Source organism: Triticum aestivum, chromosome 4D, assembly GCF_018294505.1.
Source record: "Triticum aestivum cultivar Chinese Spring chromosome 4D, IWGSC CS RefSeq v2.1, whole genome shotgun sequence".
Lineage (NCBI taxonomy): Eukaryota > Viridiplantae > Streptophyta > Magnoliopsida > Poales > Poaceae > Triticum > Triticum aestivum.
In genome coordinates, this window is record NC_057805.1 from 61599440 (window position 1) to 61670663 (window position 71224).

At 44.3% G+C, this 71224-nt stretch overlaps 3 protein-coding genes across 12 annotated transcripts; 2 read left to right on the top strand and 1 right to left on the bottom strand.

The window, feature by feature from the left end:
• Window positions 1-14160: 14160 nt before the first annotated feature.
• On the bottom strand, window positions 14161-36587 carry LOC123096206 (ABC transporter C family member 10). Of its 6 annotated transcripts, none has more exons than XM_044517853.1 (13): window positions 36101-36583; window positions 34518-35929; window positions 32603-32920; window positions 32436-32522; window positions 30989-31579; window positions 30724-30888; window positions 30340-30634; window positions 29257-29471; window positions 28850-29155; window positions 28273-28333; window positions 27953-28192; window positions 15165-15311; window positions 14161-15023 (listed from the first exon to the last, which is right to left on the bottom strand). In XM_044517853.1, the coding sequence occupies exons 1-8, from the start codon at window positions 36360-36362 to the stop codon at window positions 29308-29310; spliced, it is 3294 nt and encodes a 1097-aa protein (XP_044373788.1). In that variant the 5' UTR covers window positions 36363-36583; the 3' UTR covers window positions 14161-15023; window positions 15165-15311; window positions 27953-28192; window positions 28273-28333; window positions 28850-29155; window positions 29257-29307. The 6 variants fall into 6 exon arrangements, with proteins under 6 accessions (XP_044373788.1, XP_044373786.1, XP_044373789.1 ...); XM_044517851.1 differs by having other exon boundaries at window positions 14161-15062; XM_044517854.1 differs by adding an exon at window positions 28592-28641 and having other exon boundaries at window positions 14161-15311.
• Window positions 17765-27877, top strand: LOC123096208 (uncharacterized). Of its 5 annotated transcripts, none has more exons than XR_006446501.1 (7): window positions 17765-18617; window positions 18713-18805; window positions 19330-19393; window positions 19520-19906; window positions 25888-26031; window positions 26063-26160; window positions 27744-27864. XR_006446501.1 is itself a non-coding variant. In XM_044517860.1 (7 exons), exons 1-5 carry the CDS (start codon window positions 17999-18001, stop codon window positions 25907-25909), a joined length of 867 nt encoding a protein of 288 aa, XP_044373795.1. In that variant the 5' UTR covers window positions 17765-17998; the 3' UTR covers window positions 25910-26031; window positions 26063-26106; window positions 27744-27877. The 5 variants fall into 5 exon arrangements, 3 of the variants coding, with proteins under 3 accessions (XP_044373795.1, XP_044373793.1, XP_044373794.1); XM_044517860.1 differs by having other exon boundaries at window positions 18716-18805; window positions 19520-19591; window positions 26063-26106; window positions 27744-27877; XR_006446500.1 differs by having other exon boundaries at window positions 17766-18617; window positions 26063-26106; window positions 27744-27877.
• An 89-nt stretch (window positions 36588-36676) lies between the features above and the next one.
• On the top strand, window positions 36677-51528 carry LOC123096207 (DNA-(apurinic or apyrimidinic site) endonuclease). Its single transcript, XM_044517857.1, has 9 exons — window positions 36677-37019; window positions 38248-38340; window positions 38788-38932; window positions 47518-47716; window positions 48204-48282; window positions 49186-49247; window positions 49972-50058; window positions 50447-50550; window positions 51169-51528. The coding sequence occupies exons 1-9, from the start codon at window positions 36765-36767 to the stop codon at window positions 51252-51254; spliced, it is 1110 nt and encodes a 369-aa protein (XP_044373792.1). The 5' UTR covers window positions 36677-36764; the 3' UTR covers window positions 51255-51528.
• The last annotated feature ends 19696 nt before the right edge of the window (window positions 51529-71224 follow it).

A 71224-nucleotide genomic window follows, 5' to 3' on the forward strand; every position in this document is an offset into this window, starting at 1 on the left:
TTGCTCACCTTTTGCTATAAAATATTTCTGGCAGATTCTTAACATGATATTCATTTTTGCCAAGCTTGTTGTAGTTGATTCATACATGCTATGCTTTTGTTCTTGCCATGGATAGCTTAATAAACGTGCCATCTTGCTGTAGGTATGCTATTTTTGTCATGCATTGCTTTGTGGTGAGTGCATCAACCTCACCAACATGCCTTCATATTATTGATTCTGCAATGCTCTGTTTTCTGCCAAGTCTGAAACCTGATAACGAAACTTTCTATGTTTACATGGTTGCCATCATATCGTCTGGTCCTTTTTGGCTCATGTTCAGTAAGGGACTTTTGCCATATGCATTTAGTAGAATACTTCCATGCCTTGTTTTGCTATGTTAAGTTCCTGTAGCATGTTGATTTCGTGCTATAACATTGCAACCTGATGTTATTTCTGTCATGTACAGTAATTCTGCTAAGTCTGTGAACCTGTTATAATTTGTGATCTTGCCATCTCCTTTTGAGCATGTTCTAGTGATTTCTGGAGATAGATCATTGATCATGTTTTGTTGTGCTTTACCTGTACATCATGTCCATGGCTTTTTTTTTCATGTTGAGTTGCTGTAGCATTTTGTTTTGATGCTTGCTAGTTGCCTAGTTGCTGTTATGGTCAGATTGTTGCTATGTCTTGTTTGGAGTGTATGTGTTGCACCGTTGCTCCGTTTCGAGCATGCTCTATATGAAACTTGCTTAGTTTTACATGTAGTCTCATACTATCATGTTGCATCCTTGTTTTGAGGTGTTTGCTTGATGGTTGTATGCATTTTGCATCGATGCCATGTTTAACTTGTTTTGCTCATATCTTCTAGGCCGTAGCTCCGAATCTAATGAACTTTATATGTAACTTGGCTAGAATTTCATGTAGATCATCATGGTGCTCTTTAACTTGCTGTTTATCAACTTCAACTTAATGTTATTCAGTTCTGGACCAATTTCGAAATTTGCATATGAGGACTTACCGGAATTGTTATATGTTGTTTCCGGCCTCATTTAAACTTGTTGTGATGTGTTGATCTTGTATGCATCATCTCTTGTCATGAGTAGCTTCATGTAGCCTTGTCATGCATCATACTTGGTTGAGCATCATGCCTTGTTCATTGTGTGGTGTGTTTACCTTGTTGTGTGCTTCTTCTCGATAGTTCCCGTGTCGTTGCGATCGTGAGGATTCGTTCGTCTTCGTGGCTTCATCTTCTTCATGGATTCGTTCTTCTTCCTAGCGGGATTTCAGGCAAGATGACCGTCACCTTGGATCTCATTACTATCATTGCTATGCTAGTTGCTTCGTTCTATCGCTATGCTGCGCTACCTATTCACTTGCTCCTCAAGCCTCCCAAATTGCCATGAACCTCTAACCTTTGTCACCCTTCCTAGCAAACCGTTGTTTGGCTATGTTACCGCTTTGCTCAGCCCCTCTTATAGCGTTGTTAGTTGCAGGTGAAGATGAAGATTGCTCCATGTTGGATTATGTTTATGCTGGGATATCACAATATCTCTTATATTATTAATGCATCTATATACTTGGTAAAGGGTGGAAGGCTCGGCCTTTTGCCTGGTGTTTTGTTCCACTCTTGCCGCCCTAGTTTCCGTCATACCGGTGTTATGTTCCCTGGATTTTGCGTTCCTTACACGGTTGGGTGATTTATGGGACCCCCTTGACAGTTCGCTTTGAATAAAACTCTTCCAGCAAGGCCCAACCTTGGTTTTACCATTTGCCTAGCCTATTTCTTTTCCCTGGGGAGTCGCTCTCTCGAGGGTCATCTTTATTTAACCCCCCGGGGCCAGTGCTTCTCTAAGTGTTGGTCCGAACTGAGTAGACTGCGGGCCCCCTCGTGGAAACTCGAGGTCTGGTTTTACTCGTAGGATGTCTCATCCGGTGTTGCCCTGAGAACGAGATATGTGCAGCTCCTATCGGGATTGTCGGCACATCGGGCGGCTTTGCTGGTCTTGTTTTACCATTGTCGAAATGTCTTGTAACCGGGATTCCGAGACTGATCGGGTCTTCCCGGGAGAAGGAATATCCTTCGTTGACCGTGAGAGCTTATAATGGGCTAAGTTGGGACACCCCTGCAGGGTATTATCTTTCGAAAGCCGTGCCCGCGGTTATGTGGCAGATGGGAATTTGTTAATATCCGGTTGTAGAGAACTTGACACTTGACCTTAATTAAAACGCATCAACCGCGTGTGTAGCCGTGATGGTCTCTTCTCGGCGGAGTCCGGGAAGTGAACACGGTTTCTGGGTTATGTTTGACGTAAGTAGGAGTTCAGGATCACTTCTTGATCATTGCTAGTTTCACGACCGTTCCTTTGCTTCTCTTCTCGCTCTTATTTGCGTAAGTTAGCCACCATACATGCTTAGTCGCTGCTGCAACCTCACCACTTATCCTTTCCTTACCCATTAAGCTTTGCTAGTCTTGATACCCATGGTAATGGGATTGCTGAGTCCTCGTGGCTCACAGATTACTACAACACCAGTTGCAGGTACAGGTTTGCGATGATCATGACGCGAGAGCGATGTTTACTTGTTTTGGAGTTCTTCTTCTGCTTCTTCTTCGATCAGGGGATAGGTTCCAGGTCGGCAGCCTGGGCTAGCAGGGTGGATGTCGTTGAGTTTCTGTTTATGTTTCATCCGTAGTCGGATGTTGAGCTTATGTATGATGTATTGATGTATTCTTGCGGCATTTGTATGCCTTGTATGTATCCCCAAATATTATGTATTGTTGATGTAATGATATCCACCTTGCAAAAGCGTCTTCAAGATGCGCTTCTATCCTTGGTGGGACCGTCGAGTTCCTTTACGATAGGGTCGCATCTTGGGCGTGATACCTTTCCTCTTGCGGAGTGCTTCAAGATTCAGGCAAAGCTGGCAGAGCTTCGGGGCATGATCCTCAGTAGCTGGGGCACTCAGCGGGGCTTCTTGGGCAACAGCCTTAGGAGCACTAGGTGGCACCTGCCCACCAGCCACCACCTCAAGGCCACTCGCCCGAGCTTTGAAGGTTTTTTGCGTACAGGACAAGGTAAAGGGAAATGCAGGCCTACTCAGGGGAAACGTCCTCTGGAAGTCCTTGGCCCGCTCCTGATTCCGAGCCCCCCGCACCCGGCTCCCGCGCGAGGCACTGGGCCGGGCCGAGCGGCGGACGCGCTGCTGGTGGGCCGCGACCCTGAGCTTCCGGCATCCTTCCTTCGCGGTCTGGCCTGGGGCGCAGGAGGCATGCCGAGGGCTCCACCGTTGGTCATCACTGGCGGCTGGGCACCCCCAGCGCCAGCTTCATCTTCAAGTAGCGAGACCGTGTCGCCTAGCCCCCCGCCGGAGGCAGGCGAGCCACTCTGCGCCTCTCCGGCAGCCCCCGACGTGGAGGGTGGGCTTGGCCAGGCTAGAGTTCGCGCGCGGGCACAGCTCCGTCCGCCATGAGCTTTTCTGGGAGGCGATGTGCGCGCTGACCCGACTTGGAGGAGAGCTTGCTGATGTCGACGCCTGCCTCGAGACAAAGGACCTCCGCTTGGCGTGCGAGTGGCACCAGCTGAAGGTCGCCATCAACCTCGGGCATCTTCAGCATGAGCGTGCCAACACAAGTGCCGCGGTATCCCTTGTAGCTTCCCGCGATGCTTGCGCCCGTGCCCTGGAGGAGGCCAGGGCCGCTGACCGCCGTCGTGAGGTAGCCGAGGAGCGAGAGCGGGAACTCCAAGCTTCAACGCTGCCCTTGAGCAGCGGATGGAAGCGCGTAGGGCTGCCTTGGCTGCATCGCTAAGCAAGGCACCTTCTGATGAGGAAGAGATCCAGAAACGCGAGGAGGTGCTGGCGCTGGAGGCCTTGGAGCGCAGCCTGGAGCTTGAGCGGCTGGAGGTGAGGGAGCGCCAGGTAGCCACGGCTGAGGACGCCGTCGCCTCCCGGGAGGCCAGGGTCTAGCAGGAGGTCGACCAGAGGGTGGCGAAGGCTCGCACGGCTCTTGTTGATGAGTACCACCTGAAGTCGGAGTTCCTGGAGGCCGGGCTTAAGGGCGGGACCACCGCCCTTAAGACGAAGCTGGACGCTGCGGAGCAGTGCGAGAGGGCCGCCAAGGGAGCCCAGGCCTCCTCCAAGGTCAACTTTGCCTCTGCTCGCGCCGACCTGTCTTCTCTTCAGCAGCAAATTGAGGACGTCATGTCCCTTGCGGAGAAGACCGCGGATGAAGCGAACCGCCGCCGGACGATGCAGTGCGAGCATGCCTCGATGCTCCAGGCCCTCAGAGTCAGGGCCAACTGAGCCTTGGGTGCCATTTGCGAGGAGATCGCCCCTCACCCGCATGACGATGACTACGCCAGCCACCTCCACTTCTTCACCGAAATCGTGATCCGCCTGGAGGATCGGGCCGCGAGGGCTCGTGAGCTCGTTGAAGAGAGAAGCCGGGATCTTCTCAGGCGCGTGTTCTCACGTGTCTTCAGCCATCTCCTCAACCTTGATCCTCATTTTGACTTTGATGCCGCGATAGCCCCGTGCCAGAGGTCATCCAGGACAACCTGGCGGGCTGGGTGGACGACCACGTGGACGTCCTGGTCGCAGAGTTCGCTCCCGAGGATGACGCGGTCGTGATCGTGGCTGAAGAGGACGGTGCGGATGGCGACGACGAGGACGGTGCCCATGACAGTGTGGGCGGGGCGGATGGAGACGAAGAAGACTGCGCCTGAGGCAGCACATCTAGCTAGGCATGCATTTCCCTTTGCCTTGTCCTGTACGCAAAAAACCTTCGAACATGGCCTTGTAGGGCGTGAAAGCATTTTTTGAAGGGGGGGCCCTTATAATGTATGAAATGATGATATGCCTTTCAGGTAGGATTTGGAACGTGCCGTCGTGAGCCTGTGGGCTCCCGAGCGGGGTAGTTGTTGCGACTTATCTTTGGGTCTCTAGGTCTTGAGCAGGCCCTGACGTTGCAGTAGTGCTCTCCTCCTGAGACGAGCCCTCCGGGGGCTTTCGAGGTTCTAAGCCTCCCAAGGAGCCAACTGACCCACCCTACAGAGCCCCGCGAGGAGCCGATTGCCGGATTACGGCAAGGTATGCGCGTGGTGACCATACTCCTGACCCCCGGGGGGGCTTGGCGTCTTCGGGGCTGGACCGAACGTGCTCAGCGCGCGCATACCACACCCAGCCCCCTCTCGCGGGGCGCTTGCAGGGGGGCAGCAGGCGTGAGCCTCACTTTTAAACACGAAGCCAGAAAGAAAGAAATCGCCGCGAGTCAAGAGAAATTCCTCCCGTTTTTCTTTTGATAAGCACACAAAAATCCAAATTCATTCCAAGAAGACGACAAAATGGGTTACAAAAAGAGGGCAAAAGCAAACAGCCGCGTTCGGCACCTAGCTAGTCTTCTGGTCTTCTCACCAGCGCGGAGCTAAGTGCTTCCACTTGGACATGGGTGGGAGCCTCCATGAGGCCCGAAGGCGGCTCTTAGGAGACTCCGGGGCATGTACAACCCCACTCATTATTACGTGAGAGTGTCACGAGCAAAGACCTTCACAGGCACGGGGCGTTGCTTCATGGCGCCTGACGAGGGCCCCGCCCTGCGCCTCCCCCGACCACCGTTGGGGCATCCGGAAACCAGGACAAGACCAAGGGGCAAGGGGGACGCTGGCGGTGCCCTCGGCGACCACAGACCCTCCGCCGGGGGAAAGGGCTCGCCGCCGCCTTCCCCGGCAGATGACCTACCTCCGCGCAGCGCCTTGATCCATGTAGCGCATGGGAGGCCCTGGCTCCGGGCTCCCCCCGCGCAGCCCCCAGTGCGCTCCGCCCGCCTGCGGCGGGGCCATCGCCCTGGGATCCCCGGCGGCCGTTGTGGCTTGGTTTACCTGCGGTCCATGGTTAGCGTAATCGTGCTCCCGAGACATCGGCTGTACCCAGTGGTTGTTGTCGTTGAAGGTGTCGGTGAAGCTTCGGGGTGGCTCGCGGAGAGCCTCGCCTTCATGTGCCCCCAACACCAAGCCTGGTAAGGGGAACCGGCCGGGGCCTTCTCTTGACGCGTACTGCGAGTCCATCATGGGCGGTAGGCCTCTGGATTTGCCGCGCCAGAGTCATCGCCTGGGTGCCCCGTGTTGCTGGCCTCCAGGATCGGCGCCAGGTCCTGATGGCCATGGGTTGGCGCCCCAGCACGACCCCAGGAGAGACCGCTCGGGCCTGCCTCACTCGGAGGTAGCGTGGTCTGAGTAGGACGGGCGGCGCCCCGTGCCGGGCTGGCACCGAGGGGTCCCCCAGATGCCCCGGCGGGGCACGCGGGCGTGGCGGGGGCCAGCACGCACCCCCGCCACAGCTTGTGACATAGGCAGGGCGCAGAATGGTGTCGCACCCCTGCATGTGGCGTCCAGCAGCTCGGCGACCCGCTCCAGCAAGGCGTCGCGGCCACCTTCCGCGAACCTGCATCGCAGCAGCTCCCGTGCCACAATGAGAACGGCTCGCATGTTTGCCTACTGTCGCGGCATAGCTCGAAGATCGCGCATCAGCACGGTTGTGGCGTGGCGTGAGGGCGGGCGCCGGCGGCCCGCGCCGCCCATGACCAATGGCACTAGGCGGCGCGCGGGCCACGAGCAGCGCGGAGTGGAGATCCTCTTGGGTGGTCGGCACTGCTTGGGCGGGCCGAACAACCCAGTGCTCAATGTGAGCCCTCGAAGCATCGGCCATGGGACTGCAGGGTGGTGGCGGATTGACTGGCGGAAGAGAGGCTCCGACGCACCCCTAACTGACGCGCCAAATGTCGGATTTTGGGTTCCGCAGACCCTTGAGAGGTTCGAACACTAGGGTGCGTGAGAAGAACTCAACCTCCCTAGTCTGCCTACTCGCCAATCTCACAGCCTAGCTCGTCGAACTCAAGGGAAAGGGGACACAGCAGTTTACCCAGGTTCGGACCACCTTGGGGTGTAAAACCCTACTCCTGCTTTGTGAAGGCAAGGCGATTTTTGGGTTAAGTGTGCTGGAATAGTCAAAACAATTTAAGTCGGCTAGGTGTTTGCGGGTTACAGATTTATGGTTGAGCAAACAAGGTGTCAGCAGCTTATGAGGTTTCTTATTAAACTACCCGATCACCAAAAGGCGGGTCAATCAGTATCATAACTATGCTGAGTACTGCAGAGATTTTTCTAAGTGTGGTACAAACAGATTTTGCAGCCTGTAGCTATATTTATGGATCTACAGCAATTTAGAAAAGCGAGATAAAAGCTAACCCTAAAAAGCAGTCGCGAAGAAACTGAGAAGCTATGTGTTGATTCTGATGAATATGGGATCTGTACCAGATGTGAAATAAGGGCTAAAGCTATCACTGTGCTACTCCGGTTTCATTTTCAGATTGAGCATGGTGTCAAAGGCGGGAAGTGGATGAACGCATATGAACTAGGATGAACTCTGATGAACGGAAGAGCTAGCACGCCCTAATGCGGATCTGGAGAAAGGAGAAAAGAATACCTGAAGATTCTGAGAAGTGGCGGGGATGCACCGAGGTTGTCTGGTCCAATCAGGTCGATGCAGCGGCCTCGGTTGGAGTAGCTGATGAAGGTCGACCGAAGCGGCGGAGCTTTCGGGCGGCAGAGGTCGCGAGAAAGAAGAAGAGCACGCGGCGGGGGTAAAAGTGAAAGAGAGCCCCCTGTCTTTATTTATAATGGGAAAGTGGAACAGTGAAAATGGCAGGCGCAAAAATCGAGGGGGCAATATAATTATCTCAACAGTGGAGGCGCCTCGATTCTAGGGTCGTTGATTAATGAGAAAAAGATTCGTTATGATGTCATCAGATTTTTCTGAAGTTATCTTTCATGATGTCATGGCAGGTTACAATGATTTGTTTGAGATTAAAGATTGGGAAGAATCAAGGAAGACTCGCCAACATGACGCAGTGAAGATTGACATGAAAAGGTTCAAATCAATCTGGGGCCTAATGTTGGGGATGTAACCCCGCGGTGTGACCCGCCCAGGAGGGGCCGGGTTACACGGTTGGCGACTCAACTTGCAATATCTAAAGAAGGCCCAAGAGGCCAGATGAAGACTTAGGTGGTGAGTCACCGAAGGACCACATCATCTCTTTTCTCATTTAATTATGTGCCACATCATCCAAAAAGTCTAGTTGGCATTAGGGCCGCAAGAAAAGCTCGAGGCTCGTGAGCCGCTTAAGATCGACTCGTTTTTTGGCTCGACTCGAGATCGACTCAAAAAGAAACAAGCTGAGTTTGAACATTTTATGTAGCTCGATCGAGAAACAAGCCGATCATGAGCCAATATTGGCTCGCTCGATTTGAGCTCGACAACTCGACATAATACCATTGTGTTAAATGATCATGCCATATATTGAAGGAAAATAAGACAATTTGTTACCATATATGATTTCCCTGATTTTTCTTCATTTTATCTACCAGCAAACATGGAAGCTTAATTAAGTGCAGAGAAGATTTAGACCTAATTATGATACGTGGTCGGCTATATGCTAAATATCATGTTGCTTTTGGCAAAATTTCCCAGCATATGCACCGTCTTTTTCTTGTTTTCATCCACGAAGACCACCGTCTATTGCTAGTTCACCCAAGAGACAAAGATGAGCTTTGCCGAGCACGACGAGATTGTCGTACAAAGTTGTGTCATGTTGTGTCCTTATCTCGTTGGAACAATCCCCATAGATTTATAAGTTTTACCGTTTCATTTAGCTCGAAACTAGCTCGAGATCGACTCGAGATCGTTACAAGCTGAGCACGAGTTATGTTCTACAGCTCGATCTTGAGCTTCGCTCAGTTTGAGCTCGCTCGAATTTTAATATGAGTTCAGCCGAGCCAACTCCAACTCGCTCAAACTCGACTCGTTTGCAGCCCTAGTTGGCATGCATGATACCGCTTATGATACTCCCATTACGACCAGCCTTAGTCACCAAAACCGAAAAGGGGTATCTCATAAATACACTTTTAAATGTACATATAGTGTCATGTACTCTTCCAAATGTTCCTAGCTCCACCACTGCCAATAATGGGTTTCCATGTTGACTGAGATGGTCTATTCTATAGTACTGCATGTGATCTTTGGCGTGGACATTCAGAGTCTCGTCTTACCGAAAAAGGGTTTCCCCCCGCTTTGTATTTTAAAGCAACCAACACCGATACAGGATCGCTGGGGCGAACAGCACAACAAGCCCAAAAGAAAAAGAAGAAGAAGCAAATGCCAACAATGGCAGCTCGACAGAGCGCGGATGACCCGCCACCGCTACGCCCACCGGACACAAACCACTACAACCCGAGGCTCCGGACCACCGCGTACAAAACAGCACCTCCAAGAAGGAAAGCGACGCCGACGACGCTGCTGCCCGGACATGTCCTAGGGTTTCCCCGGCACGCGGAGGGAGGTGGGGGATGGATATCACCGACACCCTCCAGGAAGGAATGCTGGCACCCGCAAGTGTCACCGCATCGGGGCCGAAGACCGGCAAGGATTTCTCCCGTACTCCAATCCCCACCGCCCCACGGACCGGAGCCGACCAGCCAGACCGCCGCCCACCACCATGCGTCATCGCGGTTGCGCCGTCACCCATGCCGCCTCACTGCGAACACCAACACGAGGCCAAGAGGACCTGGGAGAAGCACCACGCGGAGGGAGAAGCAGCACCGAAGCCGAACGGGAGGGAACCACCTCCACCGCCGTCGTGCGGGAGGCCAGAACCTCCGGCACCGTCGTGGTAGCCGTCCGGACGCGGCAACAGGGCATGCCAGGCCACCCCTGGCCCGGCCAGGCCCGAAACGGGCCCGCTAAGCCCCGCCGCCACACTGCAGCAAGCCGGCGATGGCGCCGCTAGAACCCTGCCGCTCATCGTCTCTCCCCTGCCTCCCGGAAGCCACGAAGCAGACCCGCCCCGCCGCCGGCCCGCCCAGGCCCAGATGGGGCCCGAATAGCCAACTTAGCCACCTTTAGTTGTTGTCTTTTGTAGATAAACAACGTTATTTGAACCTTTGTTATTTCTGCCATATCAGAAAAATAATAAACTTTGGCTTGGTAACTTTGGCATGACCAGCGTGATAACTATGGTATGAGCAACATGATAACTATATCATGATGGCGCTGGTAACTACAGTACGAGAAGGTTACAACATGATAACTTTAGCATGGGGAAGTATGATAATTTAACACAGAAATTACCAGTGAATGTTTCAAAAACTTTTTCCCCTTGGATGAAAGATACCATGATGTTTAAACGTAAGATAGCAAGTCTGTCATGCATAAAATTTTCATAAACATACATGGAAGTTATCAGAGGAGTTATGTTTCAACGTTTTTTCTCGAAGTCAAAAGTTAACATGGTGGTTGAACGTAAGTTATGAGGTCCGCGGTGCATAAATATCATGTCAAAGTACCATGGTCCTAGAAAGTTACCATGGGGTGTACATAAGTTATCATGTCTTCGATATGTAAAATATCATGTCATTTGCACAGAAGTTACCGTGATATGTTTCAACAACTCCCCACCCCCACCTCGGTCGCCAAAGTTTCTTGGACCGGGGGACATACGTTATCAAGTCTGCGGTGTGCGAGTTACCATGCTATTCACACTACTGGAATCAGCTTCTTTGTCGTCCGCCATGGTGGATGGCAAAGGCATGGTTCACGGACGGCAAACCTCTTTGCCGTCCGCCAGCAGACGGCAAAATGTCCGAACGAAAGGGTGCCAGCAAAGGCCTTCTTTGCCGTCCGCTTTTCAGAAACGGACGGCAAAGGATTGTGCCGTCTGCCATCCGATGCCAGCAGATGGCAAAGAGAACGGACGGCAGTGCGGTGGCGTGAGAGCCGTTAGGGGGTTAACGGCGCTCTTTGCCGTCCGCCGGCGGACGGCAAATATTGAAATCACTTTGCTGTCCGCTGGCGGACAGCAAGAAAAACAGAAAAAAAAACAGGGGTAGGGCTCACTGTGGGGGCGGCAACGGGTCGTGGAGGGGGCCACGACGGGGCGGCGGCGAGGCAGGGTGGCGATGGGGCGGGGAGGGCCGGCGACGGGCGGCGCTCCTCGGGGGGCGGCGGCGGTCCGGTGGAGGGAGGCCGCGGCGGGTGTGGGCGGCGGCGACCCGGTGGAGGGGGAGGCCGCGGCGGGACGGGGCGGGGACGGCCACATAAGGGAGAGGCCGGGGTGGCAGGACGGCTGCGGCGCGGCTGGCCGGCGTGGAAGGGGCGGCGGGGGCGCGGTGGACGTCGGGGCGCCGCAGGGGAGGGGTGTGGGGCGACGGGGCGAGGGGCGAGGGGGCGGCGGCGGGTGGTGGAGCGACGAGGCAAGGGGGCGGCGGGTGGTCGGGGCGGCGGCGGGTGGCTGGTGGCGGGGGCGGCGGCGGTTGGTGGTGGTCTCATCGGGGAGAGAGGACAGAAAGAGAGAGAGAAGGAGGGGGCGGGGTGGGGAGCCGTTAGTTAGGTTATCTCTTTGCCGTCCGCCCCCCTTCGCTGTCCGCTTTCTCGCTCTTTGCCGTCCGCTGGCGGACAGCAAAGAGGAAGCCGTTAGGTTTTTTTCTGAACAGCTCGTTAGTGGGGCCCACCTCCCTCTTTGCCGTCCGCCCGCTGACGGCAAACATTCTTTGTCGTCCGCCAGCAGACGGCAAAGAACTGGCTGATGGCGAAGACATTCTTTGCCATCAGCCAGCTCTTTGCCGTCCGTTTTTTGCAAGCTGACGGCAAAGACCTTCTTTGCCGTCCGCCAGCAGACGGCAAAGAATAGGCAGACGGCAAATAAGCAAATTCCAGTAGTGTCACACAAAAGTTACCGAGAGGATATTTCATCAACTCACCCCCCACCCACCCATGTCGCCAAAGTTATCAAGACCGGGGTACATAAGTTATCAGTTCTACGATGTGTGAGTTACCATGCTATTGACACAAAACCTACGAAAGGGATATTTCATCAACTCTCACCCCCACCCCCAGTTATTAGGTCTATGATGTGTGAGTTACCATGCTATTGACACAAAGCTATGGAGGGGATATTTCATCAACTCCCCCCACCCCGCACCCTCGTTGCCAAAGTTACCAGGACGGGGTGCATAAGTTAAGGCGATATGTGAGATACCATGCTATTCGCATCAACTCCCCCCCCCCACCCCCTTTTGTCGCGAAGGTTACCGGGACTGAGGTACATAAGTTATCAAGTCTGCAATGTGTGAGTTATCATGCTATTCACACGAAAAATTTACTGGGGTATATTTCATCAAACCCCCCCCCCCCCCCCTGTCGCTAAAGTTACCAGGACCTGGGTGCATGCATACGTTATCAGGTATGCGATGTGTGAGTTACCATGTTATTCATACAAAAAGACATCAAGGGTACGTTTACACTAGTTCTGTTTATGGTCAAAAACGCTACCACGATATTTGTACATAAGCTATCAGATTTGTTTATAATATCGGGCTCATTAGAGAGAATTTGCCGAGGGATGACACACGAGAAAAAGACTGATGTCGGAATTCTACAGGAGCAAAATATTTATTTCTCTAGAAAAATATTCATCGCTACAAAAAAGAGACATGCGGAGTACAAAACACGTTGCATCAGTCCTTTAAAACACGTTTCATCGTGTTTTAACAAGTTTTTTAGGGTCAAAGTTACCACATATGAGGACTTAGGTTTGATTCTCACTCACCGCAGCAATTTCTGTTCATTTAAAAATGTGTGAAAAATATAGAATGTATGAGATGCAGGCCTTAATTTTTCTCAGAAAAATCATTCGAGGGCAACAACTTGATCCATATTGAATGGGAGCAGAATCTGCTTTTAGAAATGTACAAAATTGACTTAACTACTAATCAACCACAAGAACTACTCAGAGCAGATGGTTACTACTACATTTCCACTCGTGAGGTTGAGGGATCGAATCATAGTTCCTTCATTTTTTGGCTTAGCGAGCGCCCAGAATAAAAATGACAGGAGCGGTAGTGGGCCGTGAATCTCGCCAAGTGAACTGGGTTGGGCCGTGGAATGAAACGTGGGCGTGCGGAAAGGGAAAGGAGCGAGCGATCCCAGTCGAGGCGTGCAGGAAGGGAAAGGAGCGAGCGATCCCAATCAAACGGTAGACCAGTCGTGCTCCCAGTCGAGGCGTGCGGGAAGGGAAAGGAGCGAGCGATCCCAATCGAACGGTAGACCAGTCGTGCGGATCTATCGCAAACAGACAGTCGGCAAGAGAATAGCTTTCTCGTATAGTTTTTGAGGCCGAATAACATGGGTTTTAAACGATTTAAAGTTGATGGACCAAAAGTTAACAATTGATTTTTTTTTTTTTGGTTTTAGATGATTTAGAGAATAGAGTTGATGGACCAAAACTGCAGGACCAAGATAAGGTCTTTGGGGGTTATTTCTTTCATGCCTTTGTAGAAATTGATGCTGGTGGTAGCATAGAAAAGAGAGGATTTTTGCGCATGTGTGTGCACATGGTGTTTGGTTGGAAACCTTGATAAGGCACACACATAAATATTTAAAAATATATGGATAAGATGATTTGACAGGAAGTACAGAAGAGGTGTGCCAAAGATCACGTTTGCCTGAAACCCGGCGTCCCATTCCATCACCCTGAGCCAAGCTGGGTTGCCTGTGAGCTATATGCTAATCAAGTTGCATGTGAGCTCTAGGCAATGGAGGTGTCACCCTGTGTTGTTTGTGATGCCTGAGCGCAACTTGAAAAGTAGAAGTTGTGTGCGTGTCAGGCATGGCTCTTGTTTTTTGAGCCGAGGCATGGGTTGTTTGGTTGCATACCTGACTTGAAGAAAGCTTACCGTATAAAGAATTCGTTTGAGAGCTGGCCCAAGGGGAAAGTTATTAGCAAATTAAAGACTCTATACCTCCGTCCGGCTTACTAGTCGCCCTCATAATTTGAATTATATTTTGACCATAGTTTTAACTAATAAATATAAATTATACTTCCTCCGTTCCTAAATATAAGTTTTTGTAGAGATTACAATATGAAGACATAGTTTAAAGTATAGATTCACTCATTCTACTCATATTGGTATTCTACAAAGATTTATATTTAGAAACGGAGGGAGTACGTAGCAAGAATAATATCATTGAAAACTACACCCTCTGTCCCATAATATAAGAGCGTTTTACACTAGTGTAGTGTCAAAAGCACTATTATATTATGAGACAGGAGTACATCCAAATATGAATCCAATAATATAATTTTAATTACATGCATTAACATTTTACTAGTCAAATATATGATCAAACTTTGATCCAAAATACGACGGGAACTAATAAATCCGGATAAGGTACTATCAGTATTTATCGCCAGGCTACTCCAGGCGAGCCTGTTTGACCGATTCCTAGCGCCTGGGCCAGGCTAATCGGGGTGCCTGGGTCATGTGCAGGCTAATCAAGATGTTGATAGGCTAGCTTCTATTCCTCTAGACTCAAAAAAGTATCAGGTGATACCATTCCTTAAATGATATCATGATACCAACTTGCAAAACTCAAATTAAACATCCCAAAAAATTCTGAAAAAAAATCATGGATGTTCACAATACATATGTCGACAACCCCTAAAAAATTCAGATCAAAATTCAAAATACACAAAGAGAAACAAAAAGACAAATTCAGATGTGAATAGTGTCATTCTTGCTTTTGTCTTGTTTTGACACTAATCATGATGGTTTTTCATTTTTGTTTCTCCTTCTCTATTTCAAATTTTGATCTGAATTTTTTAGCGATTGTCCATAACTTTTTTTAGTGAACATCCATGATATTTTTTGTGAATATCCATGATTTTTTTAAGAATTTTTTGACATGTTTAAATTCAAATTTTGCAGGTTGGCATCATGGTATCATGTAAGGACCGGTATCACCTGATATTTTCCCGAGAGTCAAACCGAACAACCTCCAGGCAGTATACCAGCAGGCTTCAGGTCAGGCGTGAAGGCAACAGGACGCGAACCAAACAGCCAAGCCTCCAACCAAATAGCGTCCTGGCACATTCCAGGCAGGTCTAACGCAAGGCGACTCTGCTCCAGGGTTGCAGCCAAACATGCTCTATATCCTTGATGCTTCAAAAGGAAAATCCACCCGATTATGTCGTATCTCGTCTATGATAATAAAGGAAGAAAACTGTTTATTAAAGCACATAATATTTTTCACAGGATAACAAATATCTATTCAGGGCAATCATAATAATTAGAATTTTTAACCTTAGATCATGTGTTTCAGGATAGTCATAACATTTTTCTACAAGCCTCCTTTCGATGCTTGCAGCCGGTACTCGTTCAGAAGCTCCTTAAAAAAAGATCATTCCATCTCCATCAGTGTGTTAGGTCGATTGTATTCTACCATTTTGCCTGCAAAAAACATAACTGTTAGCCTACAACAAAATACTCAATGACCCCTGAGAAATGATACTAGAAAATAGTAAAAGAAGTGCAAGGACCAGTTATGCAAAGTCGTAAACATCTAGGGAAACAACATTTCAGCATGTTATACTCTCTGCCATAGGAGTTTTGTTTTGTGTTACGGTTACAGGAGGGTGGGAGGTTGACATGACATTAAGAAGTTTGCATAGGCAGGGCCATGATTATCCCTTCCCAGCTAACGGAATCTTAGTACAGATTTTTTTTTTATAAATGGGAATCTTAGTACAGATACCTGGCAAAAGTACTTCAGTGCCTATTTGGCAAATTTGGGGTGTTAATAGACTTTGAGGAAAGAGAACTAGAATTCTAAAATACAATAATTTTGCTAAGGTAGAGTTTATATAACAGCAGATGTGATAAAATAGAACAGGATTAATTTCTGAAGTTCTCGGAAACCATTCATGCGGGCCACATTCATTTGACTGTTTGTGTGTACTTCTGGTCTGCTACTCCTAATGGCCATAATGGCACTTTCACATTAACTTTTATTGAATTGCTTACACCAGCAGTTTTACCCAAAGCTTAAGGTGATTGAGAAAGGTGGGGAATATATATTTCAAAATTTCCTATCACATCTTAGCCCCCAACATATCTTAGACGTCAGATCAAAGCATGATTTTCACAAAAACAAAACAAAAAGGATTAAAGCACGCCACAAATAATTTTATGAATATCAATACCATGTGAAAGGGGCTAAAAGCCCGCTAGATAATTTGGTCAAGCTATCATTGCTTTATATAGTAAAGGGCAGTAACTGAATAGCTACAAGTCCCTTACATGGTGCACGTTTTCAACCAGTGCAATCTCTAACTAAGAGATATCAGCCGGCTCTCCTTCCATACTAAATTCTATGAACCAACTGGTTCATCCACGAAGTCAAGCTGGCAAGGCAATTTTTGATTGATCAAAGCAGATAAGAGTCTTAATTATTAATATTTGTTATTACTACTTCTCAAATTCTTGTAATAAGTTGTTAGGTTTTAGCATAAACAGGTAATTGCTCCAAATGTATATGCGTTGCATTATCCCACAAGGCCACACCAGATTATGGTAACGTTGCACACTTGAAAATATTTAAATAAGATGGAGATTTCTGAAAATAATGAAGGTTCTGACAAAAATAGGGAATAAAACCCCTAATTTATTAACTGATCCCAAAATTCGTAGTGTAATTTACGAAAATTAATATACACATCAGTTTGCTGATAAATTTCTAGAAATTCTGCAGCTTTTGGGAACAATGGTATCCAATGCCATCTTGACACTACGGTGTTTTCCAGAAAGAATATGCAATACTTCAAAGATATTGGAGTGAACTCTGAACTATCAGAACCGGCTAGGATTCAACACTTCTCTTCCCTGAATCTCGTTTTCCCTGAGGAGGCCTGGTTTTGACCCATTGACCGTCCAGTCAGCAGCCCAATAGGCAGCCACGTCAGTTTTTTTTGCCAAACAGATTTAAAAATAATCTAAAATAACATTTTCAGCCCCTATTTTGGTCAAATTTTAGCCAAAAATAAAAGTATCCAGAAAATTTGAAATAATTTGTAAAATCAACAATGGTATACTATCATTCTGGGAAAGTTTCATAGTTTTTTTGCCAAATTTATTTAAAATTAACCTGAAATTACATTTTGAGCCCCTTTTTGGGTCAAATTTTGGCCAAAAAATAAAAGTATCCAGAAATTTTTGAAATAATTCTGTAAAATCAATAATAGCATGTCGATCATTCTGAGAAATTTTCAGTTTTTTTGCCAAATATTTATAAATACCCTGAAATTACATTTTCAGCCCCAATTTTGGTCAAATTTCATCCAAACAAATGAAAGTATCCAGAAAAATTAAAAAACTTCTGTAAAATATAGAATAACAGACTGATCATTCTCGGAAATGATCAGACATTTTGGCTCAAAGGAACTATAAATAGCATCAAATTTCATTTTTTGCCTGGACAGTCAAAACGCTGATGTGGCTGCTGACTGGATGGTCAACGGGTCAAAACCAGATTCAAGGGAGAGAATGGTTAAATACTAGCCGGTTTTGATAGTTCAGGGTTGAATCTTAACCAGTTTTAGAGTTCGGCGTTGAATCTTAGACAAATCGAAAAGTTCAGGGTTATAATATGGACTTCTCTCAAAAGTTATTGCTGCAATGTGTTGTTTATACACTATATGTGCAACTTACAAATCGGACCATATAAACGCTCCTAGCCTACCCGCTAACCTGGGGCATTTGCCTCGCGAAATCAACCTCGTTCACTCGATCTGCTTCGCTGGAGATTTTTTACCGTGCTGGTAGAGATCCCACCGTTTGTTTTTTTCATGCAGTCATTTCTTACTCATGTGAATGATGGGTGGGCCACCATCTCATGGGTCCGGCTTGGCAGTGTAAGTAGCGTGTTTGCGTCGCCTGTGCCTTGGGTGAAAGAAACAATATATGGCCGATCGTCGGTGTGGTGGGGCTGCCAGGCGAGTGGGCGGATTGACGCTGGTCTACCCTCACCCTCCTTCTATGCACCCAGCTGGGTCTCTTCCTCTTCAGAAGCGTTGGGCCCACTTGTTAGCCTCTTTGGGTGGGTGTGGCACGAGGTGAGAGCTTGCGAGGTGGCCTGGTCCATGATTGGTGGTGTGGACGCCGGGTGGGATACTGGGATGCGAGCAGTAAAACCTAGCTACCAATCCGCTCACGTCCTCGAGCCCCACGCAACTCCACTTTCTCTTCGTTTCTCTCCTCCTCGATCTCCAGCGCATGGCCGCCGCCGCTCATCCTTCTCCTCTTCTCTCCCGTGCCACCAGGTTACTGGCCCCTCCACCTCGCCTTCCTTCTCTTCGTTGTCCGGTGGCCGTCGGCGGCGCCTGGATCTGGATCGGGTGCAGGTTAGTGAGGCCGGTGGTTGGGTGAATCCGGGCGCGGATCCGGTCGCTAGGCAGCATGGGGCTGCGGATCCGACGAGGTCACGGCGGCGGCCGCGGGTTCTCGTGGTGCTCTGCGAGAGAGAGAGAAGTGAGAGAGAGCCATGGGAGGAGACGGAACAGAGAGGAGGGAGGGATGCGGCAGGGCGGCGGTTGCTCCGGCCATTATTGTTGGCCGTGGGGAGGCGTGCTGAACCTGCTCGACCCAGTAGCGGCAGGTGCAGAGGCGCGTGCGAGGAGCGCAGTCGGTCGCCCGTCGTTCTTTCTTCGTCAAGAAGGGTGCAGCCTGCTACTCAACCCCTCTCCTTCGCTCCTTGCAGAGGTACGTCGACCTTCTTCTTCCCCGTTTACGTTGCCCCGTTGTGCTCTTGCCATAGCTGCTCCTAACCCAGGCTTTCGCCGCTCCTCAACTCTCAGCAGGAGAGGCACGGGCGCCACCACACTGGAGAGATGGACGAGGACATGTTACAAATTTGAAGGCAAATAGAACAGCTACTCCACTGGCTAAATGTACGCCTATAGCCCATTTTTAATTTCTGCCCAGTTTGTTTTATATGCATGTATATGGAGAAACTAATGGGTATAACAGTGATTGTTCTTTCTGTGTATGTTTTCTTTTGGACCGGTTCATTTTTTGCTATTTCTCCCTCACTGCAGGATGTTTGTTGTTCATTCCTTTTACCTGCATTTATATCTGCCTATAGCCTATTTTTTATTTCTGCCCAGTTTGTTTTATATGCATGTATATGGACAAATTAATAGGGTATAACAGTGATTATTCTTTTTGTGTATGTTTTCTTTTGGATTGGTTCATTTTTGGCTATTTCTCCCTCACTGCAGGATATTTGTTGTTCATTCCTTTTACCTGCATTTATATCCGGCCAATGTGTAAATTAGCCAATCGTTTTTTGGCATATACACTACATGATCTACCTATGTTTCTTTCAACTTGTGCCTGGCCATGCTGCTATACAAATACTCAATTGTTGTTTTCTCCCATGTCTAACCGCACACATCTACTATTTTTGTTATAGATTTTGCCTGCTTGGCAAAGTGTAAAAAGACAATAGCTGCTCGGCAAAGTATAAAAAGGCAAAGGTATTATTTACAAAATTATTTGGAATGTATGTTAGGAATTATGTGCTCCTCCCTTTGCCTCGCATTTCCTCTGCCACACTTGTTTAAATTGCTAATATATTGACTTTCTAAAATGGATGTGTGCAGAGCTGAGAAAGAAGAGAAGAAGAGGAATCTAGCAGAGGAATGTGAATATTCTCTCTTGTGGAACACAATAAGGTTTGTTCCTGCCAGCAAGCAATACTGACCTCATGCTTCTACTTACTGTTGCCTTGGTTATATTCATCTATACAGGGAATTTCAACATTTCATGTACGTAAGCATTTCTTTTGTTACAAATTGTATGCGCTCGACAAGGTGCAAAAATGCAAAAAAGGTCATTTATATAGCTATTTTGAATGTAAGGGCTGGATCATCTCTTGCAATAATTGTGAAAAATTTGAGCGATCCTTGGTCATGTATATGAATCTTGGCGGATAAAAGTAGATACAGCTGATGTACACATGACTTCGTGAGCGTCTGTCGAGGTTCTTAGTGAGTGCTTCCTCAAAGATGCTGAAGGAACAGCTTCAACGTGCCGCGCTAGATATCGCTCTAGAGGCGAATGTAGGTTGATAGGGCAGCAAGAGTTCAATCCAGAACTCCTAGGGCACAAGATCTACTCCAAGATCTTAGATAAGAACAACAAGTTCTATTATAGGTAGGGGTACATAGTCTGCCTCCAAAGTAGAGGCGAGGACCTCTATTTATAGGGCTTTGGGAAGCCTTCACATACTTCTACTTATAGCTGGAATACTCTAGAAAACATTATTTAAGTTTCACCATTCTACTCATAGCTACTCACAACAAGAAGACTCTAGAAAACAGTAGATAGGATAGAAAAGAAAAGGAAAGAAATACTACACTAGAGTGGAAGCATCTAGAAGTAGCCAAACAGATCTGGCATGTGTTTTCTTTCTTCTCATCTAGTGTTCCTCATCATTCTCCCCTGGTTGTTTGGAACTCGCCCTCGAGTTATCTTCATAGAGCGCTTCTTCTGGATGGTAGAGAGTCAAGTCCGCAACATTGGAAGTGTTGGAGATACCCATGTCACTTGGAAGATCTATCACATAAGCATTATCATTTATCTTCCTCATGATAGAGAAGGGCCCATACCTTCGCTACCTAAGTTTCCCTTTAACACGTAAAGGCAGCCTCTCTTTTCGGAGGTAGACCATCACCTTATCACCGACTTGGAATGATTTTGGCCTCTTTTTGCAATCAGCAAGTTGTTTATATTTCTGATTTTGTGCTTCCAAAGCGCCGCGAATCTCTTCAAATAACTCGGTGTAATTATCAGCAAAGGACAATGCTGATTTTGAGTTTCCCCTTGATAGCAGCTTCACCAGGTCCACCACATGTGTTGGAACTTTAGTGTAGACAATGGAAAAAGGGCTCCTTCCCGTGGATCTATGCTTGGAGTTATTGTAGGAGAACTCTGCAAGAGATAAAGCCAAATCCCATTGCCCCTTTCTTTCTCCACAAATGCAACGGATCAGATTACCCAAATACTTGTTCACCACTTCCGTTTGTCCATCTGTTTGTGGATGAGCAGTGCTAGAAAATTTCAATTCAGTGTTGAATTGCTTCCACAAAGTGAGCCAAAATGCAGCAAGAAACTTGCTATCACGGTCTGAGACAATGGACCTTGGAACTCCATGAAGTCTGACCACTTCTCGAAAGAATAGGTTTGCCACATGATGAACATCCGTTGTCTTGCGGCATGGGATGAAATGAGTCATCTTAGAGAATCTATCCACGACCACAAATACAACATCACTTCCTCGTCTTGTTCTTGGCAAGCCCAAGACGAAGTCCATAGAAATGTCCTCCCATGGAGCAACAGGAACAGGCAAAGGCATGTATAACCCTGTGTTCTAGACTTGGCCTTTGCAGGTCTGACATACGGGGCACCGTTGAACGAACTTTCCAGCATCTCTCTTTAGTTGTGGCCAAAAGTAGCGAGCTTCCAGGTTAGCGATAGTCTTGTCCCGTCCAACATGGCCACTAAGATCACTTGAATGGAGCTCTCTAACCAGCTTGTCACGTAGAGAACTTCTTGGAATGCACAAACGATCATTTTTGAAGAGATATCCATCTTGCATCAAATAGTCATCACCTAATGGTTGGCCCCTTGCGTGCTTTACCCAAACATGGCCAAAGTCTTCGTCACCCTCATACAACTCCTTTATTTGACCCATGCCCGGAAGTTCAGCTTCAAAAGAAGTCAAGAGGCATGCACGACGACTCAAAGCATCGGCCACTCTGTTAGTTATTCCAGATTTATGCACGATGAGATAGTTAAACCTCTCAAGATATGCTGCCCATCTTGCTAGCATGCGGTCAACATGCTTTTGATTTCTAAAATGCTTCAAGGATTGATGGTCGCTATAAACAATGAACTCTTTAGGCAGCAAATAGACTTCCCAAGTTTTCAACGCTCTGAAAACGGCGTATAATTCTTGCTGATAGGTACTCCATTTCTGTCTAGCTTCACTTAACTTCTCACTAAAGAAAGCAATGGGCTTCCTTTCTTGAGATAGGACAGCTCCAATGCCTACTCCACTTGCATCACACTCCAACTCAAAAGTCTTGTTGAAATCAGGTAGTGACAGGAGCTTGTGATAGCTTTTGTTTAATCTCATTGAAGCTAGCTTCAGCTGCTTCTGCCCATTGGAACTTTCCTTTCTTCAAACACTCGGTAATTGGTGCCATGATAGTGCTGAAATTCTTAACAAATCGCCTATAGAAAGTTGCAAGGTCATTAAAGCTTCTTACCTCAGAAATGGTCTTAGGAGTTGGCCATTCTCGGATTGCTTCAACCTTTAGAATCATCAACACGAATGCCGTCACATGTTATGTTATGACGAATCCTAGGAAAAGAAGTTGTGTTTGCAGGAAAACACATTTCTTCAAGTTGACGTAGAGCTCATTTTCCCTTGGTACTTCTAGCACCTTCTGAATGTGATCAAAGTGTTCATCCTCATCCTTGCTATAGATCAAGATGTCATCGAAATAGACCACAACAAAGTGGGATAAGAAGGGTCTAAGGACTTGATTCATTAAGTGCATAAAGGTACTTGGTGCATTTGAGAGTCCAAATGGCATGACTAGCCATTCAAACAACCCTTCCTTTGTCTTGAAGGCGGTCTTCCATTCATCCCCGGGTCTTATATGGATTTGATGATATCCACTTCTTAAATCTAGCTTTGTGAACACTCTTGCTCCACTAAGCTGATCCAACATATCATCCAGACGGGGAATAGGGAATCTATACCTTACGGTGATCTTGTTAACGGCTCTACTGTCCGTACACATGCGCCAAGATCCATCTTTCTTTGGCGCGAGCAGGGCTGGTACAGCACATGGGCTAATACTTTCTCGAATGTGCCCCTTTTGCAACAATTCCTCCACTTTCTCCTTCAATATACCATGCTCCTTTGGGCTCATTCGATAGTGTGGAAGATTAGGAAGACTTGCTCCCGGAATTAAGTCAATTCTATGTTGAATTCCTCTCATCGGTGGCAAGCCATGTGGCTCCCCAAGTATGTTCTGAAATTCTGCCAATAAACCACGTACCTTTGCTGGAATTTCAACAGTCAGGTGCTCTTCTCCCTTTACAACAAGTACAGCACACAAATCTGCCTCCTTCAAGTCTTCCATAAACTCATGAGAGGTATGGGAGATAGTTAACATAGTTTTCCCCTCCTCCTTAGAGGTATTACCTTCGGGTTTGTTTGGTAAGATAATGATCCTTCTCTTGTTCCAAATGAAAGAGTAAGAATTTTCCTTGCCCTTGTGTGTAGTATCCACATCAAATTGCCAAGGCCTCCCAAGAAGAACATGGCTGGCATCCATGTCAACCACATCACACAACACATTTGAGCGATAATGCTTACCCAAAGAAAGTGGCAGGTTGCATTGTTTGGTGATCCTCATATTCACTCCTTTCTTGATCCATCCAATAGTGTAGGGATTTGGATGATCATGGGTTTCAAGCTTTAAATGGTCCATCAACTTCTGGGAGATAAGATTCTCGCAACTGCAACTATCAATCACTAGTTTGCATACCTTGCCATTCACCGTGCATTTGCTCTCAAATATTTTCTTCCGTTGTGTGTCATCGAGTTGTGGTGTGGAACATAGGACACGCTGGATCACACATACCACCTCTTCACCTTCTTCTTGACAAACCTCTTGTCCTTCTACATCTTCAGATTCGTATTCTTCCTCATCGCTTTCACCATCATGGATAGTCATGTTAACAAATTTCCTTAGTGGGCAGCTGCTGGATATGTGTCCCTCTTTACCACATTTATAGCACTTTGGACCTTCATTTGCCTTACCCTTGCCTCTAGTTTGCTTCGGGATGGGCTGTTTTGTCTTTGGTGGAGTGGTCTTTTCTTCCACTCTATTAGGTTGGCTCCTAGATGAGCCTTCGGTATGAGGATATGGAGGATATGGAGCCTTAGTTATCTTTCTCATCCTCACAAACCTCTCGGCCTTTAAGGCTAGAGCTTGTGCTTGATCAACGGACCAGATTTGTTGCATCATCAATCGATCTTGAATAGCATCATTGAGACCATTGATGTACCTTGCAACTTGTTGCTCTTCAGTTTCAGCAAGGTTGCACCTCACTTGTAGCCTTAGAAACTCCTCCGTGTAATCTGAAACAGTCCTATTTCCTTGAGCACAATTTTGAAATTGGATAAATAGGATCTGGTCATAATCAGCGGGCAAAAATCTCCCTTTCAAGAGGCCTTTCATTTGTCGCCAAAACACGAGGTTCTCCTCTCAGCCTGCGCTCCTCTTGAACGCGATGCCACCATGCACCGGCTCCTTTCAGTTTGTATGCGACCAAAGGAACTCTACGATCTTCCGGAACCTCCATGACCTCAAAGAAAGTCTCCACTTCATAAAACCAATCCAGGCACCCTTCAATGTCAACATTTCCATTAAAACTTGGGATCTCAGCTTTCACCTTGTATGTATCTCTTGCATATGTAGGGTTGGACGCTCTCCGATATGCGTAGAGATTTGGCTCTTCAAGGGCATCATCATATTCTTCACCTTCAGAAGCCTCAACATAAATTGGCCTTCTTGAAGCACGTTGAACAACATGTTGTCGTGGCGGTCTTGCTCCAAGATTACCTCCCCTTCTTCCTTGATGAACATCTTCCTCTTCTTTAGATGAATTTCCTTCATTGGTAGCAGGGGGGACACCCTTTCTTATCATCTCAACCAGCTGGTCAAATCTCCTATTAAGATCTTCACGCAGCTCTTTGATTTGTTGTTCAGCAGCATCCATCCTCTTCTCCAATTGCTCCATTGCTTGCTGCAACTTACTCTCGAAGAGGACAGCAAGAACTAGTATGGGTCAACGAGGCTCTGATACCACCTGAAGCAGCACAAAGTTTGTGGAGGAGCAACTCCACCTTGCTGCTACAATGTGTACAGCACAAGTGTTGAAGGAACAGCTTCAACGTGCTGCGCTAGATATCGCTCTAGAGGCGAATGTAGGTTGATAGGGCAGCAAGAGTTCAATCCAGAACTCCTAGGGCACAAGATCTACTCCAAGATCTTAGATAAGAACAACAAGTTCTATTATAGGTAGGGGTACATAGTCTGCCTCCAAAGTAGAGGCGAGGACCTCTATTTATAGGGCTTTGGGAAGCCTTCACATACTTCTACTTATAGCTGGAATACTCTAGAAAACATTATGTAAGTTTCACCATTCTACTCATAGCTACTCACAACTAGAAGACTCTAGAAAACAGTAGATAGGATAGAAAAGAAAAGGAAAGAAATACTACACCAGAGTGGAAGCATCTAGAAGTAGCCAAACAGATCTGGCATGTGTTTTCTTTCTTCTCATCTAGTGTTCCTCATCACTTTGTGCCCTATATATGCCCGCAAGGTGTATCTCCTTTTAGTTTACACCCTGAATAGGATACATGGTGTTCATTTCTGTTTGATTTATTTATTTTATTCTTGTGTAGTTTGGTTTTAGAATGAAATCATGATGTGGTTAGTTTTGCATCTAGCACACTTGCCGCTGTTACACGTAATTGTACTTCTGTTTTCTATTGTCACTTTCCCAGTTTCTTAAGGCTAGGACATTTCTTAAGGATAGAATAGTATTGTTCTAGATTTTGTAGCTGAAAGATTAATGGAACTGTTTGTACTAAGTTTCATTTTTCTAGCATTTGTTCCATATGAGAGAGATAGCATATTTAATATTCTACTGAAATAATGATAATTGTGGAGTGTTCTAAAGAAAAGGCTAGCAGTCCTCTATTTGCATGTCTGCTGGTTTGATGCAAGACAAGAGACCTATGCATAATTATGTATCTTGCTTGCACTATCTACATTTCCTGTTTTGGTGCTAAACCCATAGGTTTCGTGGTTTTACTCCTAGAGCGGTAGATTCATTGATGATATGTTGATGCGGTCCACTTGGTGTTCTTGCTTGGCAGGAGAGAAAAAAAGCGTCTTTGAGACGCTTGATCGTTCATGCCATGGTTGGATGAGAATGGAGAACTATAATGCAAATGGAGGACTGTCCATACAAATTTTGTTTTATTGGTCAGACTATTTGTTCATTTGGCTATCTTAATGCAGTCCCATGTGCATACTTTTTGCAGGCATCAGTGAAGATTTGGGAGGCAGGGAGGGAATGCTCAAGTGGAAACAAAGTAAGGACCAAGCAGCTCAAGATTTTACTACTACCTTCCTAATAGCTTTGTGAGGTAATTATGCTAGCTACACGCGTGTTTATTTCCTGCTATAACGAAGTCACTATTCTAATTTAGAAAATAGGAAAATGAAGTGTGATTTAACAGTCTAATGGCAAATGTTGTTAGCATGAATAGAATGTGTGTTGTACGTACTAACTAACAACAGAGTCAAATTCTTTCCATGTAGCGGTTGTCAACGGAGACTTGACCAGTCCGGACTTGACGTACTTCCTGCTTTATTTCTTCTTTGATTTAGGGAACATACAAATGCATGAGGTATTAGTCATGTTCATGTTAATTGCTATTACAAACATGGCGATGGAAGGCAATAGTGTAAAATTTGTTCCCCAAGGTGGTGTCGATCACTTTGTGCTTCTTTTCTTATTGGTGCGAAAACGATTCCTTTATGCCCCCGTGTTCTTTTTAGATTTGAGTTGCCTCTTGGAGAGTAGCAGATTGCTGACATGGGGACTAGGGAGGATGCCCAAAGTTACAAGATTTTGATTCTTTATGTTGTTTTTTCAATTTGCTTTTCTATTGCTGCAGTATGGTCATAACCAGATTATGTAATGGCCACATAAAGTTATATGAATTTTATTCAATCCAAAGAGATTCTTAGTTCGACAGTAGGGTTATAAACCTACGGCAAGTTATAGATAAAATGAAAGTGGTGTTTCGAAGACATACATGTGGTGTTCATGTTCTTAGCTATAATCCAATGGTACGGCTGTAGGCACAAGTGGTGCTTCAAATGTTTCTACCCTGCCTTCTCACATTGTTCTTTTGCCCTTCAAATTTGTGACATGCCGTCGTATGCTAAGGTGGAGAGGAGAATGTTAATTTTTGTGGGGATTACAAAGAATGGTAGACGTGGATATATAGTATATTCTTTTTCCTATTGTTCTTTTAACATATTTAGTTTTTAGTGCAAACATGGCCAGTAAATTCAATCTGCCAAAATCATGGTTCTTAAAACCATTTAATTACTACCAGAGACTTTTCATTTTGTGGACTTGCTGAACTATTCATTGTGTTGACATGGCCTATTTACACTGCTCAGAAAACATAAGGACCATCCGACTATATGTTTGAAACACCACCATAGATAACACACACTTGATTTCATTGTCTGAACCTGAGTGCTTTTGTATATATGTACACCCTTTGTTCCTAAATATAAGACATTTTTGCAGTTTAAATTGAACTGTAAAAACATCTTATATTTAGAAACAGAGGTGGTATATCAGAAAGGAATGTGCAGAATTCTATATGACTGGTGTGAGATCTTTTCGGTAGTAATGCATTTTCTCTATCAGTGATTTATGTGAAGGGCCACCGCTATTTATTGCTTGTTTAGCGTTGCTTTATAAGATCGATGTAAATAAGCTATCATAAGCTGCCTTCGTAACTTTGTTTTTATGTTGGTTCATGCAATTTACGTCTCTTGTATTTCTTTTCCAAAATATCTGCATGATGATACTTAAAATTTATGAATGGTTTCACCAACATGTTGCTAGGATTTAAAGGCATAAATGAATTATTTTTACATGCTGGCCACATGGAGTTCTTCGTAACTTATTGTTTGTCTGTTTTAGAATCAGACAATGCATGGTGTGGGTCGAGATGATGTCCAGTCGCCTCCCTCATCACCTAGACAACGCTACGGAGGGCTCAAAGGTTGAACCTGAATGTGCTTCTTCCTATCTCTGGTAGTTGGCAGCAAACAATATTTGTAATTTAACACCACATGCGAACTTGAAAACAATCATGAAAAGCCATAAAGACTGATTAGATGCATGCATACCGTTGTTAATAACAAGTACCCAGGTGCAGTCCACCACTGTTGGCATCCGATGTGCAACTGTGATAACTGTGCTCCCCTTGAATTCCGTCCTGATTATCTTCTGAATAATAGCATCAGTTGCAGTATCGATGGATGCTGTTGCCTCATCAAGGATCAAGATGCAGTTTCTTCTCAATAGCGCACGGGCCAAGCAAAGTAACTGCCTTTGGCCCATGCTCCAGTTTGATCCTCCCTCCACAACTGTTGGGCAAAGCAAGTAAAAGAAATGTGACATAATTACAGCAAGTTCTGTAAAAGAGAATGAGGTTGAAAAGACCTACTATGTGAATCCAATCCTTGCTTGTCTTTAACTGCTTCAATTAGTTGACATTTGCCTAGAACCTGGCAAAGGTTAATTCAGAAATGCTTCCTTAATTTTCAATAAGCTATTTACTAGGAAGAGGGGACTAGTACTAAATTGTGTAATAGCGCAAATATTTCCTTTAGCAGTATTGCCACCTAAGGCTTGCAAGGTGCTAGCACTTCAATGCTACCATGCCAGAAATTGTTCACAATATTCAAACACTACCAACTGATTTACTAGATTGCTACCAGAGATGCAAAGATCTGGTTATCTAACTATGATTGAAAAACACTCACGAGGAATGTAATATACTGACCACCAAGGAGTATTCCATCTGGGGTATAGTCTGAAAACATAAAATTTACAAAGATAATGAGGTCATTTATTGATTATTATAACTCATGGATGCATGTGAGAGCGTCTGCTTTTGTTCTTCTTTTCTCTTAACTATTCTTGTTTCATCATAGAAAAAACATTGAGGAATGAATGCTAAAGTATTTTAACAGGGAAAATAGAAAATAATCAAATTATAGTAACAGCATATGGAAACCTACTTCCCAGATTTGTTCATCCGAGAAACGCCCTTGAGGATCCAAATTATATCTTATGGAACCATAAAAGAGTATAGGATCTTGAGGGATAAGACCAATTCGAGATCGCAAGTCATGTAACCCCATTTCTGTGATGTCGTAGTCATCAATGATTATCTTTCCTCCAGAAGGCTCAACAAGACGAAAAATTGCATTTATCAAACTTGTCTTGCCACTTCCTGTTCGACCGACTATCCCAATTTTATCGCCACCTTGAAATGTGCAAGTAATTCCATGAAGTAGTGGAGAAGCATCTTGATTATATTTTATCTGCTAACACAAATATCAATTGCATTATGTACAATGCATGAGAAATTAATACTGGTCATGTCTATGGACGATAAACAAGAAATTTATTTTTCATCACCTACCTCCAAACCTTCAAGTTCTATCTTACCCACAGAGGGCCATGCATCCGGTGGTTAATTCTGTTTCATGATATATGGTGCCTCACTTACAATACCCATGTATTGGCTCAACCTTTCAACAGAGATTATTTGATTTGCAAGAGAACATTGATTTTGTATAGAGAACAGGAATAACATATTAAGTGACAGACCATAAGAGAGCAACATCCCTACAGCACCTGCAGAATTGTATAAGCCAACATTAATAATTATGAGCTAATCTTAATCTAATTCTCATTTCATGTGCTCAACAACTACTAAAAGGAATGCAATTCTATAGAATGATAAACTAGCCTATGTCAAATTCTATAAGAAAAAACATTACAGGAATATAGAACTACATAGTGCATGATAATAGCAAGAGAATCATTTTGTGGTTCTTCCAAATTTGCCATGCTGTGAAATGGATGGTTAATGTTATGACCTCGTCTCAACAAAATTACTTGGAATCAAAGCAACCTCTTGACTTCTTGAGGATGGAAGAGCAAGGGAGCAAGATGTGTGAAGCTAGAAAAAGAGCTGGGAGCACCAGACACCAAGACAAATGACTGGAATCAAAGATGAATCATGCAACAAAAGATCATCAAAGAAACCCAGAACTAGATGGTACTCCCTCCGTCCGGAATTACTTGTCGCTGAAATGGATGTATCTAGATGTATTTTAATTCTAGATACATCCATTTCTGTGACAAGTACATCCATTTCTGTGACAAGTAATTCAGGACGGAGGTAGTACTATGTAAGTCCAGGGTTATCCCCTTTTCTGATAAAAAGATGGTACTATGTAACAGCTATGGGATGGCAGTTTGGCTTGAGATGGTGATTAGCGAGATATACGCTGAAGGGTAATCCTCTGAGAAAAGGAACCACTTGAAATATATATTTTTTATTTATTGACAGGGAAAACAATGCAATATAATCTTCAACATCTTGTACCTAAATTCATTACAAAAACACAGGTTAGCACTAAGGGCAAAAGAGCAAGTTAACCAATGGTTACAAAACATTGCATAAAAATTCCCTTGAATAAAGTTTCACACATCTCACCAGGGCTATAAGTTCCTGAAGGAAGAAGAGTAATAACAAGTGCGGACGAGGAAAGAATAGCAGCACCCATTATCTCCAAACGTTGAGTCAACCATTCAGTTGCAGCAAAGCAGTGGAAAGATGGGCTTGCATTATTGTCGATAAGCTCCAAACTTTTAGCAAAAAAACGATCTTCTTGCTTAAAGGCTCTTATTGTAACTGCTCCTGCAATCGATTCTCCAAGATGATTGGCCACTAGAGATTTTGTAGTGCCATTGATCCTCATCAATTCCTTTGAGGAGGCTAAGTAGTATCTCTGTAATGTTATATTTCAGTAAAAGCAGGTCATGTAAATAAGAGCCTATAGAGACTAGATCATGCATAAATGGGATTATACAAGCTTACCTGCAATTTGACAGCCATGATGATAACAGGTGCAGCAACAAGCAAAATTTGCCAGGTAAAGAAGCACAAAACACTCAAATTGATATATGCATTTAGTGTGGCACAAATACTGAAGGACACTGTAAATGGAAGATCAAGATCGATGATGCTTAAATCAGATGATACCTGCATCATAGAGTTATTACTTGCTGCCTAATTTATAATTATCATGGGTCAAACTAAAATAAACGAGATTCATATAGTACTACCAGTTCTTAGTACTTACACGGCTAAGTATCCTTCCAAGTGGAGTGGAATGGTAGAAAGACATGGGTGCACAGAATAGGGCACTAAGTAGTTGGGCAAATAGAGGTCTTGATGTCCAGAGACCAGGATCAACTACTAACAGAGCTCTAGATAGCAAGAAAATGATTGAACCAAATCCAATGGCTGTATACACCAGAACAAGGTTCAATTTGCTTACACAGGAATTTTGAACATTAGCAGCAAGCCATGAGTTCTGAAATATTTGCCCAGATGCAAAAATAATGTTAGTAATAGCAACAAGACTAGCATATATGTAGCCCTTGTTCTGGCCCAAATACATTAAATAAGGCTTCAGTCCAGTGTCGCCAATTTCTCTCTCCTCTGTTTTAATTAGTTGATCAGATGCTGATGACTTGATGGATTCTTTTGCCATACCGTGAATAACACCGGCGTCCCTTTCAAACTGCTTGCCTACATTATAAGCCCTTTTTTTAACATTAGGAATGTCTGTACTGACTTCATGTGCTTTCACAAGGTCCTGAGATTGTTTGGAAGACACTAGCAGTTCTTGGTATGAACTAGCATGCATGATCTGTCCATGGGACATTAACTGCCAAAAGACAACTTACTGTCTGTCAACAAAATAGTAGGAGTTCCCCATGCACCGAAGGATGACCAAACTGTATCTTGTCAATAGCTGAGAAAGCACAATACAGTGATGAATTTCATATGGTTGCTTCCTTATGATGATTTAATGCAGAATTTAACTTAAGTCGCAATTCTGTAGTGCAACCAACTTAATAATAGAACAGGTGGTAGGAATCACTTCAAATCTGTTACTACCCAGGAACACCGGTAGTACCACCTCAATAATGAAAGGGAGAAAGAAAAAAATAGCCATGAAACGTGAGATGAATATATGCTTATAGCCAAATGCCAAATGTAAATTGCCCTATAGACCCCACTATTATCTGATCCTTGCAATTAAACACTTCTAAGCCTACTCTGTTTATTCAAGGTGGTAATGAAGCCCCCTAGCCTCCCCCTTTGTTAAGCATAAGAGGAGATCCCCGTGCTTCCCTGGACTCACATCATGAATCCTAAAACTGGTATATTAGCAAATACTTTAGTTTTTACTAATAATCACTTATTTTACTTGATTGACCCTTATTAGTATATAAAATTAATATACAAAAATAACCTATAATATGCAGCAATCACCCAGGGTTAACATGCATATTAGCAAGGACTGGATCAGGAAGAAAGCTTGATTCCTGTATGTCAGTTGGGCCCGACACTCAACCCCTGCAGGATCTTGAAGGGGAAGCTAGGAAACCTTACTTTTTTTTTGCGGGGTAACCTTACATGATTGCATCCCACAAGCCTGCTCGAGCCTCTATCTCGGCAATGAAACATGTATGTAACCTCTCAAAATGCCAATAGTTGAATAAAGAGTCAATACTTACGACAACAGAATCAAATGCGTGTAGGAACTCCACTTGGTGGGTTACTAACAGAACTGTCTTTTCAGATAAAGCTCCCATCACATATTCCTGCAAAAGAATGATCACTAGAATTTAGAAAAATTGGAGACTCATGTAGCTAAACTGAGATGCCAATGAATAACCCCTACATTTAAAAGACTTGCAGCAGTATGTGCATCAACGCAGCTGAAAGGATCATCCAAAAGATATATATCTGCATCATGATACAATGCGCGAGCTAATTGGACACGTTGCTTCTGTCCTCCACTAAGATTAACTCCTCTTTCCCCAATTTGAGTACGGTCACCAAAAGGCAAGCTTTCAAGGTCATACACCAAAGAACACCGCCGGAGAGTGTTTTCATATCTTCGCTTGTCCATGTTAGACCCAAAAAGTATGTTCTCCTGCAAAGTTCCTGTTTGAATCCATGCATCCTGAACATATGCAATTTTCCCACAAACATGACTCTGCAATTATGTTCAGCAATGAAATTAGTACTCGAAAAAAAGTGTAACAGTCCACGCTCACAAATTATTAATATACATTGAAAGTTTCATCCCTTGGAAATCCAAATTTGGACCTCTGTTTTGCTGTCTTACAATATATCATATACAGGTTTACTAAACATGTTAAGAGACATTACTTTAAAAATATATTAATTGAAGATATCTATGAAATAAGCAGTAAGTAACAACAAAAATTTAACTTTTCTCCAACCTGTCTTCTCCCACTTAGTGGAATAGGAGGGTGGTGCAACTGTTTGTTAATTGCACTAACCAAACTAATAACACAGTTATTGTTATAACTAAGCACTATGCATAATGTACATTTCTAATGAAAAAGCAATTCCAACTAATTATAGATCCGGTACTAGAGGTTCAAGAGTTATAATAGGAAAGACATGCTGACAACCAGAAAAGCAAACAAAAAGTGACCACAGAGCGACTAGTAGGCAAACTAAGGGAAGGGAACAACCAATCCCTTAGCTCTAGCCCTTTGCTAGAGTTGACACTCAGCTCTAATCGCCTCGAAAAGCTGGTTGGGTGTCATAGGAGTTGATCCACCAATCTTTAGGGAAGCATTGGCTGTGGGGTGGGTGTGAGATTAGGAGATGAGCCCAAGAAAAAAACACTACTCCACCGGATGCCTGAAATACTGCATCGCACCAATAGGTGATCAATATTTCTCCATGATCGTTGCACAGTGGCCAGTTGGTGTTATGACAGAGTCCACAGCTGGCTAAGCGATAAGCCATCCAGACGCGTTTGCAAATCACAAGTCAAACGAAAAATTTCCAGCATAAAGGGGCCCTTTGCCGGATCAACTCGGAAGGTTTCAAGGCCACTGAGGCTGCGATGCATGTGAGATAAGCAAAGCAGGTGGAGTAAGAACCTGAGGATTCCGAGAACCACGACAGACGTCAGGGGCACCAGGTTGTAAGCTTCAGCCCTCAATTTCCTCCCTGACATTAAGTAGGATGAATACAGCAACAGCAAGCGGCCTTTAGTTGTAAGTGCACTAGTGATGATTTTGGAGAGCCACTGCAACTGTGTGTTTGTTGCGGATAGCACGAGGAATAGCGGCATAGTGGTGTGGAGCAATTGTCTCGACAGAGAAGCCATTTAACCACCTATCAATTCCTATAGTAAATATTGTCCCAATCCCCGACGAAGATTCTTGTGGCAGCATTGAACATGGCACACTCATGCTCTAAACAAGGGATTGGAAAATGACACTAAGGAGCGGTGTGTTGCAGCCACAACCTGCGAGGACAAAACTTTGATGTCCATAATTTGATCTAATACTATAGACAGAACAAAATGTTATAACCTTACTCTTTAGATTACAAAAGGTAGTTTTGTTAGTATAACCCAAACACATTTACTGTGAGCTAGACTCATAGCTGCAACACAGTAGAGTAAGTAGTACACTACATGCTAACCATGTGACAATTCTAAATGGATAATAAGTTGATGGTAGAAAGGGAGGTTCCAGAATAACATACATCATTATGATGATTATTGGTTAGCAAAGTAACTAAAACACAAAGCAGCAAAAATATACCATTCCTTCTGTCCTTGGGACCTCTCCCAGAATAGCTCCCAAAAGAGTGGATTTTCCTGAGCCAACCTCGCCACAGATTGCTACCTTCGTTCCTGCTTTCACCTCCAAACTAATATTCCTCAGATTTGAATTTCCTGAGCTGTCCCATGAGAAACAGCCAGATTTGAATACTATAGGATACTGACTACACACACAATGCTCCATCGAAATTTGATCCTTTGGCAGCTCAGATTCACCAAGAAAACTGCTTATCCGAGAGAATGCAACCCTTGCTTGAATTACAGAGCCAATAACGTTTGGAATATGATTGATAGGGTCCTGAACAAGGCGCAGTGCAGCTACAAAGGTGAATACATTGCTAGGATTAAGTGGGACTCCCAGAAAATAGCATGCGATAAATGTTGCCGCTGAAACAAGTGCAGGTGATGCCCAGAAGACAACACTAGTATATGCTTTTCCTAGCTGGAATGCTGACAACCATTTTAGCTCCAACTCCCTAAGATGTTCGATAACACTCTTGAAGTGGGCCTCCCATGCATAAAGCTTCAGGACCTTCATGTTCACAAGAGACTCGGACATAGCTTTCAACCTCATGTCTTGAGCTTCCATGAGTTTCTTCTGGAAATATTGTTGTTGCCTGGCCAGAGGGGCATTCAGTAGAACACTAAGCATTATAACAAGCACAGACGCTATTGTTGCAGGACCAACTGCGTCGTATAGTACTGCCAAGGCAATGCCGAGTTGGAGGCCAGTAGTCCATGTCCGATGGAACCAGAAAGGAAACTCCCCGACCCTGTATGCATCTACTATGAGATAGTTCGTTATCTCTCCAGAAGAATGTTTTATACTGGCAAAGCATGATAATTTCTGTTGCTTTCGGTAAATAGCAGCAGACAAGAGTGACCTCACTTGGATTCCCACCCTCCGTGTTTGAAAATACCACTGTCTTTGGGCTAATGACTCCAAGCATTTAGACAGAAGAAGTCCAAGAGCTATCACAACACCTTCATTCTTGAAAGCTTCTTTTCCTGAGGATACATTAATAAATTCCTTTACGAGCAACGGACCAGAAGATAGAGTGAGTACCTTGAGCAATGCGAAGAACCCAGAAAACAGAATGTCCCTTTTGTAGCATGACACTATTACCCAGAAAAGAGATGATTGCTTAGCATTGATTTTGTCCACAAACATTGAGTACTGAGTGCCTGCTTGATCTGCAACATCCAACGCAGGTATGTCTTTCTCTTCAAGAGGCTTTCTGTAACCCTTCTTCATCAAGGGATTTATCCACCAGAATGACATCCTGCTAAAAAATCCAGCAACCGAGAAAGGAGACGCCGATCTCTCAGAATCAAATTCATCCTGAATAGCGTCATTGTTTAGCGAGTTGTGCAAACCAGTTGCTTTGTAGGCTGCGGCAACACATTTTATTAGAAAAATGTAAATCAAAATAGTGCATCGTGTTATGGTCAGTAACTAAATGAGAGGAAGAAGAGAGGTTTGGATTTGATTATACTGTACTAGTAACAGCAAAGAAAGGACCCGAAGAGGCAGCAATTCCAAGCAACGCTAGGGATCCTTACCGAAACATGAAGAAATCTTCCGAGTCCGCACGCTAGTCCAGTGGAGGAAAGGTGGACGAACCTTGAGGCGGCGTGCCTCAGTGGAAGCAAGCCTGAAGGTGTGTTTGGCAGCGTGGGCAAAGGTGAGGCGAGGAGAGCTTTTTGGGTACTGGTGGCAGCGAATCCCAGAGACGAAGTGGGAAGCCGCCGGGAGAACAAGGGTGCCGCGGCCCGGCTGCCGGCACCTTGCCGGGGGAGCGGGACAGCACGCTCGGCATGTCATGGGGACGGCCGGACGGGGGACGGGTTTGAGGTGTACCTGGGGCACGATATGATAGAATTAGGGCGTGCGCTGTGCATGGATGTCCTGATTTGCAAGCCGTCTCCGAGGTGCTCTGCGGCAGCGCCGGCCAGCCGCCAGCAGCGCCGGCGCAGTGGGGGCCGAGCCTTCGAGGAAGGACCGACGAGAACGGAGAGTGTCGCGGAGGCGGCTGCGCATCGTGGTGGACGGTTTGCTGCCGGGCTTTTTGGGTCGAGATGCTTCTGGGCTTGTTGGGCCTTACCTAAGATAGATATCGGAAGGCGCCCTTTATCGGCAAAAAAAGTATTTTGCCCGTCGTTACTTCACTTCCGTTGTTCCCTCCTCTGCTGGCGGCTGCCGGGGAGCGCAGCGCACCAGCCAGCCATGAAGCGCTTCTTCCAGCCCGTGCTCAAGGACGGATCCCCCGCCAAGAAGAGGCCCGCCGGAGCGGCGACCTCTGACTGCGTTGATGGCCCCGCCCCCACCGCGGCCGACGCCGGCGGGGACGGCCCTCCCGGCGAGGAGCCACGCAGGTTCGTCACGTGGAACGCCAACAGCCTTCTGCTCCGGATGAAGAGCGACTGGCCCGCGTTCTGTCAGTTCGTCGCCCGCGTCGACCCCGACGTCATCTGCGTCCAGGTGAGCCAAGGCAAAGAGGGTTTCATTCTGCGCCCTTTCTATGCGTCCGGATTTGCAAAGCCATGTACTATGTTCGGAGGGATTTTTAGGCGAGTGTGCTGCAATGTGGCATGCAAGAGCTGCTGTTTGTCGCAGTCGTAGGCATTTCATCTAGCACATTGGGGCGCGCACATATTAGTTGTCCTTTTGTGCAAGATTAATCCAATTCTGGTAATCTAGGGTTTGACCCATCTGAAGCCGGCGTGCTGCATCCCTCGCGAGATTGATGGTGCCAGTTGTCTTAGCTGACTAGCTGGTGACTGATTATGCGGACCGAGGATTCCTGCTGTGCATTTTTCTGGTTGTTTGGCATGCTGCGCTATATTTGCTCATGATACAGCAAGGCTATCTACCATTGAGAGTAGAGAACGTGCAGTGTTAATGGTTGTAAAGGCTAGGGTGGTGTTTGGAGGTTGTGTTCAGCATTTTATGAAACAGACTGAATGCTATGAAAATATTTTAAAATCAGTGAACTGACATCTACTTGCCTGTTTCTTGTTATCAACTTAACCTAGATTAATGTTGGCAATATTGTGGAAAGAGAATGTGAAAAACTTGTTTGTCAGTCCTAGTGTTCCAATCCCAGTTATTTGGTAGCTCAATTAGCCACTGTCTGCTGCAACAACAAGTACTCGTACCTATACCATGTGCTGATTTGCAGCAATAGTACAATTACAACAGAATATAGGCCATACGGTGAAGTACATCTCAAGCTGAACCATTATTTGAGAGAACTTATGTTTTCTACATTATTCTGCTGTCTGGATATGATGGATCGATTGACCCTAGCCTCTTTCTGAAATTGTAGCTCATAGTTGAAATCCAAATCCGCCTTGGTTTCTTGTTTTATTGCAGTAGAGTAGAACAGGGTTTATACTTTATACCAAACCCCACTTTTGGGTTGTAAAACTGACAGGCCAAGGTCTTTATTTCTGTTCAATTCCAATACCTTTAGTTGTTAACAGTTATGACAACTTGGCAGCCTAATAATATTATTGTTTGTCCTTTTTGGTGTTTAGTTGCCCTAGCCACAAATTGTTGTTTTGTTTTGTACTCTTAACCAGTAATCGCAACTATTACGCTGTTCTCCGGTTAGGTTGTCTACTTTATTTTTTAGTTCAACAATCTAAGCATATTATGTATGTATCAGTGAGTAGGATCTTCGCTGAACTTCTTTGCCACTTGCCAGGAAGTGCGGATGCCAGCAGCTGGTTCCAAAGGGGCACCTAAAAATCCTAGTGAGCTAAAAGACGACACAACCTCATCACGTGAAGAAAAACAGGTAATACTAAGGGAGCAGCCATGTACCCTGTAGTTATGGAAAGTGGATCCCGTATGTCAGATCCATTGGTTCTGGCTGAAATTAAATTTCCGATTATGGATAAGATGTGTAGTTCCTTGAAATGGCTTTGTAAAAGCTCTGTTTTTGCGATACATGTGTAGTCTATTGGAAATGCTTCTTAAAAGGGTGATTTCTAATAGTTTTGCAAGAGTATATCTATTTTTTGAGAAAATTATTCTAGATTATGTAAAATTGGACTTTGATTTATATCAGTTGCATCCTGAAGTGTCGCTGTGTTATGGTGACTGTGTATTTAGCAGGAAACAATTATGAATAAGTTTCAACTTAGTTTCCATCTGTTTTCTCTTTTCAGCATAGGTTGTTACAGCAGCTGCATTAGTTGTGCTTAACTAAGTATTTCTACAATTACTTCTTGATGTCATGCAGACAGTGTTGCGTGCTTTGTCGAGTTCACCTTTCAAAGACTACCGTGTCTGGTGGTCCCTTTCAGATTCCAAGTACGCAGGCACAGCTGTGTTTATGAAGAAGAAGTTTGAACCAAAGAAAGTGTCATTCAACTTGGATAGAACATGTAAGTTTGGTTTGGAGAGGTTGAGTAGTTGTCTCCCCTGTTACACTGTATTTTAAAATGTCCCATGCTCTACTCTAGTGGGACTTTCTGTTCGGCATGTTATAATTTTTTGATTATGTCATTGGATTTAATTTGGGAAGGGTGGTAAGTGTTAGGAAATATGCAACTTGTATTTCCATGTGGCCATAGGCTAGTATATATATACATGTACATGTGCAGTACAATATGCAGAAAACCCCTTATAGTATGGGGAAATACAAAGGGGTACACGGCTACCCCCACCAAACTTAGGGTGGATCAACAACACTTAGTTTGGGCCTTCATAAAGAAATCCGCCAACTGTAACTCGGAAGGCACATCTGAAGAGCAATAACCTAATCCTACACACCAAAGCGCACAAAAAAAGCATCAACACCAATTTCACACTGTCGCGCGCAAGAGGAGCAGCTCAAGGTGTATTCACAGAAGCATGGTAATGGTGTTGCACATCTGAGGGAGCAGCTAGATCATCCACTGATGAAAAATTAGGGTAGTACTGATGTAACTTCCATCTCCTCTGATGGGGATTAGGCTGAAAGGTGCTAGAAGGGTCAATTGATGGGCAAATTGCTTTTGAGAACTACTCGAACAACAACAGGGATACCAAAGAAACTGTATGGGTTCATTGTCAATGATATTGGAAGCTATGTTTCCTACGAAGCACTATCTCCAACCTATAAAGCATTTGTTGCTTCTCTTTAGTCTGTGTCAATTCTGACTGACTGGTAGAAGAACAAGAAGCACTCAAAATGGCGTATGGCCATGGTGGAGGAGTTGGAGACTTTGTGTAAGAACAAGACAAGGGTACTAACGCCTCTTCCAACAAGAAAAAAGGTAGTCAACTGCAAGTGGGTGTACACTGTGAAGCAGAATGCAGAAGGAAAGATTGAATGGTACAAAACGAGGCTTTTGGCAAGGGGGTACAGCCTGACCTGCGACATTGACTATGATGAGACCTTTGCTCTAGTAGCGAAGATGAACACTGATGTGAAGAATGTCTTCACACCAACTTGATGTGAAGAATGCTTTCTTGCATGGGGACTTACAGCAGGAGGTCTACATGGAGATCCCACCCGGGTTCTCAACTTTTGAGACGGCTGACAAGGTATGCCGGCTAAAGAAAACTCTTTGTGAATGAAGTAGTCTCCAAAAGCTTGGTTTGACAAGTTTAGACTGGCAGTATGTGACATGGGGTATGGACAATGAAATGGTGACCATACATTGTTTTATAGACACTCTAAAGGGCAACATAACCATGCTTGCCGTTTATGTAGATGATATCATTGTCACTGGTGATGATGACTAGAGATAGCAAGGTTAAAGAGGTGTCTGAGTAAGGCCTTTGAGGTTAAAGATCATTGTTGACTCAAGTACTTGGTATAGAAGTGGCTAGGTCTGGAAAAGGAATATCTCTTTCTCAAAGAAAGTATACCTTGGACACCTTGTTGTAGAAGTTAGAATAAATCCGAGACGCATAGTCAATCATCCGAGCACCAAGCAATCGCTCAAGGCACGACATCGAGATTTGGTAACGAGGTTCACCAAACTCGGCTACATCCCCGTGTCCTATGGGTGCTCCTCCCCATGACACCCTGATGTAGGGTGGAACCCTAGAGGCTGATCTTTCATGATTTGGAGGGGATCCCACGAAGAACACGAAGAACACACGAGAGGGAAAATGAGAGGAAACACTCAAATCAATGAGAACGATCACATATGTGCTAGATCCATGAACATAAAGGGTGATACATGATCCAAACACAACAAGGGATGATACAAACGGTTGGTAGTCCTTCCTGATCCGTGAGGAGACGGGGTCTTGAATCCGCGAGTGGATCTTCCCTTGCGGGGTCTTGAATCCACTTGGGATCTTCTCCACGGAGGCCTCGGTCTCCAATGGAGTGTGTATCAAGTGGATGAGCAAAGCTCTATCTCTAAAACGAGCTAAACCAATGCTAACCCTAATAAGAGGAAGGAGTATATATAGTCTAGGTGGTCGAATGGGTACATGGGCCTCGGCCCTAGTCACTGTGCACAGACAGGCGTTGGACGTCCGGAGGGTCACGGACGTCCGGTTGCTCGCAAAGGTCTGGTTGTCTGGATGGTGCCGGTCGTCCGGAGGGGCTCAGACTTCCGTTAATTTCCATTCTGTGATGTGGCACCGGATGTCCGGAGGGGCTCGGTCGTCTGGGCGCTGATAGGTGTCAGACGTATGGTCCGTGTCGGTCGTCCGGCCGCTGTAGCACTCGCTGGCTAGGTCCTTGGGCTGGTTGGAGCCTCAGGCGTCAGACGTCCGGTGGTTGTAGAACTTCTGATAGCTCTTTCTCTTGGTCCTTGTACTTGGTGTCCCCGCCGTCTTGTAGTGGCTCCGTGGCTTTCCTCTAAGTACCTGATCACAAACTAGTACATATGCCCGTGCGTTGCAACGGGCGAAAAAATTGACAAAACCTGCTTCGCGTGCCACTACGCTTCACTTATATTCAATTCTGACAAACCTTGAAATAAGGTTATCCTCATATCTATAAGGTGCATATGCGGATGGGTTGCCACCGGTTGAATTATCTTTATTTGGATCATGAAGTGTTGGTGTGAGAAGCTACCCTAACATCCTTCATTGACCCATACATAAGCTCTGCACTTCCATCGAATGAAAGAGTGGTGATGCATGGAATAGTCTTTTAGCGGGAGAAACATACAATATGAATCTTATAGGTGCATGGAATAGTCTCTTAACTATCCGCATCTGGTTGCATTTTGGAAGAAATTTGACGAAAGTGAACAAATTTGAGGGATATTTAGACAAACTGTACATATTAATTCATACTTGAATAACTTTTAGATAAAACCTGATGCTTTTCATCTAGACTGGAGGACACTAATTACATTTTGACATATTTTAACTAAATCGTACTCTAAACCTAGTCTAAATGACTGTCGGCCCCCGCTCGCCCATTTTTGGCCGGCCATGAGCCCCGGGAACTGAAGCTCCAGCTTCGCCTTGTACCCTCTGCCTTCGCAGCCTGCAAGTGGCTAATCGGCTGACGAAAGGGCGGTGGCCTTCCTGAGACCAGAGCGTGGGCGACCCCCCATCCTCTACTCTTCCTCACTGCCGGCGGCGCCCTTGGACGTGCCGACTTCGTGATCGTTGCGCTGGGGCGCGGGTGTGACGGAGCTGGCAGCGTCACCCTCGTCCTTGCTCTTGTCGTAGACTTCACCGACCGCATCGTGGATCTTCTTGATCGGCTTCTAGCTCCGCCTGACGTTGGCGGTACCACCAGTGACCGCGACGGATTTGGCAGGCGGTGCGATAGGAGTCGCTAGCGCCTCCTGCTCGGCCTAATCCACGTCCGGCGCGATTGTCGTGCTAGCGGCGAGGTGCTCCACCGCACTCCTGTTCCGGATGAGGGTCAACGTTGGAGATGCCCTTATGTACTCTCTGAGAGTTTACGGAAAAAAGTAGATCCCGATGATCCGGACTGTTGCGGGCGTTTCGTGATCGTTGCGCTGGGGCGCGGGTGTGACGGAGCTGGCAGCGTCACCCTTATAACATTAACAAAATATTCGAATTCTAATGATTTTTTACTATGTAGTTTTCTTATCGAAGGTCCTTTGATTTGTAATTCATTCCCAATGTTTTTTCTTCTTTTGCACTATTAAGGCCAAATGCAAGGAAATATCTCCATACTCTCGTGTCCAGACGGCTGATAAAAACAGTGGTCGAGCGGCCTACACGTAGACTCCCCATCAGGCCATCACGTGTTACCTCCACCGCTTAGCCTATCCATTCCGTCTCCACCGAGATGCATCTGTATCCTCTCATCCCCATCCATATGTGCTTCCACCGATATGTGCAGCCGTTGCTTCAACGCTGCAGAGCCAACGGTCGGCTGTCCGGCGAGCGCTAGCGGGATTTGTGTCAATCACATGTTGCATGCAGTGTCCACAGCGTCTCTTGCCATCGGAGCGCCGCAGCCCGATCCCCTCCTCCCCTCTCCTCCGTGTATCTCTCTCTCTCTCTCTCTCTCTCTCTCTCTCTCTCTCTCATTTCCTCATCTCTCGATCTAATACTGTCGAGTGCATTTGCACATGTATGTGCTAGTCCTGTTTGATGCATTTTTTCTGTCTGTTTGTTTATTCCCAAAGCAGCTGGTTGATATTCCAGACAAATTCAGAACGTATTTGAACAGGTGAGAATCAGTCTAAGGACGCGAGGTGGGACTATTCAAAGCAAATATCCTTTCCATTGTCAAACCGATGTGCTAGCCGAGTTGGTCGCTGCCTTAGCACATGGCTCGTGAGGTTATGGGCTTGATCCCCACAGCAAGCAATATTTGTTGACTGTTGGCCCATAAGAAAGTCTGGTGCGTTGCTCTATGGTCTAAATTCGTCACGGACGTACCACCTTTTATTAGTACCACCTCGGATATTAAAAAACCTTGATCGGTTGGACGGACGAAAAACGGACGAAATTACGGTGGTAAGAAGCGATAGCCCTTTTATTAGTAGGTATAGATAGGGTCTCCGCTTGAGGTAGTAGCCATGTCTCACATGAAGAATGTTTAAGTTCGGAGAGGAACGAGTTCACCTTAGTTTCGATAGCCCTTGCTCAAGCTCTAGTCATTGGTCCATGTGGTGTTGTGGGAGACGAAGGTAGGTCCATGGGGATGACCGTAGGATGCTCCACATCACACCCTCACAATACTGCGCCCCGGCCACCTTGACGCCAGCACGAGCCGCCAACTCCCCCTGCGTGTCTGTGCTATTATGTTGGCATAGGTTACATCGTGAGTCTGCCCCCGCATTATATAAGAGGCCTAGGATACAAGTGTCCTATCAGGACACGACTCTTGCTTTATCTAGACACAGTCGAACTCAAAGTCCGACTGTAACTTACCTTGTACACTATATTCGACACAATTACAACAAGCTCCACCTTGGCAAATATTCTCCACCACCTTGGATTCGTCCATGCATCAAACTTTCATGTACATTGGACTTGAGTTTATCCCATGAGTACTGCCGCTACTCCCAGACTCCGCGTGACTCCACCTGCAACTGTAGTCCCTTCTTTTCTTGATGATAGTCAACACTCGAGCAAAATTAAGTTCAACTTTACTATAGTTTGCGCTCCCAACTTCCGGAGTATTCATTCAACGCCATCACACACCGATCACTGATCTACATGAAAGCGAACACCTCACTTATTACGTGTCACACATAAGAGTTACTTGAACTCAACATCCTCGCTCTTTCTTGACTGCCTGTCTGAAACTTGAAGGAATTTCAGCGCCGCTTGTAGTCATCCTGAGTCAAATTCGCAGTTGTCTCACCACATGTCTGACTAATAGAGCCCTGGCCCGTCTCCATTTCATGTGCTTACCGCACGCCTCGCCGCTATTATCACGTTGAGCATCTGTTGTCCCGGTCAAGTCTTAAGGGTCGCGAACCAACACCACTCAGCCCCTACTACAGAGTACCACCGGTCATCGCGGACCGATGACGAGTTCCACGTTTCCATCAGACCACTGGGCCAGTCCGAACCACTTGCCACTCGCTTTTTTCCTGCTAAAATAGGCTTTGATTCTCCTGATCCTTACATCGTAGCCCCTCTATCAGCACCAAGTGAAGTCTTCATCGAACTCCAGCTCCACCTTCAACATGACTCCATGGTAGATGACCACTGGGCCGGTCCGAACCACTTGTCACTCGCTTTTTTCCGCTGAAATAGGCTTTGATCTCCTGGTCCTTACGTCGTAGCCCCTCTATGAGCACCAAGTGAGTCTTCATCAGACTCCGGCTCCACCTTCAACATGACTCCATGGTAAATATTAGGTGCCCCATCGACTTCAAGCTCTCATGTGTGCGTCGTCTTGAATCAACCCCGCGTTGTAGTCTTGTCGAAGCCACACAAGCCCTCCTACATGGGCCACATGTTTTCACGCCCAGAAGTCGGTCACCATCAGCAGCATGCTCCTATGTCATCATCGCTGATCCTCCGCCATCTTCTGTTTCAACCGACATCTCCATCGATCCGTCTGGCTGCCTAGTCCGACTAGCCGACTTGTTCAGCTACACGACAAGCTCCAGCCTGCCAAATCATCCTCCGCAAATTTTCATCCATCACATGATATTTCCATCTTAGATGGCTTGACATCCTGCAGCCCGTTCGAGTATCTCTTGCTTACGCTTACTAAGCCTTTTGTCCCAAACAAGTTGGGGTAGGCTAGATATGAAACCCTTTCACGAGGACTTCCCAGGGGGTCACCCATCCTAGTACTACTCTCGCCCAAATGGGTTTCATACCCAAAGGACTGGCTAGTTTTTACGTTGGCTCGCCAAGCCTATCACAACCCTTAGATATGAAACCCTTTCACGAGGACTTCCCAGGAGATCACCCATCCTAGTACTACGCGCTCAAATGGGTTTCATACCCATGGGACTGGCTAGTTTTTACGTTGGCTTGCCAAGCCTACCACAACCCTCCTCCTTTACCCGGGCTTGGGACCGGCTATGCCTAGAAGACATAGGCGGAGTTCCGTTCAAGTATCTCTGTTGTGCCAAAAAATCTTTCACCCTTGTCTGCCATAACCCGAACCTGGTATTCGTTGACACTTGACACCATGATTTTTATATGTACGGCTGACCCTTGAAAAATAACACTTAGCACAAACTCAAATGTTGTGTTGCTTTTGTCCAATGCCTTAAGTCTCCCATGAACTATCCCTTGCGATTTTCGTATTTGCCAGATTGTTTTGCCTCTTGCTTGCCGTTGCAAGGACTCGGTCCTCTTTTTTTGTCCCAAGCAAATCTTAGTTCTATCCCCGATTCATGCAGCGCGGCCTCACCTGGGCTTCGGCCCTCATGGACCAGCTCGCACCTGTGTCTGGCCTGGCTCGGCCTGCCCCTTGGCTTCGATTCGATCTCCGAAAAGAACCATGATCTGGTCTGGATCATGTCGTCGTTGTACGCAGTTGCCTACTGCAGGTGCACGCCTCGCTGCCGTTGCAATCGATCAATCCACCCGTTGCTCCCGATTGCCGACATGCTTGTGAGTTCCATCGATCTAGTGCTTCTCGTCAACTTTGATCTTTCCAAGCATTGCTCTTGATAGTTCAACATTACAAAGATCAAACCAACCACTTCCATGATTTCCTTCGTCTCTTCCTCTAGATCAACAATCCATGACCTCAAAATAACGTTAGCTCTGATACCGCTTGAAAGAATAATCCGAGACGCATAGTCTATCATCCGAGACCAAGCAATCACACGAGGCATGACACCGAGATTTGTTAAAGGGGTTCACCGAACTCGGCTACATCCCCGGGGCCTGACTATGGGTGCTCCTCCCCATGACACCGTCACAATACTGCACCCCGGTCACCTGGACGCCGGCACACGCTACCGCTCCCCCTGCGTGTCTGTGCTATTATGTTTTTTTCGAGAAAACACAAAAGACCTTTGTGTTTCATTTCATTGAATTGTGTTGGCATAGGTTACATCGTGTGTCTATCCCCGCATTATATAAGAGGTCTAGGATACAGGTGTCCTATTAGGACACGACTCCTACTTTATCTAGACACAGTCCAACTCAAAGTCCAACCGTAACCTACCTTGTACAATATATTTGACACAATTCCAACAGTATATGGTACATAGAATCTTGAGATACTTGAAAGGTACTCCTGGGAAAGGAGTGTTGTTCAAGAGTCATGGACACCTTGTTGTAGATGGTTAGCGTGATGCTGATTGGGCTAGCTGCCTGGATGACAGGAGATCAACTTCAGGCCATTGTGTTTTTGTAGGAGGAAATCTAGTGTCTTGGAGAAGCAAGAAACAACTTGTTGTTACTGCGGAGGCTGAATACAGAGCCATGTCTCAGGGACCGAGTGAGTTGTTATGGATGAGGAACCTATTAGAAGGGCTTAAGATATTGAAGACCAGTTGCATGAATGAACCTATTAGAAGGTGTGACAACAAGTCAGGCAATCAATACAGCAAACCCCCCAGTTCAACATGATAGAACCAAAGATTTGGAGCTAGACAAATTATTTATCAAAGAAAAGCTAGATGTTGGGATTATCAAGATAGAGCATATGAGTTCATGGCAACAAATTACAGATCGCTTGAAAGGACTGGGAACCAGAGAATGCAACCTAGCGTGTGACAAGATGGGAATGATAGATATCTATCACCCCTCTTGAGGGGGAGTATTGTATGTGTGACCCATCTATACTGGCCCATGAGGCCCAGGCCCATACCGGTCAAGTGGCCTAGATATGGAGTGCTCGTACTGTCTGGCTGTGTTCGCCGCCAGAGCCATCGAAGGTTCGACTCCACACCCACAGATTGGCTAGGTTCAAAGGGGATCTTATCATCCTAATCGCTTAGAGGGGCCTACTGGTGCAGGAGATGTGGGGCTGCGGTGCTGTTGGTCTGCCCTGACATGATAAACAAAGTGGTCATTTTGAATTTTTGCATGCTTTCTGGAATTAAATTTTGCAGAAACTATTATTCTTTCTGAAAGTATAATATTTTACCTGTTTCAGCTTCTAAGCATGATGCAGACGGCCGTGTCATCATTGTGGAATTTGAATCATTCTTGTTACTAAACACATATGCTCCAAACAACGGGTGGAAAGAGGAGGAAAATTCATTTCAAAGAAGAAGAAAGTGGGATAAAAGAATGTTGGAGTTTGTTCAACAAGTAAACAAGCCCTTAATCTGGTGCGGAGATCTGAACGTTAGGTAATTAAGAACCTATTGCTGATTCTTTTATGTTGTTATTATATATGCCTTCCTCTTGCATGAAGTTACTATTTAATATTTATTGATAAGTCAATTTTAGTCTTCTGGAAACCACATAGATTAATAAAACATTGTAGTTGCGGATTTGCATTTTATGTGGCCAACCCAAACTTCATAATTAGGTCCCATCCATGTGGTCTAGTGGCAAACACAAGGATGTGGTTATGGGGTCTTGGGTTCAGATCCCCACTCCTTAATGATAAGTAGTTCCTCCTGCATATTGTCAGTGATCCCCGATAATTACAAGATGCACTTCAAGTAAATCTGTTTTGAGCAGAAAATTTGTAAGGTAAGGGAGAGAAATTTTATTACTTTACGTGGCCATCCTTGAGGAATTCATGTTCTCTATACAAGATATAGATGGAATGAGCCTCTTGTAAAATTTCCACAAACTAACCCCTGTAACCTTGTTTTTGAAATCTTTCAGTCATGACGAAATCGATGTCAGCCATCCTGATTTTTTTAGCGATGCTAAGCTCAATGGATATATCCCTCCAAATAAAGAGGTATTATTTACTTTAAAGATGCAATTCTGGGTTATTCTTGTAAATCCAGTTCATGTTCCCCAAAACTCAAGTGTTGGAAACAACTTTTATCATGCCATAATCCCTTGTTCATCCTTCGACTCTCACATGTATGCTGCTGCTGCTGCTGCTGCTTATCAAGCAAATCCAAATGGGTCAGCCATTCCTAGGTGTGCATTTTTATAGGATGATTTGGCCCATATGGCCCATCTAGTCTAATGTCTATCTTGTGAGGATAGCCAAATTCTCTCCTCTCTATCTTACACTTATTGTAAATTTAGCTAATGCTTATTTTATCCTTTTTAAGTACCATGTTTCCTCTTTTGGATTTGAAAATCACACCTTGAAATTGGCCTATTGAAGTTATTTTTATCAAATTAAAGTGTATATTCTAGCAATGGCAGCAAATAGGCTAGCTTCAAGAATTCTCTGCTTCAGTTACACACGTGTGGCAAGCTTGTGAAACCTTTCAATCTTATGCAAATAGGCTAACATTCATTGGGTGTTGGCCATGTTATAAATTTGTTAGTTATGATGTGTGTGCTCTTTTATTCATTATTTAATATATACTTTATATGACTGTAAGATTGTCTTCAGTGAAAATAAACAATAAGAGTTGTGTTTTTTCAAATACTCCATACTGAGACCTATCTGTTTCTCACAAAGGCATAATTTGGCAACTTAAGGGGCTAATGCAGCAGAAAACGGCAATAGCAAACAGAGTCTTACACCCTTAACAGATTTTCAAAGTCTGGCCTATCAGCTGACAGCCTATCTTAAATGCATCTTTCAGTTTTACACTTCTACTGGACGACTAGTACCCTGTTACTTATGTATCTGTCTGGCTATGTGTTAATGCAAAGAAATGTCTTATCTATTCTACAGGACTGTGGACAGCCTGGATTCACCCTTGCAGAGAGACAGCGTTTTGGCAATATATTGTCGCAGTAGGTGTAAACTAGTACTCCCTCCGTCTGATAATATAAGAGTGTTTTTGACACTACACTCTTATATTATGGGACAGAGGGAACATATTTCAGCATTTTTCCTTCTCTTTTGATAGAGCACTCCCCCATTTCTCAAATGGAGGCCATCCTTGAACAAATGCGTGCAACCTTTTAATTTAGTTTGCATGCTTAATTTACCTTAACCATCACCGTTTTCTCTCAACTGATGCCCCACATTGATATATAGCTGGAGCGTATTAACATCTCTATTTAGACCCAAGCAACAAAAAACGTGCCATGATGAGCATCTCAAATGTGAATCTTGTGGAATTTTCATCATGGAAACATAAAAAGATTATTTCAATGCTGAGTAAGGTAAATGTTCAACATGACTGGGGGCAGTGACAAGTTCTCATATCATCATATAGATATTGCTGGTACAACCTCTAAGTTTGTTTATAAGTACTTTACTGGTCATTGTAAGTTCAAAATGGACCAAGGTTTTGCACACACAAAAAGGATGAAGTTCAAACTAGCCGGGACATGTACTGTCATCTTTGTCTGGAATTTTTATAGGACAGGCCTGAAAAACATACCTATAAACCAATGAATGGTGAATAAGACATTTTGATGGAAATGTAGAAGGCTAAAGTTGGTTGCATAGAAGCATTAATCTTTATATAATCTTGAATACCACCTTATGGACTAACATTTGGATATACAGGGGAAAGCTGGTAGATGCTTACAGATACCTGCACAAAGAAAAAGACATGGAGTGTGGCTTCTCTTGGTCTGGGAATCCAGTTGGGAAGTAAGAAATATTTCCATGATTGTATTACTTCTAGATTATTAATTATAGTGTTCAGTTGCTTATCAAAATTTGTCCCTGCATTATTGAAGCATATCTGCTGTTCTTTTTTATGTCTTGGATGGGTTATTTGATCCCTATTGTATAGAAATATGGTTACTTTGTAAGCATGTGGTCCTCTAATGTTTACCGTTAACAAATTATCCCCCATCTCAGCAATCTGATTTTATTTCAGGCACTTATAAAAGAAATTGGCAGCATGAATTTGATTAGTAATGTTCTGCTGATAAGTAATGTTCTTTTGTAATTACTACATATGACAGTTAATGCTGGAGTGTACGTATTTCATCTTTTTCTATATGGACTGATTTATTGCTTAATATTTCTCCAGGTACCGAGGAAAGAGAATGCGGATTGACTATTTTGTTGTTTCAGAAGGGTTGAAGGACAGAATTGTTTCATGTGAAATGCATGGTCATGGAATTGAACTGGAAGGTTTGTATTGCACAACTTTCTTTGCGTGATGATAAATTATATAACTGTGATATGTTACCTTTGGTCTTTCCGAAATTCTAATTTTATTTGCCTATCATGAGCTGCAAATAACTAAGGGGGTTGGACCATGTCTTGGCTGTCTATATTCAATATTAAATAAAGAAAATTAGAGTTGTGTATGTAATTTGCTTTTGACATAACATGGAGCGATAATATCAGCTACTAATAGATTTGGGACTGCCCTAAGCTGCTACCGGTACAATTCCCTATTGATTTATTGTCTGTTCATCGTATGTACATCTGAAAAAAAGATGATGCATTTCATGCTGGAGTTCTGACAAATATGTACCCAAGTACATATTTTTCTTTCGACATAATCATATCAAGTTCCCAACCTTGTTCATGTAATCCGTAATCATTCTAAAAGATGTAACAGGTTCAGTTATTTATTAATGTTTGCTTGGCACCTAAGACCATATAGTTTATTGGGGCATTAGTATCTCTAACTGTTTCTCATGTCAAAAATGGAAAATAAATTAAAGAGTCAATGGTGACATGAATCTCATGCGAGGTGTCTGTGTGTTTGCCTCGATTCAATGTGGACTTTCATGATGGCAGGATTTTATGGAAGTGATCACTGTCCTGTTTCACTTGAGCTCTCCAAAGAAGCAGCGGAAGCACCAGAATCGAAGAGCTCCGGCTAACTTCTATGTTTTTCTCTGAACCGGACATCGCAGATTATTAGATTAGGTCAGGTGAAGCGCTTGGCCTATCATGAGCTATTTAAACATTTTCTATGACCTGTAGCCTGTAGGCCAATACTGTGGTGCACCCTCTTGTCCTGATCTGGATTGGAATTAGAGTTCAACGCTTACTGTGATCAACTAGTGGTATCCAAGCTCAGATTTCTAAAGAGTTGTTCCATTTATGACTGGCTTTTACAATTTCGGAAGAGACCAGATGCGAGCTCTAGGGCAACATTATGCTCCCTCTATTTCTTAACAGTATATAGATCATGTTTTGCAATGCAGGCAGCCAATTTTCTTAAGCAAGATCTACATTCGTTGCATGAAAATAACATGGGAATTATGACCCAAATACAATAGGGCAGAGATTGCATAAGGAAATAGTGTCGACGGTTAATACAGCACTGATCTTACAATCTACATGGAGTCGTGGAAGAATGTAGTACAAGGATGGGTGGTGTTTGAAAGGTCCTCGTCATCAATGAAGGTGATATGATGGTTTTACTCTCGGATAGTTAATAGCCCTACGTCCTACCTATTTATCTTTTTGCGAGTACGGGGAGCATATCTGCAGACAGCATAGCACACACACGTCCTTATCCTCTTTGAGTGTCTACTTGAGCATAGGTGGGTTCCTTAAGACACTCTTTAGAGTGATTCGGTTACGACACATCTACTGATCTACATGGCATCCTCCTTTGAGTAGGTATCCTTGCTCACTATCAAGCCCCCGCCAGTACGTGAAATGAGGTTGCGACTTGTTTCCATGGAGTCGGGAGGAGTCATCTTCCAACTAGACCCATGAAGGAGTCGGGAAAGTATCTTCCAACTAGAGCTTTTTGCCGGCTATGTCACTGGGCGCATCGACACCTGAGCCTTGCCGCCGCCAACGACGTGCCTCCAGTGAGCTCTGTGACCCCCTTGACCTGCGTACCTTGTCCATCTCACTCACGCAGGCCTTTTGGTTCGTCCAAATTGGCTTAGAAATGTGCACGTCGTCGACACCCGAAGACAACCGCCGCGGTGCACAACTCTAGTGAACTGTCACCGCCGTCTCTGTTGACCCCAGGGCCAGCGTGACCACCAAGAGCTTCGCCATCGCCTTCCGAACCCCGTGAACCACCTCACCGTCGCCAAGGACCCTAGGAACATCGAGTTCATCCCCATCCGTAGGCCGTAGCCGCGCCCCGTCCCCGACGATTCCGGCGACCAAGCCGCCCGGTGAGCCTCAGATCTGTCCTCAGTCGTTAGATCTCGAAGTGTTAGATTAGATGACTTAACTGAATCGGTATGTTTAGATCTCAGCCGTCTAGATCACTTTAAATCCAGCAGCCACGTTATATTGATGTGTCGAAACAGTATCGACTAATCATAGAGCACCACGTGTCCTGGAATTTTAATCATACAATTAATTCAATAAATGGCAGATTTGCAGAAAAGCCCATAAATTTGCAGAACAACGTAACTTTTTACCTGTAAGTCCAAAATTGATGAATCTTTTTGTAAAATGATTCTTACAGAATAACCTTTATGTGGAAATTATAAAAGCACAAATTTGGATAGTATAAATTCAAATGCAAATGGAACTAATTTGAACTTAAAATACGACTTAACTTGCGAATTATAAATCCAAACTAAATGATTCTTTTTACAGAATAATTCTAGTGAAACACACTATCAACCAAACTTACTGTAGAATATTTAGTCTTTATTATGCATATTATCATGCCATAGATAAAGCTCACATTATGTGGGTAATCCACGGAAACATGTTGCTCATAAACAAAGGAAAGCCACCCACGATGAGAAATATTTCGTATAGCTTGCTTAACTTCTTTGTTGTATTTGGCATTTGCTCCAAGGGGGCAACGAGTCATCTATTTATTTTATAAAATGGCATGTGTTTATGCATAAGCATGAGATCTTTATTCTTGCCCACGCATAAATTGATGCAAGTAGAAACGCTTATCGTTATTTGTTGTTAGTGAATACAACGCAAACAAAAACGCAATATGAACATGATCATTTGCAGATAATTTAGAAAAAAAAAATTCTTCAAATAGTATGTGACGAATTGCATGGCGAACTTGAACAGGCGAGTGGCACCAACTAATTACACGATGAACCCTAAGAAATATTAAATGATTCGGCTAATGTAGAAAAGCGGCATGGGCAATGCCACGTCGTCGTCTTCGTCCCTCTTCCTCCTCCTCAATGAATCTTTGCATGTCTTTGGCTCTCGATGTTGGAGCTCTATCCACTGCTTATAGGTATGGAAACAAATGTACGTATCATATGTTGTGTACTTGATGTGATCTTCATCTACTGTATCATATGTTGCATACTTATGTGATCTTCATCTATTGTCTTCCGCTCCCATGCTTGATGAAATGAAAGCCGAGGTTTCTCCTGCTCACAGTACGAGCGACGAATCATGTCTTCTGCTAGGTTTATGAGTGAAGGCTGATCGGAGGACGCCTTGACTTCCCTCTGCAGGTTGAAGTGCTCGGTCACATGCAGGCCTGGCCATCCTAGGACCCTCCAGTTGTTTTCAATGGCAACACTACAAATCTGATGCTTGCATCAATGAGGAACTTCACAAAGTTTGGATAGGGCTCGTCGGCATTGGATATGTGGTAGACCAAGCAGAAGTCATCTACACAAATATGGATCATGACGTTTTTTTCTTTTCCTCCGGTTGTGGTGTACTCAATATCTAGCGCAGCAACCGTAAAACCGCTCTTGTTGAATAGGGAACCGATGTGGCCAAGGCATTCTGCCACCTTAGCGGCACTAGCGGTCTAGTTGACCTTGAACTAATCGCCGGTAATAGTTCGAACCTTGTACTCGATGGAGATCTTTGAGATTTGGGAGTCGATGGATTTTGGAGCAACGTGAGGGGAATAGAACTGTTGTAATGTGTGTGAGACGATGGAGACAAGTAGGAAGAGGGTTCTTCGAGCGAATTGCTACTGGTTGCCGAAGATATAAATGCTACAAATGTGGAGGGCGAATTAATGGGAGTTGGAGTGGTAGCTTGGCCCGGTAGGAGGTTTTGAGATGTGAGACGGGTGTGAAACGAGTAGGGTGCGAGTGCGGTTTGGATGTAAATGAAGGAGATGCGAAGATTTTTCTTCTCTGTGGGACACACCAGATGCCATGTCTACCGTGTCTAATTCACACACCATACAATTATATTTGATTCAATCCTATTTGTGGGTAGCGAAAAAAAAATAGTTTGCATACCTTCTCGATTGCATTTGATTTTTGCACCAAGGGTGCAACGAGCCATCGTATTTTGTGTATAGTTCGACAACATAAGGTTCTAATAGTTCGCCTAACCTCATGATTGCATTTGGTTTTTGCACTAAGGGCGCAACGGGTCATCTAGTTTCCTACGTTATGAAAGTATTACCAAATTACTATATATTTAATTAAGTATAGTTTTGTTACTTATCCAGTGGCCGACATATATTCCGGCTATACATGCTTTGGTGGATGTAGTTACCTGACCCTAAACAGGCAATGGTCGATATATAATTATCGCCCTAGACGTAAAGATGGATGATACATAGTTACCGCCCAAAGCATAACAATGGCCGATGGAGTGTTGATATTGTCCTTAGAACAAATTCCGTGCAAGTTATCTTTTGATGCGCTAGCTTCGCCGAAAAACAAGGGGGCATGTGGCGACATCGTTTTTGGGGCTCACATGGTGAAAAGTGTTCAACAAGAAAGCTCATCGTCTCATCGAGGTGAACATTTTACTTTTGGAATCACATTGATATGAGGTAATATGAAAAAAAATTACAGCCAAAACAAATGGGTTGCAGGAAAAGTGCCTCGGGGCCTCTGGGTTGGCCCAGAGCCTCCATACACAATAGAAGGCTTACAAGTTTTTTTTAGAGAAGAGGGGCTTGCCCGGCTTTAGCGCTAGAAGCCCTTAAGTGTTTACAACAAGTAACGAGATGCGGAAGTAAAGGAGTTCACACAGATGCTAAGTTTGATACAAACCCGTAAAGGGTCCTTGGTTCATGAGCCGAAACACGCGCATAAAACCAGAGACTGCAGCCAAGCAAGTGACGACTTAGCCATCCTGAGAGGTGCCCTCCTCCCTGAGAGCCACGACATACGTGCGGAGCTTACTGTAGAGAACCTTAAATGCTTTCGTCTCCACTGGTTTGCTTAAAGTCTTCCACAGCTGTAAGAAGATAGTTGATTTGTAAAGGCCATCAACTAGGTGCTTACAAAAAATCCCTTCAATAAGAGCTTTGTTATGGATATGCCATAAAGACTAGGTAATAGCAACAAACAAAATCCAAAGCAACCCGCCTAGTGAAACCAGAGAGTCTCCCACACAGGGTGTGAAAAGCGGCAAAAGGAAGGAGGTGCCCAATTACACCCAGTCACGTCTCTAATGCATCCCCAAAGAAATTGGGACATGATACAAGAAAAGAAAATGTGATTTACATCTTCAATTGCCTCACACAAAGGCAGACCATCCCAGTCCATGCCGTTTTTGCACTTCCACACCAGAAGGCAGCATGTCCCGCACAAGTTGCCAAAGATTTTTTTAATCTTGATAGGTAACTTTGCCTTCTGTCCCAGGCCTAGAATTTGGTAGCTCCCTGATGAAGCGCCTTATACAAAGACTTATTAGAAAACTAGCCAGAGGGTTCAAGTTTCGACCGGAAAGAACCCGCGCCGGAAGACGACCGTCGAGCCCATAGCTGGTCCGCAAGGGTGTCCCACTCCTCGGCTTCCAAGGGGCCGATCGATCTCCGGAAGGAGGGACACCACCGATCATTTCTCCAGATATCGTAGACAAGAGCATTCAGAGAGTCAGAAATGGAAAAGGCGTTGGAAACTCAGGTATAAAGAGGGCTAGGCCTAACCACACGTCCAACCAAAACACCGTTGACCGCCCATTGCCAATGGTGTGAACTGCGCCAATCCGCAAAAGATGTCGAAGCTTAGAGATAGCTTTCCAAAATACGGATCCGTGTTGAGAAGGTTTACAAGTTGCGCGTAGAAAACTGGACTTTCAGTATTTTTTACTGATTTGCTTGCACAATTGCACCCCCAAGGTGATCTCAAATGGAAAAGTGGTAAACGTTGTTCGACTCGTCAATAAAAACAAGTTTTTTTGTCAGGGGTCATCTTGATTCGACATCATATGCGATCTCCACAATGGGTGCAAGGGGGGTATTCTATACATTTTGCAGCCCAAAACCTCCTGGCATGGTCCGGAGCCACCGGACGTACTTGTCCGAATTAGTTTAGAAATTGATTTTTTCGATGGGATTTGAGTCATTCAGTTGTACGATAAGTCCAGTCACCGCATATATAGATGAGAGGTGATGGCCGATTGAAACAACACACAATCGATCTATCAATCTATCACTTTTTACTTTTACCATTTCCTTCTCTCTCGCTTTTTCTTCTTCTCGTTCTTTGTTATTCTTCCTATTGTAGGGAAGCGAATCTTGAGGCCCTAGGGGTGACTAATTCGATGTAGGCCAGCACATAGTCATATTGCCTTGACGGGGTCCTTCGTGTGTGGGGATTCAGGTCTCGAAAAGACCCCACCAGTGTGTCTTGCGTATCCCGCTCCCATTGGGGCTCCTCCGGTGACATATCTTGCATACCACGCTCGACGCTGGGGGTACATGGGGACGTGTTCATGTGTGAACACACGCTTGAACATGTCCATATAATTATCATGATGCAACAACATCTCCTCAAGCAGAAAGAGTTTACTCTTAGTAACCCTCCCTCTTTAATCACTACATCCAAGTCAACAAGGAGCTCCATGTGGGCAAACTTCTGCTACTTGTGATAGGCTTTGGGATTTCCCTGAAGAGGAAGGGTGATGCAGTATAGTAGCAGATAGTATTTTCCTCAATTAATAACCAAGGTTATCGAACCATTAGGAGACACCACACAAACAGGATAAACGATACCTGCACACACACAAAGCAAATACTTGCACCCAACGCGGGCAAGAGGGTTGTCAATCCCCTTGTACTCGTTATTTGCAAGGATTAAATCTGATTGTGGTAGATAGATAAAATAAAAAAGGAAATAAAAGTAAATAAATCACAAAAAGGAGTATTTTTTAGGGTTTAGTAAATATAAATTGAATGGACCCGGGGGCCATAGTGTTCACTAGAGGCATCTCTCTCATGAGCGTAGTAACGGTGGGTAAACAAAATATTGTTGGGCAATTGATAGAATAGTGCATAGTTATGATGATTCTTCATGGCATGATCAATATGTGTAGGCATTACGTCTGTGACAAGTAGACCGTTGATCTTACTAAATCTACTACTATTACTTCACCCCTCGACCGCTATCCAACATGCATCTTAAGGTATTAAGTTCATAACAAACAAACCGATGCTTGGAACATGATGACATAATATAGGTAAAGCAAGACCAAATAATATGTTCGAGCCCCATTGTTTTACCCTTAGTAGTAACAATACAAATACGTGCCTTGCAACTCCTCCTATCACAAAGTAAGGACGCCGCAAGATTGAACCTACTACCAAGAACCTCTCTCGCTGAACATAAATCAATCTGATAGGCCAAAAGAAGAGAGAGGAGTCATCTAGCTACTAGCTATGGACCCATAGGTCTGTGGTGAACTACTCACGCATCATCGGAGGGCAGCAAGGATGATGTAGAAGCCCTTTGTGATCGATTCCCCCTCTCGCAGAGTACCGAAAAAGGCCTCCATATGGGGTCGCGGAAGAATAGAAACTTGCGGCGGCGAAAAAGTGTTTTGTTTGGCTCTCTTTTGGTTTCCCGATTTTAGAGAATTTATAGAGGTGGAATTAGGTCATACGGAGCCCCATGGGGCCCATAAGGTAACAGGGTGCTCCTACCCCACTGGGCGCACCCTATTTCCTTGTCGTCTCCTCAGTTGCCGTCTAGTCTCCTCTCAAAGCTTCTAGGGTCTCTCTTGTCTAGAAAAAATCATCAAAAAGTTTTGTAGCGTTTGGACTTCAAAACCCTTCGGTGACCCCAAAACGCTTCCGGTTCCTCTCGAAACTATTTCGAATATTAATGAAACTATTTCATAAATACTTCCTCATTACTCATGTCCTACTAATACTCATTATATCATGATTACCTTAAGCTTGTGACCCTGTAGGTTCTATAAAACATAGACATGAAGAAAACCCCTTTCATTCAATGACCGATAGCGGAACCGTGGACATCCATATCGATCCCTATGAATACACAAATGATATTCGATATTTTTTGATTGTTCCATGTTGTTATGTTATCAATCTTGGATGTTTTATATTCATTTTATAGCAACTTTATATCATTTTTTGGGACTAACCTATGGACATAGTGCCCAATGCCAGTTGTTGTTTTTTGCTTGTTTCTTACTTCGCAGAATATCCATATCAAACAAAGTCCAAATGCAGCAAAACTTTTTGGAGATTTTTTCTGCCCAGAAGGCACCCAGGAGGCCAAGGAGGTGCACCAGAGGAGGCTCGGGGGGAGGGGGCACTAGGCACCAGGGCGCCAGAGGCCCCAAGCGTGCCCTGGTGGGTAGTGGGGCCCACGGGAGGCTTTTCCACCGCCTCTCAGCTCTATAAATACCCAAATATTCCAGAAACCCTAGGGGACTCGAGAGATCAGAGTTCCCACCGCCGCAAGTTCCAGAACCACGAGATCCAATCTAGAGGCCTTTTCCGGCACCTTGCCCGAGGGGTCAACGATGACGGAGGGGTTCTTGATCATCACCCTTGCCCCTCCGATGATGCGTGAGTAGTTTACCATAGACATACGGGTCCATAGGCAATAGTTAGATGGCTTCTTGTCTATTTTTAATCTCCAATACAATGTTCTCCTTGATGTTCTTGGAGATTTATTTGATGTAACTCTTTTTTGCGGTGTGTTCGTTGGGATCCGATTAATTGCGAGTTTATGATCAAACCCTAGTAGTAGCGCGGGTTTTGAGGCTATTAGCAGCGCGGGCAGCCGTGCTACTAATACGGCGCTACAACTAACTGTTAGTAGTAGCGCGGTCTGTACCCGCGCTGCTACTATTGACTATATCAGCAGCGCTTTTCCGGAAGGCGCTACTATTAATTAGCTGTAGCGGTTTCCTAGCCCCGCGCTACTGCTATATCTTTCATCATCATCCCCCCCCCCCCCCGCTTCCTACCCCGTTTCAGTTTCAATAAACTGCAATTTCCAGATACTAGGTACTAGTAGATATCAATTTCATAAAGCATTATTGGTACTAGGTAGTACTCCCTCCATTCCAAATTACTCGTCGTGGTTTTAGTTCAAATTTGAACTAAAACCACGACGAGTAATTTGGAACTGAGGGAGTACTAGATAACAATTTCATATATAGTCAACATGCATCCTCAAGCAGTACTAGGTGATATCGACGACGATCATCATATGTAGTTCTAGATGATATCGACGACGATCATCATATGTAGTTCTACATGATATCGACGACGATCATCATATGTACTTGTAGATGATATAGGAACACACACATATGTAGTTCTAGATGATATTGACGACGATCATCATCCTCAAGCCTGGGTGGTGGGTGTTCCTGATAGTAATTAGGATGGCCTCTCCAACACGAAGATTCTTTCCAACGAGGAATCTCTTCCACCCAACTGAGTTTAAGTGTGTGCGACCGTCCGTGTCCATGCGGTAAGTACAGGTGGTGACGGAGCCCCTTGCGGTAAGGCGTAGTCCAACTGAGCCTTCTTCATCAGGCTCGATACCACAACTCACAGGTAGGCTCTTTGGCAATTTCTGAATAAGAAAAACATATCAATTAATAAATAGCCTCGCACATACTCTTGCAAATATATTTCTATTAAGTATAGATTTGTACACTATCAAAAGACACAGTACTACACATTTGTACTAAGCATGGATTCTACTAATAAGTATATATGGATTATCTACACTATTAATAGTTCCTTGGATTCTACACTAATAAGCATGTGATCGGACTCTACACTAAATCATATCATTGACTAGATTCCACACAGCATATCATTGGACTCTACACTAAGCATATCATCGGATAATGTGCATTTGTAAGTATAACATACCATATCATGCCGATCGACCATGGTACTTGTCAGGCGGGTCACGAATGGCACCCCGACAAAGTCATCACGTGGCGGAATTATGTCCCATAGGTTGCACACCTCCTCCTCGCTCAGCCTCATTCTTTGAGCTACGATGGCTTCATGAAGTGGGTCCTCATCATCTTCATCGAGTGGGTCCTCATTATCTTCATCATCTTCGTCATCTTCATCATCTTCCACCAGGTTGATATAAATGACAGCCAGCTTGGGTCTTTCTGCTCTGAAGGAGAAGCTGATCAACTTGAAGGAAATATGCCCTAGAGGCAATAATAAATTTATTATTTATTTCCTTATTTCATGATAAATGTTCATTATTCATGCTAGAATTGTATTAACCGGAAACTCAGTACATGTGTGAATACATAGACAAACAGAGTGTCACTAGTATGCCTCTACTTGACTAGCTCGTTGAATCAAAGATGGTTAAGTTTCCTAGCCATAGACATGAGTTGTCATTTGATTAACGGGATCACATCATTAGAGAATGATGTGATTGACTTGACCCATTCCGTTAGCTTATCATTTGATCGTTTAGTATACTGCTATTGCTTTCTTCATGACTTATACATGTTCCTATGACTATGAGATTATGCAACTCCCGAATACCGCAGGAACACTTTGTGTGCTACCAAACGTCACAACGTAACTGGGTGATCATAAAGGTGCTCTACAGGTGTCTCTGATGGTACTTGTTGAGTTGGCATAGATCGAGATTAGGATTTGTCACTCCGATTGTCGGAGAGGTATCTCTGGGCCCTCTCGGTAATGCACATCACTATAAGCCTTGCAAGCAATGTAACTAATGAGTTAGTTGCGGGATGATGCATTACGGAACGAGTAAAGAGACTTGCCAGTAACGAGATTGAACTAGGTATTGAGATACCGACGATCGAATCTCGGGCAAGTAACATACCGATGACAAAGGGAACAACGTATGTTGTTATGCGGTTTGACCGATAAAGATCTTCGTAGAATATGTGGGAGCCAATATGAGCATCCAGGTTCCGCTATTGTTTATTGACAGGAGACGTGTCTCGGTCATGTCTACATAGTTCTCGAACCCGTAGGGTCCGCACGCTTAAAGTTTTGATGACAGTTATATTATGAGTTTATATGTTTTGATGTACCGAAGGTAGTTCGGAGTCCCGGATGTGATCACGGACATGACGAGGAGTCTCGAAATGGTCGAGACATGAAGATTGATATGTTGGACGACTATATTCGGACACCGGAATGGTTCCGGGGGTTATCGGATATATACCGGAGTACCGGGGGTTACCGGAACCCCCCCCCCGGGGGGGGGGTTTAATGGGCCTACATGGGCCTTAGTGGAGAAGAGGAGGGGCGGCCAGGGCAGGCCGCGCGCCCCCTCTCCCTCTAGTCCGAATTGGACAAGGAGGGGGGGCGGCGCCCCCGTTTCCTTCTTCTCCTCCTCCTCTTTCCCCCTTCTCCTAATCCAACAAGGAAGGGAGGGAGCCCTACTCCTCGTGGGAGTAGGACTCCTCCTGGCGCGCCCCTCTCCTGGCCGGCCGCCTCTCCCCCACTTGCTCCTTTATATACGGGGGCAGGGGGGCACCCCAAAGACACAACAATTGATCATTGATCTTTTAGCCGTGTGCGGTGCCTCCCTCCACCATAGTCCACCTCGATAATATCGTAGCGGTGCTTAGGCAAAGCCCAGCGTCGGTAGAACATCATCATCGTCACCACGCCATTGTGCTGACGAAACTCTCCCTCAACACTCGGCTGGATCGGAGTTCGAGGGACGTCATCGGGCTGAACGCGTGCTGAACTCGGAGGTGATGTGCGTTCGGTACTTGATCGGTCGGATCGTGAAGACGTACGCCTACATCAACCGCGTTGTGCTAACGCTTCCGCTTTCAGTCTACGAGGGTACGTGGAAACACTCTCCCCTCTCGTTGCTATGTATCACCATGATCTTGCGTGTGCGTAGGAAATGTTTTGAAATTACTACGTTCCCCAACACAACTCACCACCAGTAAGACGCATGCGGGCGAGGAAACGGGTCCATCCATCTCCTCCAATCTGCGACATATTGCATCCTATCTTGACCTCCATAGTGTACGGACGCCCAGGAGCCTCAAATGTCGCAGTGTCTCCTATCAGCTTGTTGAATTTCAACCTCACATTGCATGGGACGATCTGTGTAAAAAAAAGAAAAATGACACAATGGAGTAATGCCGACACTAAAAATAAAATAGTTGTTACATTTCATATAATTTCTTACCGCCGCATGACGAAAGCTCGGCTGGAAGTAGATGCCGAACAGCTTGCCAGTTGCAAGGCTGCTGGCGCACCTTGACTTGCACAGTCGACATGGTGGTGGTGGTGGTGGCGCCATTTTCCTAAAGCAATATGAGCAAAGGATTAACGGTCCACATCACAGGAAAGAAAAACAGTAGCATGTGATATTTTTGGTTCTTCTTCAGTTATATTTTCATAGCTTACTAACACCTTCTAGAATAGAACCAACAGCTAGCAGGCAAATGCCAAATCTTCTGTATATATCACCGATATCTCTACATGAAGAGATTCTATATTACAAAAAAACAAAAGCATCTAGCTATCCATGTACAGAAAAAATAACAATAAAATGGTGCATTTCTAAATCAACTAAATCATCAACTAGCCTACTAATTAATCAACTAAATCAAAATGTTCTAAATCAACTAGCCTACTAAATCAACTAAATCATATAACCAAATCAAAATGTTGCATATGAACTAGCCTACTAAATCAAAATGTAGCAGGGAGGAGGGGTTGTGGATGGAGGAGGGAGGAGGGAGAAGGAGGGGCGACTAGAGGAGGGAGGAGAGAGTAGGACGGAGGAGGAAGGCGGAGCGAGGAGGGGCCGGCCGGCGGCGAACGGAGGAGTGGACGGAGGACGGAGGAGGAGGGCGGTACCGAGTCCAGCAAGGAGGAGGAGGTGACAGCGGCGCAGAGGGAGGAGCGTTAGGCGAGGGCGGCCAACGGGGGCGAGGGCGGCCGACGGGGGAGTACCGGCGCGGGGGGGTTGAGGGGGGAGATCGAGTGAGTGTGAGTGTGAGTGGATTGGAGAGAGGAGAGTGAGGGGTGGAAGATAGAATGGCTTAGCAGTAGCGCGCTATAGGAAAAGGCACTACTGCTAAACGACCTAGCAGTAGCGCCTTTCACTAAGAACGCGCTACTGCTACGTGTCAGCATGTAAAAATAAACATCAAAAATACATTAGTCATCAATGATGTTTTGTGTAGAATCTAAACTGTCAATAGGAATCTTCCCCGGTTTTTAAGAACCGGTGAAGATTCCTATTGCGGCCACAGATCCTACACATAGAGTTCAATGAAGACCAAGTGCTTGTGATAGTTTGAGAAGTAACATATTTAAGGTGGTAGAAACCCTCTTCGCGGAGGGAGGTGGGACTAATTTTTTTAGTAAACTTAGTGGTAGCGAGTATTACGGGAATGCTCTACTGCTATGATCTATAGCAGTAGCGCTCTTCGTATTAACGCGCTGCTGCTAGAACTAGCTTCGCGGCGGGGTCATGGCAATTATAGTAGTAGCTCGGCTTACAGGAGGCGCGCTACTGCTACTTTTATTTCAGCAGCGCGTTTTGCTGGAGTGCGCTACTGCTATATAGCAGCAACGCCTTATTTTAAAACGCGCTGCTGGTAAGATTCTGTGTATAGGCTTTTCCCTAGTAGTGTTGAACTCTTATATGCATGATTGTTATAGCCTCGTATTTCTTCTCCGAAACTTTGGTTTGGTTTGGCCAACTAGATTGGTTTTTCTTGCCATGGGAAGAGGTGCTTTGTGATGGGTTCGATCTTGCGATGCTCAATCTCAGTGACAGAAGGAGACATGACACACATGTATCGTTGCCATTAAGGATAAAAATATGGGGTCTATTCCTACATGAATAGATATTGTCTACATCATGTCATCGTTCTTATTACATTACTCTGTTTCTTCATGAACTTAATACACTAGATGCATGCTGGATAGCGGTCGATGTGTGGAGTAATAGTAGTAGATGCGGAATCGTTTCCGTCTACTAATCTTGGACGTGATGCCTATATACATGATCATTGTCTTGGATATCATCATAGTTATTTGCTTTTCTATCAATTGCCGAACAGTAATTTGTTTACCCACCGTATGCTATTTTCTCGAGAGAAGCCTCTAGTGAAATCTACGACCCCCAGGTCTATTTTCTATCATATTGTTTTTAGATCTATTAATCCAAAAATACCTTGTTGCACTTTTTCTTTACCTATTTAATTTTTTGTTTTTGTTAGATCTCTTTACCCAATCTCATACAATTTAATCTATCTCAATACCGAGGAGGGATTGACAACCCCTCTTACGCGTTGGGTTGCAAGTTTTTGTTATTTGTGTGAAGGCACTGCTTACATAGTTTGGTGGATCCTCCTACTGGATTGATACCTTGGTTTCATAACTGAGGTAAATACTTACCGTTGCTGTGCTGCATCATCCTCTCCTCTTCGGGGAAAATACCAACGCAGATACAAGCAATCAGGAATAATTTCTGGCGCCGTTGTCGGGGGGATCAAGTCCAGATCTATCAGGTACCCAATCAAAAATCTCATCTCCTTGAAATTTACTTTATTTGCCATTTTCCTCTCATTTTCATCTCCCCCACTTCTAAACAGTTTTTACAAAAATACAAAAATATTTTCCGTTTGCCTTTTTCTTGTTTGCTATTTTTGCCTGTGTTGTCATGTGTCTTCTATTTGCTTGCCTCTTTGCTTGCTAAAAATCTATTGATATGGATCATCATCCACTTGCTAATCTTTTTAAAAGATCCAATTATGATGAACCAATTGCTAGTGAATTGAGTTCACTAGATTATCTTTATGAAGTTTTGCTTGAGATTCGTGAATCTGAAAATTGTGATGAAGTGTTAAACGAATTACAATGATGTTATTATAAATTCTATTAATGTCAATTATGTTAGTGATATGAAAACCCCAAGCTTGGGGATGCTTGTTTTCTTATGTCCACTACTTATTGCAATGATCATGCTTGGGGTGATAATGATTCTTATGATCTTGAAAATTTATTTAAACCTGATGATGAATATTCTTGCGATAATATTAAAAATGGGTTTGGAAGAGTGTCAACTTTAGCTAAAAATAATCCCATATATTTGGAGAGTGTTCAATCTTATGAAATTTTGATAAAAGTGGGTTTGGAGAGGTCATGACTTTAGTTGATGTTAATCCACTATCTTGGAAGATTATAAGACTTTTATGCATGAGGATCATGAAGAGAATTTTTTTATGATAGCTATATTTTTTAATTTGATTATGATCCTACATGTAATTATTTTGAGAGAAGAAAATATGGTTGTAGAAATTTCCATGTTACTAAATTACCTCTATTTAGTTTGAGATTGTCAATGTTTTATTCCTCTCCTTTGCATATGCTAGATATTTCTTGTCCTAATAATTTGTTTGCTTATAAAATTCCTATGCATAGGAAGTATGTTAGACTTAAATATGTTTTTCATGTGTCTTATGATGCTCTCCTTGTGCTTCAATTCTTGTCTTTCATGTGAGCATCATTGAAATCTCGAGCCTATCTTAATGGCTATAAAGAAAGAGCTTGTTGGGAGGCAACCCAGTGAATTCATTTTTCTTTGTTTCCTTCTGTTCTTGAGTGTTTGCAAAATTATGCTACTGTTATGATTGTGTTTTTATGTTTTAATTAGTGTTTGTGCCAAGTAAAGCCTTTAGGATCATGTTGGGTGATAGTTGATTTGATCTTGTTGGAAAACAGAAACTTTTGCACCCAGTAACAGAATTGTTAAAAACCACATAAGCATGATAAAATTCTGAATTTTTTACACAAGATTGATATACAAATTTCCCACGTTTTCCTAATTTTTCTGAATTTTTGGAGTTACATAAGTATAGTCAAAGTCTAGATTACTACAGACTGTTCTGTTTTTGGCAAATTCTATTTTCGTTGCATTGTGTGCTTATTTTGATGAATCTATGGACTATATCGGGGGGGGGGGGTAAGCCATGGTAGAGTTAGAATACAGTAGGTATAATGCAATAATAAAATATGAATGGGCTTGCAATAGTACATAAAGTGGTGATTTGCTTTATTATACTAACGGATCTCACGAAGGTTTTGTTAAATTTTGTGTGATCGAAGTTCTCAAGTTTTGGGTGAGATCACTATGGATGAAGGAATAAGGAGTGAAAAGAGCCTAAGCTTGGGGATTCCCATGGCACCCCAAGGCAATATTCAAGGAGTACCAAGAAACTAAGCTTGGGGATGCCCTGGAAGGCATCCCCTCTTTCTTCTAACGACCATCGGTAATTTTACTTGGAGCTATATTTTTATTCATCACATATCATGAGTTTTGATTGGAGCGTCTTGTATTATATGAGTCTTGCTTGTTTTGCTTTTAGTTTGTCACAATTAGCCTTGCTGGACACACCTATTTGAGAGAGCCACAATGATGCTATGATTTGTTAGGATTGCTCTATGTGCTTCACTTCAATTTTTTGAGCTATGGAATTGCTCTAGTACTTCACTTATATCTATCTGAGCATGGTGGTGATTTAAATTTTAAGAGATATGCTTTCATGATTCACTTAGATTATTTTGAGATTTAGTAAATATTTAAAGAAATATCCTCTCATGCTTTACTTATATTATTTTGAGAGATGAAAATTATTTTGAAGAAATTTGTGCTCTCGTTCTTCACTTAGATTTGTTTGAGAGCTTTGTTAGTAGCAATTGTAATATATGAAATTAGTCCCAAAGTGATAGATATGCAGGAGGGATATAATAAAAACTTTCATGAAGATCATTGGATGTTAAAAACTTGATTCCTTGTAATAGTTTTGAGATATGACGATAATAATATATGAGTCATTGGTGAGTAATTATGCTTTAGTACGAATGTTTGTGTTAAGGTTTGTGACTCCCTATGCAAGCACTAAATTCAATAGTTATGCAATGAAATTACATCCTACTTGTGGTGCATTATTCAGTGTTAGTTATGTTTAATGCTCTTTTATGATCGTTTTCGTTTCTTGGTTGCTCGCTTCTCAATCTATTTGCTAGCCTCCATGTGTACTATGTAGAAATACTACTTGTGCGCCCGTACCGCCCATGAAGCGGCAGGGGGTGGCCAATATTTTCCATGCTAGATACTTTATTCTCAAGATGAGTATTTATTCACTTGTCATTGCACGAGAGTGTGGCAAGGTAATAGGGATGCCTAGTCCCGAAACTAATTTTTTATTTATGTTGTTCAATAATAAATTCCTTGGGAAGTGTTGGTATGGAAGGCACCCGTGGATGCGGCTAGCCATGGATTGTGAAACAATGGTGGAAAAAGGAATAAACTTTATTTTCTGTTTGGGAACCGCCTATGATTTATCTAGCATGGAAATATTGGGAATTCTCGGTCGTTTTCGTTGACGGGAAAAACATGCCTCTCAAAATAATTTATCTCTCAATTTAAGCTTTGAGCTCTGGCACGTCTACAAATCTCTTCTTCCCTCTGCGAACGGCCTATCTATTTACTTTATGTAATTTTTATTTTTATTGAGTCTCCATCTTCTCTTATAAAGCACCAACTAGGGAACACTATTATCATACTTGTGCATTGGGCATAGCTAATATTTGAGTGTGTTTCATGAATGGATCAATGATTGAGCATAATGGGCTAGGGATAGCTTTGTTTAGTGTTGATGTTTTGAAAGACATGGTTGCTTGTTGATATGCTTGAGTATTGATGTCCTCATGTCAAATATAGACTATTGCTTTGAATCATCTAAAAGTCCAAATGTCCATGCTACAAAAGAATATGTGATGAACCTGTTAGGCAGCATTCCATACGAAAATTCTATTTTTATCATTTACCTACTCGAGGACGAGAAGACATTAAGCTTGGGGATGATGATACGTCTCTAACGTATCTATAATTTTTTATTGTTCCATGCTACTATTATCAATCTTGGATGTTTTATATTCATTTTATAGCAACTTTATATCATTTTTTGGGACTAAGCTATTGACATAGTGCCCAGTGCCAGTTGTTGTTTTTTTGCTTATTTTTCCTTCACGAAATATCCATATCAAACAAAGTCCAAATGCAACGAAACTTTTTGGAGATTCTTTTCTGCCCAGAAGACACCCAGCAGGCCAACGAGGTGCACCAAAGGAGGCAAGTGGGGCCCACTAGGCACTAGGGTGCGCTAGAGGCCCCAGGCATGCGCTGGTGGGTAGTGGGGCCCACGAAAGGCTTTTCCACCGCCTCTCAGCTCTATGAATACCCAAATATTCTAGAAACCCTAGGGGAGTCGAGAGATCAGAGTTCCCACCGCCGCAAGTTCCAAAACCACGAGATCCGTTCTAGAGGCCTTTTCTAGCACCTTGCCGGAGGGGTCAACGATGACGGAGGGGTTCTTCATCATCACCCTTGCCCCTCCGATGATGCCTGAGTGGTATACCACAGACCTACGGGTCCATAGGCAGTAGCTAGATGGCTTCTTCTCTCTTTTTGATCTTCAATACAATGTTATCCTCGATATTCTTGGAGATCTATTTGATGTAACTCTTTTTTTGCGGTGTGTTTGTTGGGATCCGATGAATTGTGAGTTTATGATCAGATCTATCTGTGAATATTATTTGAGTCTTTGTTGAACTCTTATATACATGATTGTTGTAGCCTCGTATTTCTTCTCCGAAACTTTGGTTTGGTTTGGCTAACTAGATTGATTTTTCTTGCCATGGGAAGAGGTGCTTTGCGGTGCTCAATCTCAATGACAGAAGGAGACATGACACGCATGTATCGTTGCCATTAAGGATAAAAATATGGGGTCTATTCCTACATGAATAAATCTTTTCTACATCATGTCATAGTTCTTATTGCATTACTCCGTTTCTTCATGAACTTAACACACTAGATGCATGCTGGATAGCGGTCGATGTGTGGAGTAATAGTAGTAGATGCAGAATCATTTCGGTCTACTAATCTTTGACGTGATGCCTATATATAGATCATTGCCTTGGATATCGTCATAATTATTTGCTTTTATATCAATTGCCCAACAGTAATTTGTTTACCTACCTAATGCCATTTTCTCGAGAGAAGCCTCTAGTGAAATCTACGGCCCCCAGGTCTATTTTCTATCATATTGTTTTCAGATCTATTAATCCAAAAGTCCAAAAATACCTTGCTGCACTTTTTCTTTACCTAATTTATTTTGTGTTTTCATTAGATCTATTTATCCAATCTCATACAATTTAATCTATCTCAATACCGAGGAGGGATTGACAACCCCTCTTATGCGTTGGGTTGCAAGTTTTTGTTATTTGTGTGAAGGTACTGCTTACATAGTTTGGTAGATCCTCCTACTACTGCAGCCGCCGCCTAGCTACGCCCCGCGCCGCCACCCACCGCCCCGTCGCCGCGAGCCGCCACTGCCACCGCGCTGTCTCGCCGGATCCCGCCGTCGTCGCCGCTGGCGATTTCCTCCGGTTAACAGGTAAAAATCCGATCCGGTTTTTCCCTCGGTTTTTCTTTCGGTTTTCTTTTAGAGTTAGGGTTTTCTCTTGGTTTTCCGATCGGTTTTCATTTGTGGACGTTCGTCCGTTAATCCGCAGTAGTGAACGTTTTTGTTCGTTAGGGTTTCATAGCGAACGTTCGTTCAGTAGGGCTTTTATTTTATTTTATTTTCGGCCAGGGACCTATCCGCAATTACTTTTATCATAGATTAGTCCCTGATCTTCAAACCCTCGCAACTTTTAGTTCGTTTATCCAAATCCAGTGAAACCAACGCCTAAATCTTCGTCTTGTTCCCCTCTTTCAATATAATCAACTTGAACATGATTTTGACAATTTAAAATTTGGTTTCAAGCAGATTTGAATTCGAACTTCTTTTGATTGTAGTTTGAGTTTCGTAGCTCTGATTCGATTGATTATTTTTGCAAATCGAAGCTCTTCAGTCGAACTTTCAGTTTAGATCTTTACTCTGGAGTTTTACCCTTGCATATTATGCTTGAGTGCTTATGTGTGCTATTGTTTGTTCCCGATAGAGTTTCCGGAGTGTGAAGCGTGCTACTACGAGTCACTAGGGTTTTCAGATCGTCAACAAGGCAAGTAACACTTTTTCATACCTCTTTAATACCTAGTTTTTATGCATTAGTTTCAATCCTTAAACACTGCATGGTTAGGTCTGATTAACATGTGGGTATTGGGAAGTAGTTGATGAGGTAGAACCTATTGCCTTTTTATTTCAAACCCTGGGAGTTACTTCTACGTTATGCTTATACTGGTATGCTACGCTCGTAGACGTGGTTTGGTTTGAGAGATCCATGACAGATGTGAGAGTTATCATAGACTAATGGTTGAACTTAAGGTGGATACTTTAACTCACATCTGGGTGGATTGGTTGAGGCACCCTGGAGTACCCAGTGGTTGTCTGGGCACCTGGAGCAATCCAGCGTTGTTCTGGGATATCCCGGAGTACCGGTATGATCATCCTATGGTTCGCCACCCAGGCTCAAAGGGATCATAAGATTATTCATGCTAGAAACTTCCGTGTGCAGCCACAAGCCATTATGGGCTCTGGCATAGTTGAGTATGTTGTGTGACCTCTTTCAGTGGTAGGCTAGTAGATGTAGGGGAAGTAGGTGGTACTGTCTACCCAGCGTAAAGAGTTAATGCTTCTGAAAGACTGTGTCTCGATCATCCGTTTCTCAAACATCATGTAGTGCAAGAAATTC

Coding starts and splice junctions, on each gene's coding strand:
- LOC123096208 (XM_044517858.1), top strand. CDS start 17,999: ATGATTGGTGGTGTGGACGCCGGGTGGGATACTGGGATGCGAGCAGTA. Junction 18,806..19,329: donor AGCTACTCCACTGGCTAAAT/GTACGCCTATAG, acceptor TTTTTGTTATAG/ATTTTGCCTGCTTGGCAAAG. Junction 19,592..25,887: donor CTCTTGTGGAACACAATAAG/GTTTGTTCCTGC, acceptor CTTGCTTGGCAG/GAGAGAAAAAAAGCGTCTTT.
- LOC123096206 (XM_044517853.1), bottom strand. CDS start 36,362: ATGACATGCCGAGCGTGCTGTCCCGCTCCCCCGGCAAGGTGCCGGCAG. Junction 35,930..36,100: donor GAAGATTTCTTCATGTTTCG/GTAAGGATCCCT, acceptor GTGTTGCCGCAG/CCTACAAAGCAACTGGTTTG. Junction 30,635..30,723: donor TCATGGCTGTCAAATTGCAG/GTAAGCTTGTAT, acceptor ATAACATTACAG/AGATACTACTTAGCCTCCTC.
- LOC123096207 (XM_044517857.1), top strand. CDS start 36,765: ATGAAGCGCTTCTTCCAGCCCGTGCTCAAGGACGGATCCCCCGCCAAG. Junction 38,933..47,517: donor ATTCAACTTGGATAGAACAT/GTAAGTTTGGTT, acceptor TACCTGTTTCAG/CTTCTAAGCATGATGCAGAC. Junction 50,551..51,168: donor TCATGGAATTGAACTGGAAG/GTTTGTATTGCA, acceptor TCATGATGGCAG/GATTTTATGGAAGTGATCAC.